The sequence below is a fragment of the Narcine bancroftii genome, chromosome 5 (genome assembly GCF_036971445.1).
Source record: "Narcine bancroftii isolate sNarBan1 chromosome 5, sNarBan1.hap1, whole genome shotgun sequence".
Taxonomy (NCBI): domain Eukaryota; kingdom Metazoa; phylum Chordata; class Chondrichthyes; order Torpediniformes; family Narcinidae; genus Narcine; species Narcine bancroftii.
Genome location: NC_091473.1, coordinates 244,713,549 through 244,785,637, shown reverse-complemented (window position 1 = coordinate 244,785,637; position 72,089 = coordinate 244,713,549). Strand labels below are relative to the sequence as shown.

At 41.1% G+C, this 72,089-nt stretch overlaps 1 long non-coding RNA gene across 1 annotated transcript in view; it reads left to right on the top strand.

Annotated features, from left to right (window-relative positions):
• LOC138762967 (uncharacterized) overlaps window positions 1–693 on the top strand; it is a 2,623-nt gene extending 1,930 nt beyond the window's left edge. Inside the window, exon 3 of the long non-coding RNA XR_011357271.1 lies at window positions 321–693. This is a non-coding gene — a long non-coding RNA (uncharacterized lncRNA). The remainder of the gene's footprint in view (window positions 1–320) is intronic.
• Window positions 694–72,089: the final 71,396 nt, after the last annotated feature.

Genomic DNA, 72,089 nt, shown 5'->3' with positions numbered 1-72,089 from the left:
TTCGACATTTCATTACAAATGGAATGTGGCAATAAAAGGAACCTTTGAACATTTGATCTTTGGCTTTGTAAATTTTTAGGATCGTGATTCATCAAAGTTTAATCTTCTTTACTCAGAAGATGTGACAAATGCCCCCATATAGAATGATATTAATAATATTCCTGTACTTTGTGACAAAACCAAAAACAGTTTGGTGCACACTGCCATAGGGAAACTCATTACAGCCAATGGAGGGTTACTAGGGACCCAGTGCATTAGAAAAGATGCTGACATTAGTTTGCTTGTACTTCTGGTGAGTTTGGAGTGTTTTGTGTTCACAGTGTTGAAGGTATCTTTCCAATATCTTGAAATGGCTGCCATTGAAATCCAAGTCTCAGAAGCATAAATGGAAAACAGGGATCATTCATCTGAGGGCCAGGTCTGAAGTCTTGCTCTTCAAATACCATTTGTTTCATTTAGCTAAAGGTTGTGCTGACTGATCGAAGGCCATGGTGAATTTCATAAAAAAAAATCTTCCTTCCATGAGAAGTGACACCTTCGATAAGGGGAGCGGTTCAAATCTTCTAGCGTCCCATCAGAAGCCTCTATTTTCAAAGGGCAGTGCGATCCAGTCAAGTTTATTATCATTTGATTGCACAAGTACCACCTGACAAAATAGCATTCTCCAGTCCTCGGTGTAAAAACATGGAGACAAACAATGCATATACAGGACAAGTATTCCTATATGCAAATGAATAAATATTGTTTTGTCAATATGAAAGTCTCTGATGGGTAGTCCGAGCAGTTCCTTTAGTCATTAAGTCTTCTCACTGCCTGTGGGAAGAACGTGTCCCTCAGACAGGGGGTGCTGATTTTGATACTCCTGCAGCTGGAAGATGGTGTACGGGGTGGAAGGATTTTGCATGCCCTCTTCAGGCAACGATTCTGGTAGATCATATTGATGGGGTTGTGGGGGTGGTGGTGGAGGGAGACTCCAGTGGTCTTCTCTGTCACACCTCCAATCTATTTTTCTGTAGCAACCGCATCACACTGTGATGCTGCTGGCCAGGACAGATTCTGTAAAGTCCCTGTAGAAGCTCTTTTGAGAGGTTGCAGTCAGTCCATAATATAAAACCTACCCTGAAGGCCACATCATAATTGACAGTTATGAATAGATTCTTGCTTCTCTAATTAAAAGAACTAGGATAGTCCTACTTTATAGACCACTCTCCTAATTTAATTCTGGGACGTCAGAGCCCCCTGATGAATTCGACTGCATTCCTTTTAAGACCAATCATTACTTAGATAGAGTTCCCTGACATGTATTCTATACTCCAGATGAGACCCAGCTGTCTATGTCGCTGAAGCATACCCCCCTCCCCTTTGTATTCTTGTCTCCCAATTAAAAAAAACTAATATTTCATTTGCTTTTTTTGATCATTTGTTTTTGCACTAATTACTTTGTACTTTGTACTTATATTCTGATCTGATCTGATCCCCACATTTTTTTCCGATTCTCCAACCTGTAAATATTACGCGCACCCCCCCTTCTTGATCCAAACGGCATGACTTCACATTTAACAGCATTGAAATCCACCTGCTCACTCACTTAATTTGTCAATGTCTCCATGTAATTTTATGTGTCTGTCTATATTACTTATTATCCCACCAATCTTTATGCCATTGAGAAAGTTGGACGCATGACTCTTTTATGTCCATGGTTAATTTTCAAAAATTTTTTTTATTTTCTTTCTTTTTTTAAAGAACTCATTTATTCTAATAGCAATAATACATTGAATATAAAATCATAGAAAAACATTCATAAGTCCAAAAACAAAATTAAAAAGGAACAGAGAGTCCCGGCGCCCCCCTCCCCAGATTTGAATGAGAAAGGGATGGACAGCAGGGAATAGAGGGAGATAAAAAGAAAAGGTTTGACATCTCAGAGTCACATCATTTTAAAAGTATTAAATTTCTAATGAGGAATATACTAATTGACAAATATCAAAATAAATTATATAATCTGGGCATTTAAGTAATCTAAACAAGGTTGTCAAATTTCAATGAACATACTCTATCTATTCCTAAGACTATAAGTAATCTTTAAGGGGAATAACAATGATCAATGTGAAATCGGGAATCAGATTCCATGTAGCCGCTGTGCATTTCCTGGCTATTGACAACACAATTTTAATAAATTTAGATTTACTTCTGGAGAAGTTAACTATTATAACTGCCAAATTCCCTAGAAGAAATAATTCTCCAGAAGAAACAAGTTCACCCCCACCATTTTTGTCAACACTTCCCCAATTCTATCCAAAAGGAATGGTCATTGTTAAATTGGTTGAGCCCATATTTTGGCAGTTCCAGGGTCAATAATCCAATCGGCAGCCAACTACATCCATTCTTGTTTCAGTCGCAAGATTCTGTAATTATTTCTTGCAAACTGAGCAATCAGAAAGTTTATCAAGCAGAAAAGTCTTCAATATCCAGCCTGTCCATTGAAGTAGCAGCACTTTCCACATTGTTAAGATAAATCCTGTGGGGAATTTTTATATATATATATATATATATATATATATATATAAATATATATCTATATAAAGCAGAAATAAATGTCTTCAGAGTACAGCTGGGTTACAGTGTTTGCGAAAATGATGCTGTGCCTTGAATAAAGAACCCACTTTGAAGTGAGTGGTGGAGTTTTTCCCTTGTGGGATTTCCGAGGCACATTATATTAAAACCTGATGAGTGCTCCAACTCATTACAAATTCATTTAAGGACTACTTTGAACTCCTGCAAGAAACCTGAGCAGAATATGATTAGAACTGTTGAATGCCCTGACTCTTACAGCTGCTGTGAAGCACTCTCTGGTTAAAGGATGAGCCATTAACTATCTCAGTTCCAGGTAGAGATGAAGTAGTGGCAAATGTCCCCAGTGAGGGGAGGGGTCCCTGGTGTAGAAAATGTTGGATCTTCTCAAACACATCAAGATTGATAAGTCCTTGGGGCTGACATGATATACCCAAAGTTGCTATGGGAAGTGGGGGAAGAGATAGCTGGGGCAGTGATTATGATCTTTGAGTCCTCTTTTGTCGCGGTGGGGGGGGGAGTGTCGGAGGATTAGAGAATGACAAATGTAGTCCCCTTGTTTAAAAAAGTTAATAGGGAGTCTTAAGTCTGTTGTGTGCAAACTAATGGAGAGGATTCTTAAAGATAGGATCTATCAGCATTTGGAGAAATACAGTCTACTCAAGGATAGTCAGTCTGGCTTTGTGAAGGAAAGGTTGTCCCTCACGAGTCTAATTGAGTTTCTTGAGAAGGTAAAAAAAAAAGAAATTGAGGATAGGGCTGTAGATGTGGTCTACATGAATTTTAGCAAGGCATTTGACAAGGTCCCCCATGAGAGACCCATCCAGAGGCATGGGATCAGTGGAACATCAGCTTTGTGGATAAAAAATTGGCTTGTAGGAAGAAAGCAGAGAGAGGTAGTGGAAGGAAAGTATTCTGCCTGGAGTTTGATGATTAGTGGATCTGTTTTGGGACCAATGCCCTTGTGATTTTTATAAATGACCTGGATGAAGAGGCAGAAGAATGGATCAGTACGTTTGCAGATGACATGAATGTTGGAAGATTTGTGGATGGTGCTGAAGGTTGTGGAAGGTTACAAGAAGATATAAACAGAGTGCAAAGTTGGGCAGAAAAGTGGCAGATGAATTTTAATCCAGATAAGTGTGGGGTGATGGATTTTGGAAGGACAAACCAGAAGGATGAGTATAGGGTTAATGGTCAGTTACTTAAGAGGGTGGATGAACAGAGGGACCTTGGGATGGAAATCCATACATCCCTTAAGGTCGCTGCCAGTTGATAGGATAGTTAAAAAGGCTTCATTAATAGGGGGATTGAATTCAAGAGTAGTTACAACTACAAATCTTTGGTAAGACCACACTTGGAGAATTGTGTTCAGTTCTGGTCAACTCATTTGTAGGAATGATGTGGAAGCTATGGAGAGGGTGCAGAGGAGATTTACCAGAATGTTGCCTGGATTGGAAAACAAGCCATATGATTCAAAGTTAGCAGAGTTGAGACTTTTCTCTTTGAATCGAGGAAGGATGAGAGGAGACTTGATAGAGGTCTACAAGATTATGTGAGGCATAAATAGGGCGGACAGACAGCACCTGTTTCCCAGGGCAGGATCAGCAAACACCAGAGGACATAAGTACAAAGTTAAGGGAGGGAAGTTTAGGAGAGACGTCAGGTGTCTTTTTTTTTCACCCAGAGAGTTGTGGATGCCTGGACTGCCTTGCCAGGGGTGGTGGTGGAGGCTGAAACACTGGGAACATTTAAGAGACTCTTAGACAAACACATGGATAAAAGAATAATAGTGGGTTATGGGGTAGGGAAGGTTTTTTTTAGGAAGGAATTTATGGGTTATCACAACATTGAGGGCCAAAGGGCCTGTACTGTGCTGTACTTTTCTATGTTCTATGTTTTACTTCCAGTGTTGGGTAAGAATCCTGAAAAAAATAATTCAGCAATGAAGCCAATAGGTTTTGGAGTATCCTTCAAGAAACATACTTAAAAGAGGTCCTGGGTCACTGACACTGTAATAATGTTGCGTTAACCAGGCTGACTGAATATAAGCAGTCTCAATCGCTTCCATATTCTTAGCTACAGGACAGGTTTACAAAACATTTAAGCCAAATCCAAAATGTCAACATGAATGTGACAAAATAACAGCTATAAAATCTGAAATGTATTGCCTGAATCGGTGATGGAAAGGTATTCAACAGCAAGAAAGTTGGATGGATACATGAAGAATATAACATACAGGGTTACTGACAAAGAGGAGTGAATTGTATTGATGGCTTTCATATAGAGTTTGACCCCTGCCAGTGACTTCCTTTAGGCTGTATGTCTACAGTTTATATAGATTGTGAGCAGTTATTACTTTTATTGACAGGAACTGATTAGAATAATATTGACTGTAACATATAGTCATCTGTTATTCTACTGTTACACACAAGTTTGCTCAGTGAAATTGCTTGCTGGGACTGAAACAAGACCTGGCTTGTAAAATTGCATTACTTGTGGGCGAGGGTCAGGAAATGGAACGTTTTAATTCAGGGAATAATCGGGGCACAGACCTTTACACCTTTTAAAGGAAATCAAATAAATATTTGAATGGAGGATGATTCAGGACTCCTTGGAGATCGCAGAGCAGGTTTAAAGTTGCATCACTCTAACAGCTCCAAATGGCCTGTGGTTAGAAATTTTGCTGATTCTGTTTCCTAGGGCAGCAAAGAACGCAAAGATGGATTTTATGTCCACGTCCCTTGCACTCCCTATCAGAAATATATCGGTAGAGCAGTGGAAATACTCCCAAGATTGTGAGTAGCTCAGATTTAAAGGTTCCATCCTTGACAAGTAATACTACACTTAGAATGTAACCTATCTCAGAAAGAAACCAAAAAATTCTGCAACATAGCAGCTCTACTATCAAGGGAAAGAAACAAAGCAAAATCTAAACATTTCACCTCATAAATGCTCCTTGCTTTGTTGCAACTTTTATTTTAATTCAAACCCTTTTTTAAAACAATGAACATAGCTGGGGATCCTTTGTTTTTGAGAGATTTTTTGAATCACAAAAATTATAGCGTCCTGACATTTTGTTAATTTCCCATGTGAACACAGATTAGATCTGAACACCAGTCATGTGGCTGCAGTAAAATCCAAAAGATTGATTGTCCGATCTGCAGGCATGAGCATTAGCTTGAAGGCAGATGTCCTGTGGACTATATGGAGGTTACAAACTCAAGATTCCCAAACATCATTTATTCCTCTCTGTCTTGCCAATGTTGGCCAGGCTCATCCATGATAAATGTTTTGTCCCCTCTGAGGGAGTGGGGGGTGGAGAGAGAATTTTTTGCTGCAAAGATTCAGCTTCACTCAATCATTCTTCTGCATCTTCCCTTCACAAAAGGGCCATTAGGGTGGTAGATCATGTAAAATTAGTTGGGTGAGCCTCTGTCACACAGACAGGTAGCTGTTAATCTTGTGATGCGGGCAGATTGTTGCCTTAACAGGTCAGGAGGCAAATGTAAATCACGCCAGACTTGGTGCAAAAGAAATAGCAGGATACCTAAGGGCCACTCTGAAAGGCAATTTAGCCTGTCAGAGAATTAAGTTGCCTATAAAAAAATTTGGTCAGAGGATAATCAGCCTCTCTTTTGGACAAGCATGGAATAAGACAAATTATTCAATTCTTTCAGTGTTTCGTGAAGCCTGAAGGGTAAAGGCTTGTCATTAATCCTTGAAGAGAATGTGGTTAAGGCTGCAGGATCATCAGTGAGGGTTCTACGAAGAGTTAACAAAAAGCTATTCAAGGAATTAGCTTATTAAAACAAAGGTCAATCAAAAAGAGGAAGGTCCTTTCACATTCCTTCCTAAGATTAAATCTGCTAAAATCAAGGTTGATAACTCAACAGAACCTTGTTATATATAACCAGAATATGGGAATTATTATGAAGAATTACACTGTCAGAAGCATATCCTTGCGATGGGAGATTTCTCTCACAACTGATTAACACCCTGACACACATGCATGGGATTTTAAATGGAGGGTTCAATTGTTTCCAGCATTTCAACTGAGTCAGCAGGACTTTATTCTCCTGCAGTTTTGACAGACATACAGGAAGTGCATTAGTTGGAGGTGCAACCAATAAATCAGATTTATCAGTTTTGAAGCCATAAAAATCTGGTTTTGGGCCTGGCGGCATGAACCTATGGTAACTTGAAGCCATGATGATGAGAGATAATGATTACAAGTTGCTAGGCCAAAGAGTGGGTCTTGACGAATATCCTGGAACCTCTTCCCTGTGCTGCTCTATGGGGAGTAAGGAACCAATATCCAACTTGGCCAAAAATCTCCACCCCCTGCTGAGTCCAACTTGGTCTCAAGTTGATGAATCCTTCCCACCTAGCCCTGTCTTCCCAGTTCTTCTCCCTGAGTCACTGAGTCCTTGGCCACTACGGTAGGACAATCATAAGACAAATGATTAAATTCTTTAAGGATTGTAGTTGCATGCTCAAAACTGATCTAAAATGGTGGTGCTGGCCCGACAGGCCAAATGGCCTACTCCAGCTCCTATTGTCTATTGTCTATTGTCTGTGCATCACCCAAAAAATTCTATAATTCTAGAATTTCCAGCCCCAGAGACTCAAAATTACTATTGGAAAGTGAGGTTAGATTTTGTGTTTAGTTCTCTAGAGTGAGACTTGAACCCTCAACTCCAGAGGGTTGTTAAGTCACCCTGCGACATCACGTGCAACTGTCCTCACTCCCATCGAGTACATCTACAAGAGACGATGCCTTAAGAAAGAACCCTGACCAATGCCCTCTTCACTCTGCTACCATTGGGAGAAAGGCAAAGGAGCCAGAAGACAAGCACTCAGTGGCACAAGGACAGCTTCTCCCACTCTATCATCAGATTCCTGAGTGAACAATGAACCACGGACACTGCCTGACTTTGATTTTTCCCTGACCTATTTATTATTTATATTTTAAGGATGTACATAGTGAATGGTAGGGCACTGAGGAGAGCAGTAAAACAGAGGGACCTGGGAATACAGCTACATAATTCCCTAAAAGTGATGTTACAGGTGGATGCTTTTGGCATATTGGCCTTCATAAATCAAAGGTTTGAGTATAGGAGCTGGGATGTTATGATGAAGTTGTATAAGACATTGATGAGGCCAATTTTGGAGTATTGTGTGCAGTTTTGGTCACCTAACTGCAGGAACGATATCAATAAGATAGAAAGAGTGGAGAGAAGATTTACTTGGATATTGCCCAGACTTTAGGAACTGAGTTACTGGGAAAGGTTAAACAGGTTAGGACTTTATTCCCTGGAGCATAGAAAAATGAGGGGAGATTTGATAGAGGTATTTAAAATTATGAGGGGGATAAACAGAGTAAATGTGATAGGTTTTTTTCCACTGAGGGTAGAAGAGATACAAATCAGAGGACATGGTTAAGAGTGAACTGAAAGGGGAAAGGTTTAGGGGGAAAGTGAGGGAGGACTTCTTCACCCAGAGAATGGTGGGAGTTTGGAATAAGCTGCCAGCTGAGGTGTTGAATGCAGGCTCAATTTTAACATGTAAGAAGAATTTGGACAGGGACATGGATGGGAGAGGTATGGAGGGCTATGGAGTGGTGCAGGTCAATGGGACTAAGCAAAAAAAATTGGTTTGGCACAGACTAGAGGGGCTGAAGGAACCTGTTTCTGTGCTGTACTGTTCTGTGATAAAGTGGTTTCTAGAAATGTTTGCACCGCGACGCTGTTGCAAAACAATGAATTTCGTGACATGTTCATGACAATAAATTCTGATTATTATTAACTTTTCAGACTTCACAATAAGTCAAAGTTGACATGAAGACCCTGGCATACTATTCCACTCAAAGGTTTAAAAGTGGCACATTTCTCAACTCTGTCCACCCAGACACATCAATTCCCACCTCTCCTCTTATCGTATCCAATTTGTTGGTGTGGAGTGCTCCCCTCTTTATATTTATGCCTTCCTGTCCTTTTCTTTTTCCTTGAAGAAACGCTCAGGCCTGAAACATCAGTAATATATCCTTACCACCTACAAGACCGTCTGGGTGTTTTATTAAAGTACTGGAAGGCAATTCAAGTTATAAGGTGAAAGAAGTAAAACATGAAAGTCTGCAAACACCATGGTTGAAGTAAAAACACAACGCTGGCGAAACTCAACTGGTCAAATGTTGTACTTTATATAGCACAAATAAAGATACAGAACCAATATTTCGGGCTTGAGCCCTTCATCTATGTATTATAGGTATACCTTGATGAAGGGTTCAAGCCCGAAACATTTATCTTTGCTACATCAAGTTAAAAGGTGGTCAGCAGAACTTGTTTGAACACAAACACCTTGTTAAATCTAATTCACAATAATGAGTTAGTAAGCTTAGGAATTCCTCCGTGGTTTTAAAACTGGTCCCCTAAACTCACATTCCACTTTAAGTAATCCCTATGCTCTCGGTGCTCTGTGATTAGTAAGGGATGGCTTAAGGTGGTGTGTGAGTGGGAAGGGAAGGTTGAGAACCGCTTGCTAGACCCAATTGTGACTGAAATATTTTGCTTGAGAAAAATTGTCATTGGCCCATTTCCTTTGGAGTTATGAAACCGTGCACATAACCAGTCAATTAGGTATGATGAAAACAGTGGTTTTCAACCTTTTTCTTTCCACTCATGTACCACCTTATGCAATCCCTTACAAATCACAGACCACCTATGGCATGGGGATTACTTAAAAGTGGAATGTGAGTTTGGGGGCAGTTTAAAAACCACTTAGATGGTAGATATCAGGAACTTTCAGAATCTGAACTAGGTTGGCCAATATTAAAGTTAACTAACAGAAACATTTATGCATGTAAACGAGCCTTTTATTGATTTAACAAAAAATGATATTATCGATCTATGTAAATAAAGCTGAGCCAATTTATTTACCATGGCATATTTGAAACCCAATCAGAGTTCCCTGGATGAAAAGTCAATAGAGTGGAGCCTTTATTTCTATTGCCCCACCCCCTCAGCAAGCTCCCCCCCTCCACCCCACTCTTATCCTTTGATAAACTGTCTCCAAACCCACCAGATTATAGCTGTGTTCATGGAAACTGGTTCCAGATAACTGAGAATGGGTTCTAGGATAATCTTCAAGGCTGCTTGTCGACATAATTCATAATTGTCAAGACTGTGTTTGGTCGAGAACAACTCCTACATCAGAAAGAGAGAGAGAGAGAAAATCAAGCTTGTGGTGAGTTTCTTTCCACTGTCTAGCAAACCACCATGTGTAGCTGCTTCAAGCAAGTGGAATCTTTAATTGAGCCATGCATGTACATTATTTTCTGTTTTGTTAGTCTTGATGTGGTGTCACTTTGAATCTAGATGCAATGCCAGTGAAAATTGGTGATGCCAAGGAGAATATTTGGTGTCATCCTGTTGGTTGTGGGCCCAGTCAGTGCGCCCTGTGCCTCTAAAGCACAGACTTACATTTAAAAATGAATGTTGTACTCTTCTACCTTTGCCCCACCACTACACACTCCCATAACCCACTCCAACCCAAGTCACTTCAACAATAAACGGAGCATCAATTTATTTACTAGCTTTGATGGCGTCAACACATCCCCCAAAGTATTTTAGAATCAATAAAAACATTTTGATATGTATTTACTGTAATCATGTAAAAAAATACAAGAGCCAATCTGCTCTCAGCACTTCTGTTTGAGTACTACTTATCTTTGGCTTGGCTTCGCGGACGAAGATTTATGGAGGGGGTAAAAGTCCACGTCAGCTGCAGGCTCGTTTGTGGCTGACAAGTCCGATGCGGGACAGGCAGACACGGTTGCAGCGGCTGCAGGGGAAAATTGGTTGGTTGGGGTTGGGTGTTGGGTTTTTCCTCCTTTGCCTTTTGTCAGTGAGGTGGGCTCTGCGGTCTTCTTCAAAGGAGGATGCTGCCCGCCAAACAGTGAGGCGCCAAGATGCACGGTTTGAGGCGTTATCAGCCCACTGGCGGTGGTCAATGTGGCAGGCACCAAGAGATTTCTTTAGGCAGTCCTTGTACCTTTTCTTTGGTGCACCTCTGTCACGGTGGCCAATGGAGAGCTCGCCATATAACACGATCTTGGGAAGGCGATGGTCCTCCATTCTGGAGACGTGACCCACCCAGCGCAGCTGGATCTTCAGCAGCGTGGACTCAATGCTGTCGACCTCTGCCATCTCGAGTACTTTGACGTTAGGGATGAAAGCGCTCCAATGGATGTTGAGGATGGAGCGGAGACAACGCTGGTGGAACTCAGCAGCAACTTTCCTGTCTCAGAATGGTGACCTGCTCAACCTCAGAAACAAGAAATGTTTTCCATGTAGAACGGTTTGGCAGTCGAAAATGCCGTTCACTCAAGCGAAACATATTCCCTCTCAGCTATATGTAGAAATTGCTTATTCAAAAGAGAGTAAAGGGGTTTTCCCACAATGTTGTGGCTAATATGTATCCCTGATCCAGTAGCACTCAAACAGAATAACTGGCCATTCATCTCCTTGCTGTCCAAAGGAACATCAGTTGGCTGCGGAGATTGTCATGTTGCAGTAGTAACTGCATTTCGCCAAGTGCAATGAAGAATGACATAGTATTCACGACTGGGAAGCTCAACTGGTCCAGATTGGAGTTTACCACCCTCTTCACCAAATTCCATCTGCCTATCTTGTTTTTTTTCTCTCCTCCTAGGAATCTTTTCCTTAAATCCTTCTTTGAGGCTTGTTTTCACTGCTTCTTGTGTTCCAGATTCCACCGTTTAATACGTTGCAGAGGCCTCTGTGGATTTCCCGATTGGATACATCAGTTTTTTATTTATTCATTAGTTTCAACCTTACCTGAAAAAGATCTATCTTTCCATCCTTTCAAACCATTTCTTAACCTCGCAGACATCTATCAAAACCAATCGTCCCTGATAGGTGTAACCCTCAGTTGAGGTACCATCCTCATTAGGCGTTTTCATTCTCAGAGAACAGTTGTGCTGTGTTTGTTGTAGCACATTGCGATCTTTCATATTCACTTGAGAGGATAGATAGGGCTTAGAGTTAACAGTTCCTGTAGAAGATGAAAAGGCTCACAGTACTGCATTCCTTTGATACTGCAAAATGAATTGTCAGCTTAGATTATGTGCTGAGTTCTTTGGAATACGGCTTCAACCCACAAACCAAAAAAAGTGGTGATTATTTCCACTTAGAAACAGGCCCAAGTTACAGCAGAGTCTTCCAATCCCAAATCAATCTTTGCAAAGATCTTTTGATACACTTACAAAATATTTCCAGGAGGGCAATCACGTCTGGGATTCCCATTAATAACTAGTGTCTTTGGGTACTCAAAGAAATGGAGACCAGAACTGTACACAGTACTTCATAGAACATAGAAGGGTAGAGCACAGGAGCAGGCCCTTTGGTCTACAATGTCTTTGCCAATCATATGACGAGTTAGGGTAATCTCATCTGTCTGCATGTTGCCTGTATCCCTCCATTCCCTGTTTCTAAATGCCAAGATTATTTTGATATTGTCTTCAAACCTATTAGCTCATCTATATTTTTGACCAAATCATTCATATATATCACAAATAATAGAGGTCCCAAGCACTGATTCCTGCGGAATATCACTGGTCACACCTCTAGTCAGGGAAACACTATCCTCCATCTTCTGTGGCCAAGGTAATTTTGAATCCAGTCTACTAAATCTTAAACTTCTGCATCAGCCTACCATGGGGGAACCTTCATCAAATTCCTTACTAAACTCATCCCAACACTAATGTATTCATGGTTTTCCGATCCCTAAGAATCCTCTCCAACAGCTACCACTGGACCAGCCTATAATTTAATAGGTTTTCCCTGTGGCCCTTCTTAAATAAAGGAATGACATGGCTCTCTCCAGTCTTCGAGGATCTTGCCCATGCCAAGAGAAGATGCAAAGATCTCTGTTATCTACTCTCTACAACCTGGGATAGATCCCATCAGGCCCTGGGGAGTGATCCACCTGAATGATTTTCAATACAGACACTGTCTGTAAAGAGTTTGTATGTTTTCCCCCATGTCTGCATGGGGGCTCCGCTTTCCTTCCACCCTTCAAAACATACTGGAGTGTATAGGTCAATTGGGTGCAATTGGGCGGAATGGGCTCATGGGCCAGAAGGGCCTGTTATCATGCTATATGCTTAAGTTGGGTTTGGTGTGTCAAGAGATTGCAAATGGAGTTTGGTAAAGGATTCAGTGTTCTCTTCATCCTTAGCAAGCAAATAATTATCCACTATCCAGAAAACTATTTCTGTAACATACCTCCTTTTATGTGAACAGCTTATAAGCCTGATTCCACATCCTGTACCATGAGGATCTTCAAGATGTGATTGTGGGTGCTCACTAATCCACTCCCCTCTCAACAGATGCAATTAAACTTCTGGGTGTCAACCAAGCATACCAAAACTGACAGCACGCATTGCATTGAAGTCGCATATTTCCTCCTTCTCTGGATTTCTACAGCTTTCTCTTCCTTCAAGATGCCCCTTAATGTTAGCTCTTCATCAATTTTTCCTGTCCTGGGTCTCAATGTCAAATTGTATGTGATTAATACTCTTAGTGATATTAAAATCTGTTGTTAAAAACACATGCTGCTGTTGGAAATTCCGAGCTTCTGTCTTTTAAAAAAAAATTCAGCTTTTTCGAAGTATAGTAAAATCCCAAGTATCCAGTACATACAGGGATTGGTAACTGCCGGGTAAGTGAGTTTTACGGATACTTGAGACTGCATATTGCATGAATGGAGAACTAACGGTGAGGTACGCCAATTTTAAACTTCTGTATTTTTTACCCATTTACTTTCTGTGATTTTTTTTGCCGGTTGCTTGAATTCTAGATAACAAAGATTTTACTGTACATTTATGATTTCCATGAAATGTGGTGCATTGCTGTAAAAGACCTTTGTCCCTGGATCTCTATGTGATAGATTGAATGAATGCCCTTGATATCTGGAGCTTCATGGAATAATTGTAAAGTAATGGCTGTGTTTCCCAAAATGGCATAGAGTGTATATTTTCATTCAGGTGGTGTGGACTAGCCAAATGGGACCAGACTCTCTGACCTATTTGCCTGAGGCAGTGAGATTCTGGAAACAAGTCAGCAACTTGAGTGCTGTGTCATGGGACAAAATCTTTCAAACTCTGCCGTTTACTGCCCCAGTTGACTCATATTGATTGGGGAACTCCAACATGTGAACTCTGAGGTAAATGATGAGATATCCTGTTCTACCTAATCTAAAACCTACTCCAATCAGATTGCTGTTAATTTATCTCTGGAGTTCCGCTTTAAATTCCCAAATGTTTTGAGGACTTTGAAATTCCTCTCCTGTTTTCAACCTCTCCCACTATTTTGGTTTTAGTTTTGGCAGTCTCCCTTATTCCTTCAGCTGCTACAGTTTCCTGGGACGATTTTAAAATAACATCTGCAGGTCATATCCTCCACCACCCACCAGATTGATATCCATCTCACATCCAACTTTGATCAATAACTTTATTGCTCCTATAAACTTATGTTCACCCTACATTAAAACTAAGCCTTAAATGCTTAACTTAGAATTACAGAATGGTAGAAATGTACAGCCCGGAAACTGGCCATTTGGCCCACCTGGACCATGCTCACTGAAATGCCTATCCCCACTAATCCCACTTGCCCATACCAGGACCATATTCCCCTATGCCTTTGCTATCCTAGTACCAGTCCAAGTCCCCTTATAAACATTGTAATTGTACCTGTCTCCACCATCTTCTCTACCAGCTTGTTCTAAATATTCAAAGTTCAGATTTATTGTCAGAGCACATATATGACATGAGATTCTTTCCCTGCTGGTGAGGCAGAATTACCACTTATTGGGAGTGCAAAGATAAGTATACATATAAAGAAATGTGAATAAACTTACTGCCATGCAGAAAGAAAAAAATCTATAAAGTGCACAAGTAAGAGTCCTTAGGTGAGTCACTGATTGAGTTTGACGTTGATGGTGGAGGGGTAGCAACTGTTCTGAATCTGGTGATGTGAGTCTTGAGGCACCTGTTCCTCTTTCCTGATGGCAGCAGCGAGAAAAGAGCATGTGTTGGGTGATGTGGATCCTTAATGATTGCGGCTGATCTCCGACAGCAGTGCTTCCTGTAGATGTTCTCATTGATGGGAAAGGTTTTACCTGTGATGTCCTAGGCTTCGTCCACTATCTTTTGCAGGGTTTTCAGCTCAGGGGTATTGTTGTCCCCACTCTCTGTGTGAAAACACTTAATCCCTCAGGTCTCTCTTAAAATTCTCTACCTCACTTTAGAGCTGTACACAATATTCTAAGTGAGGTCTGTACAGCTGCCACATCACATCCCAATTCTTCTACTCAATACCTTTGACCTATGAAGGCAAGCAAAGCAAATGCCCCTTCCTCATTACCCAAGCCACCTGTTTCACCACTTTCACTCTGTTCAAGCCAAATTCCATTCTGGCCATGAGTTTAAATGAGGCTTCTGTTTTTTTTTCAACTTTAAAGTTTATTCCAATAATATTTGTGCAATTAAAGCATCTGTAATTCTGCAGAAGTGCTCAGGAATGCTTTGCTCTCTGGAATAGAGGAGATGGTTTTACAGCTGGAAGTGTGACAGGCCAATGTACTGAGTTGCATTAGAGAAACTGTATCAAGGGCTATGCAATACATCCAGGATAATGGACTCACATCTAATGAATCTGCATTGTTAATAGTCTTATTCCAGTGAATGCAATCAGAGTTATTAAACCTTTTAAAGATAGAGTGAAATTCTGGTTAAGAAATTCATTATGACATTAGGTCTGAGACATGTAGTGTGAGTTAATGGCTTTGCAGCAGTACCACATGGACCATTTAGTGTAGAAGGATTTCATTGTTGTACCTTTGCAGCCTGAGAACTCAATCTAGCAAAACTACTTTCCTGTTGCCTACATTCTCCTACATCTCTGCTTTCTCATGGTTTCCACCTCTCCCACTCTCAGCAGATCAATAAATGGTTTGCTCCAAACTTTTCTCAGTAACTCTGGAGCTTTTATATCCTTCCCGTCTCCAAATCTTGCCTTTAATGCCCAATGCTCTTCGTCTCTTAGCCACAGGGAAAGATACAAGCCTTTCTGCCCACAGGGACAATGGTAGCCATCTGCCACCCTTTTGCACTGATTTTACACTAATCCCACTTTTTATTCTTCCCACACTCTCACTAACTACCTTGAGATGCCACTGCCTCGATAGTTCATGAACCTACCCAGCACGTATCTCTCGGATTGGGGAGGAAATCCACAAAGTGCCAGGGAGAATACATGAGGCAAAGCAGCCTCTATCCTCAAAGACCCCCACCACCCAGGCCTTGTCCTCTTCATTCTGCTTACATCAGGAAAAAGGTACATGAGCCTAAAGACGAGCACTCAACGACACGAGGACAGCTTCTTCCCAGCTGCCATCAGATTCTTGAATGATCAATGAACCAAAGACACTGCCTTACTTTTCATGCACTACCTATTTTTATTTTTTTAACAGTAATGTTGTAAGATGCTTATAATTTGAATATTCTGCACAATGAATGCTCCCGCAAAACAATGAATTTCATGATTTGTTCATGACTCTCTTTCTGATTCTGAATAGACTGACTTCACCTGGACAGCCCCAGAGGTCAGGATTTAACCCTGGTCTCTGGCACTGCAAAACAGAAGATCAGCTCGCTGTGCTGCCCATGTAAGCATTGTTTCCTTCTGAAACAACTGTCGAGGGTCACAAAAAGATATAGATGGCATGCAAAGTGGGGCAGAAAAGTGGCAAATGGAGTTCAGTCGGGCTAAATGTGAGGTGAGGCATTTTGGAAGATTGAACTTGAGGGTTACAAGGTAGGGAGGGCTTAGCTTTTCTTCATGTAGGAATGTATAGGTCAGCACAACATCAAGGGCCGAAGGACCTGGACTGTGCTGTAATGTTCTATGTTCTATCTGGGCTTTCATTCTTTTGTGTGTCTGTGGTGGGGAGATGGGTGGAGGGAGGCAATGATGGGGTGAAAGATAGGAAACAGTGAGGGGAGAGTCTCCTGGCCTATCAAAAGCAAGCCACGATAGAGCTTTAACAGCAGGACATCCTGATCAGTTGCCATTCCCCTTTGCAGACTGTAGATATTGTGAACATGGGTCCAATCTCGGTGATAAGTACTGAAGCAGATCAATTCACTTAGCACAGAATTAGAGAATGAATTTACTCGTCTCGCCTTCCAAATGATAGAGTCCATAGAAGAGCAGAAAATACATTGGCTGTAGAAGCAGATTAAATGGATGGTTAGAATCCATAATTGGATAGTGTAAATGGATTATGGAAGGGAGATTAAATGAGTGAGCTTGTGCAATAGCAACCTGCACAGTGACATGCCATGCCTCATAGGGGAGCAAGTTTCCCTCCACATGCACACAATTTAACCCCAATGAATAATCTGGGGTTTCATTGATCTTAATAGAGGTGAAGTGGTTCTAAATGCTCTTCTTATTTTAATTTATGAAGAGGCAGATTAAACCAACTATGAAGCAAGTCATTCAGCACAATTTACAACTTGCACGCCTGATGTACCGAGAAAGTGCTGGTTAAGGCATGGTGTTGTTTCTGTTCAACTTGCATGAAATTACAAGTGGAATTTAATTTGCTGAGTCTATCCAATGGGATGAAGTGATTAATGCGAGGCTGGATGTTGTCATTGTGTCATTCCTTGCTTCTGAGGAGTGCTCGTAAGTGCTACCAACCTATTACAGGCAGGTATGACAGCTCCCTCTTTGTCTCACTTCTCCCCTTCCCTTAACATCTGGTGTTATTACTAAAAGTTGGAATCAGTCAAGCTTGCAGCCAATATAGTTTTTTTTTTGTTCAAGGGATGTGAGCCAGCATTTTCATTGCCTATCCCCGATTGCCCTTGACAAGTTGCTGGTGAACTTCCTTCTTCATCTGCTGCAGTCCTTGAAGTGTGGGTACACCCACAGTGCTGTAAGGGGATGGTGTTTGATCCATTGACAGTGAAGGAACATAATACATTTCCACGTCAGGATGGTGTGTGGCTCGGTGTTCCTCTACTTTTGCTGCCCTTGTTCTTTTGGCTGGTAGAGGTCATGGGTGTGGATGATGCTGTCTAAGGAGTCTTTGTGAGTTGCTGCTGTGTCATCACATTCCTGCCCTTATATTCCATTCCTCTTGAATACCAACATCCCTTTACCTTCTTCACCAGCGACTCAATCTGCAAGTTTACCTTCAGGCTATCCAGCATGGGATTTTCAGTTTTTTTCACATTTAAAAAAAAATGTCTGCCCGTTTATTTTTTCTATCAAAGTGCATGACCCAACACTTTCTGACATCGTAATCTATCCAGGTCCTTCTGCAGCCTCCTTGTTCCTTCAATGTTACCTGCTCCTCCATCTACCTGCGTATTATCTGCAAACCTGGAAGCAAAGCCATTCATTCCATAATCCAAATCATTAATGTACAATATAAAAAGAAGTGGCCCCAACATCAACCCCCGTGGAACACCACTAGCAACTGGAAGCCAACTCTCCGGTTCCTACCAATCAGCTAATACCCTACTTGTGCGAGTATCCTTTGTCTTATCTTGTTAAGTAGACAAGGTGTGGCACCTTGTCAGAGGCTTTCTTAAAATTCAAATACACAATATCAACTGCATCTCCCTTCTCTTGCCTTCATGTCACCTTATCAAAGAATTCCAATAGGTTTGTCAAGCAAGGTTTTCCCTGAAGGAAACCTTGCTGGCTTTTGCCTGTCTTATCACGTGCCTCCAAGCACTCCATAACCTCATCCTTGACAATCGATTCCAACATCTTCCCAACCACTGATGTCAGGCTAACCGGTCTGTAATTTCTGCCCTGCTGCTTCCTTCCCTTCTTGAATAGTGGGGTGACATTTGCAATTTTTCCAATCTTCCAGGACCATACCAGAATATCCTGAAAGATCATTACCAATGCCTCCACAATCTCTACCACTAATTATTTCAGGACCCAAGGATGCAATCCATTTGGGAGATGGATCCACCCTGAGACCATTTCTGAGCACCTTCACCCTTGAAATGGTAACTGCACTCACTTCTCTTCCCTGATACCTTTTGACATCTGGCATACTTCTAATATCTTCCACAGTGATGACTGATGCAAAATACTCACTTAGTTCCTCTGTCATCTTCTTATTTACCATTATTATATTTCCATTGTCATTTTCCATTGGTCCTATATCTACTTTCAACTCTCTTTTACTCTTTACATACTTGAGGAAGATTTTTATATTCTCTTTGATATGATTTGCTAGCCAACTTTCATACTTCATCTTTACCCTCCTTGTGTGTTTTTTAGTTACTTTCAGTGAGTTTTTAAAAACCCCAGTTCTCTGTCTTCCCACTAATGTTTGCTTTTATAATTCCTCTTTTTAGTATGTATTTATCCTGCACCTTCCTCATTTCTTGCAGAAGCCCCATCCATTTCTACTCTACCCCAGCTACTGTCTTTTCACCCTTGCCATTTCTCCTCAACCCACAATGATTCTATATCTTCTGATTCTGTCATCTATTTCTAAAGATTTAATGTTGTTCTTTACCAATAGAGAGAGCCATGCCATCCCCTCTGCTTATCTTGCATATCTTTTCAATACACTGTGCATCCTTGGACATTAAGCTCCCAATGACATTCATCCTTTAGCCATAACATCAAACCTTTAGCTATACTACAAGGTCATCCACTTTATGCTGGGTTCATTTTAATACAAAACCTTTATCCTTTGTAATTTTTGACACTAGGTTGCAATACAACTCATCCTACTGGCTGCAATTGTGCCCTATCTGCCTGTCCTTCCACATAACCCCAACCAGATGTCTCTACTTGTGCATTAACTGTCTCTTCACTTTGGATCCTACCCCTTGCGAATCTAGTTTAAACTCCCTCCCGCCAACAACATTAGTAAATCTTCCTTCCAGGATATTGGTTCCCATCGTGTTCATGTACAATCTGTTCCACTTGTACAGGTCACTCCTTCCCCAGAAAAGGTTTCAATAATCCAAGACCTAGAAACCCTGCCCCCTCCCAGTGCAGCATCTCTTCAGCCACATATTTCTCTTCACTGTCTCCCTGTTCTGACTTTCCTAGCTCGTGGCACCAGGAGTAACCTAGAGATGATCACCTTGGAGGTCCTACTCTTCAGCCTCTTTCCTAACTCACTAAACTTACTTTGCAGGGCCTCTACCCCACCCTTGCCTATGTCGGTGGTGCCAATATTTACCGTGACCTCTGGTTGCTCGCTCTTCTCCTTAAAAATATTCTTCACCTGCTCAAAGATATCCTGGATCCAAGCACCTGGGAGGCAACCCATTATCCTGGAGTCTCTTTTGCAGTTGCAGAATTTCTTATCTGTCTAGTCCCCTCTGACTATCACTCTGTGTAACTTAATCTTTCCCTTTTGAGGCTCACAGCCAACCAGGGTGCTATTGGTCTGGCCCAGATAGGTTAGTATCCAAAGGGGTGTGCTTGTTGCTGAGGGGATTGGCCACAGGGGTTCCCTGCACAGCCTTCCGATTCCCTTTGCCTCTCAACGCTGTCACCCAGCTACCTTCCTCCTACCTCCTAGGTGACCTCTCCTGTTGCTTTTTTAACTGCTCCTCCTTTCATTCACAGTCCCACTCTCGCAGTCGCCAATGAGACGCTAACCAGCATCCTGCCCTCAACTTTGTAAGAGTGCCCTGATTTTTGTTGATGGATGAATGAGTCATAGCACTTTCACCCACCTCTTGTGAGATAGGACATTTTCCAACAGAAGGCACGATGAAGTGGCAGAGAGATTGGTGATTCACTTTAATTCAGCACCTTTTGAGATTGTAGGGAATTACAAATGCAGACTCAAAAACCGAAGTTCAGGCAAGGCCTTGGTTGCTTTGAAAAGTCACTCTTGACACTTCAATTTTGTAGAATCGAATTCTGTGGGCAAGTTCATATTCAATTTAAGAATCTAAATTGGAAAGTACAGAGGGGGTGCATGTAAGTGACCGCACCAATGACAATAGTTTCCAAATATTAAAAAAGGAATTTGACCAATTTATAATATCAATGTTAAAGTTATTTAAGAGAAAAACTGTAATAATTTAAGCAAGAGCTTCAATATTAAGCCAGAATCACAGCAAATTCAATATTGTAGGTAAGTCTGATGGGAAAAGCTGCCACAGGTATAATTCAACCCAGGCCAATATACAAAAATACCGTAGAAACTCGCGGAACATCCAAAGGAAGCAAAGGTATAGAATCAACGTTTTGGGCCTGAGCTCTTTATCAAGGTATGAACAAAAAGCAGGCAGGCGCCTGAATAAAAAAGATGGGGATAAGAGGAGAGAGGAGGGAAGAAGGCAGAGGGGAGGAGCACATTCAACTCAAGCCTGCCAATTTAGAGCTGTTGAATGCTTCAGCTGCAAAACAAAAGGGCATGTGGTTTCTGTGTTCAAGCTAGACCTAGGGTTATAAAACGGACTGATATTAACTAAGTGTGTTTTCAATGGAAGGGCAACACTAGTAACAGATAACCATAATGGAGAGGCTTGCACGATATAGAGGGCAATGAACAGTAGGAAGAGAAAAGCAAACAGAAAACGTGCCATCACCAGCATGAATGTAAAATGCAGCAATCTCAAAATTACAATGAAAGTTGCTGATCAGTATTGCGATAGTACATCTATCACCAATGTACATAGTGTATATAGTTACTGTATCTAGACTGTGCTTACAGCGATTGGCTGAGAGCTAAGCCACGCCTATTGTCTGGGCCTTAAAGGGTTGTGTCCCTAGCCAGGTCGGATCATTCCGGACTGGTCGGCCACCTGTGAAGAGCTCCGGTCTTTTGCTAATAATAGCCTTGGTTTGGATCAACAAGTCTTTGGTTCTTTCGACGAGCTCTACAAGTATATTAACATAACATTTATAAAATAAGAGTTGGTGTAGGTTCTACTCCACCACTCGACATAATAGGGCAAGTAGTACCCTTTCCCTGCTTTCCCCCTATATCCATTGATAACTTGGCTTTGACATTAGTAGATAGACAGCCTCCGCTGCCTTCAGTATTTAGAGAGTTCCACAAGTTCACCAATTCTGAGAGAAGAGCGTTCTTCCAATCTCAGTTCAAAATGGCATGCGCTGAATTCTGAGAGTGCGGCCCTGGTTCTCCACTTTCCATCCATCAGGAGGCATCTCTCCTGTATTGACTCTATCTAGGCCTATGATAACTTGAGAGGTTTCTACGAGATTCTTTGTCGTTTTCTGACTATAACCCTAAACCACCATTTCTCTCTTCATATATTTGTCATGCCATCCCAGGAATCAATGTGGTAAATCTTCACTGCTCATATTAAGGAGATCCAAACTACACACAAGATCCCAAATGCGATGACAGCAAAGTCACATGCAATTGCAGCAATGCATCCCTTCTCCTGTGCCCAACTTCTTTCGCCACAGCAGATACAATCGTACTGGCTCTCCGCTCAGCCCTAGATCATCTGGACAACAGCAATACTTAGTTCATCCCCTCAGCACTGGTCTCTTTGACACTTGCTTCCAACAATTGCATATGAGATGCCAGATTTCATTGCACTCTATCTTTCCCCAAACTATCAACATGTGCATCATAAACAGTCTTTCTGCTGAGGTTGTTGAGTGTTTGATACACAATTCAGCAAAGTGCGGTTCGCAAATCAATCCACTGAACCTGTCAACGTGTGTTGGCGAGACACTGCAAACCCAGGTCAAATGTGATAAGTAGTTTCTGATAATGATCAAAAATGAAGGTATCAATCAGTAACTGACTACAAAAACAGGCTAACTCCATTAGGAAAAGATTACTTCAGAGTATCAGAAGTGGTTTTGGAGAATTTTTTTTTAGTGAGAGCACTTTGCAGCCACATCCATAGCAAGATATAATGAAGTTCAAAGATATGCCTTAAGAAGCACAAAGCTGACAAGTGCACAGAGCTGAGCTTCAAGGGATATGTCCACAAACCTAGTTTGGTGTGTGTCTCATGCAGCCAGAGACCAGTTTTGATCCTGATTGCAGGCATTGCCTTTGTGACATTTACATGTGACTGCAGTCAGGACTGAAGGTGACTCCAGGTGTTCCGGTTTACTCCCATGTCACTAGGGCATGCTAATTGATAAGTTCATTGCCACTGCCAATTGATGGGAATGCTGGGAGAATAAAACTCGGGAATAGTGTCAGCGGGTGGCTGAGGATCAGCGCGGACTTGCTGTGTCTCTCTGTGCTGCTGTGTCGCTCTGTACAAGGGCTGAGGTAGAGGAGGAGTTGAACAAAATCAGATAACGTGTCAGTTAAATAGAGCAACTGGAGGCAATATTAGACAACATGGTTCTTCTTTCTTTGGCTTGGCTTCGCGGACGAAGATTTATGGAGGGGGTAAAAGTCCACGTCAGCTGCAGGCTCGTTAATGTAGCAGTTACAGCGCCAGTGACCGGGTTCAAACCCGGTGCTGTCTGTAAGAAGTTTGTACATTCTCCCCGTGTCTGAGTGGGTTTTCTTTCGGTGCTGGTTTCTTCCCACCCTCCAAAACGTACATGGCTTATAAGTTAATTGGTGCATTTGGGCTTGTGGGCTGGAAGGGCCTGTTACCATGCTGTAAAACTACTTTTTAAAAAAAATTGAACCAAGCGTTGCCTTTGAGCATGTCACCAAATTTCAGTCTTTCTTGGGAATGTTACGCCTGATTTCTGTTGAACCTCACAATGGTGCATCAGCTGCTGAATGCCATGAGCCACCTCAGGAGAAAGGGGAACAATGGAAAGCACACGGTCTTAGCAAGAAGACTTTACTGGAGTACCATCTCATCACTCAAATACTAATGCATTATTGTGGCGTCTCCAGCTCTGGAGTTGGGTCAGGAGAAAGTTATAATATCAAAAACAGCCTGGAAAAGATATGAATCATGCACTCTCCAGAGAAAAAGAGTGAGTGGAACTATGTTCAAATAGAAATGGAGGCATAGGTAAACAAATTCTTGTCAGGGAGATTATAAACTCTTGTTAACCATTTTTAACCATCTCTACTATTCTCATGGACAGGCAGCCTGGGGAATTTCAGTGGTGTGACCATCCTCCTCTCCCAATATGATTATGATGTTGAATATCAAGCATCTAAACAGAACACAGCTATAAATACCTTATCAAGATGGTCAAATGAAGTTTCTGGTACATGGAGAATTCACCTGAAGGTAGAAGAAAATATTTTTGTAATTGATCTGGAGATAATGAGATTGATGCAATAAGAACAAAGATTAAATCAAGTATATGACTGTAGTTTGAGTGGCTGAACTGATTCGACACGTCTTTGGGTGAGGATATAAAGCGTTTCCATTACAGTTGTTCGGAGTATTATGGCTCAAAGAACTGTGAAGCAGAATAAACGAGGAATGCAAGTTTGAACATTATTAACATGCAATCAGTAGTCCTTAGCTTTGCCCAATTACCAGAAAGTGATGTGGATCTAGAAGATAATATTTGCTAAGATCATCAGAGCAAAGGTGGAAGTATCTCATGGACCTGTGCTATGGACCTGTGCTATGGACCTGTGCCATGGACCTGTGCCATGGACCTGTGCCATGGACCTGTGCCATGGACCTGTGCCATGGATCTGTGCCATGGACCTGTGCCATGGACCTGTGCCGTGTGCTGTGGACCTCTGCCATGGACCTGTGCCATGGACCTGTGCCATGGACCTGTGCCATGGATCTGTGCCATGGACCTGTGCTGTGGACCTGTGCCGTGTGCTGTGGACCTCTGCCATGGACCTGTGCCATGGACCTGTGCCATGGACCTGTGCCATGGACCTGTGCTATGGACCTGCGCTATGGACCTGTGCCTTGGACCTGTGCTATGGACCTGTGCTATGGTCCTGTGCTATGGATGTGTGCTATGGACCTGTGCTATGGGCCTGTGCTATGGACAGCCAACCCAAAATGGCTTGATATGAAATATCTGGGGTCACAATTCACTTCTGAATATAACAGAAAGACTTGTTCTAACCCAGGAGATTTTGTCAGATAATTGTCCAGAATTCCAGTCAGTTTAATTTCAATAGTTTGTGAAATAAAATACAAACACTATCTTATTTCTTATCATCTGACCTCAAATGGAGAAGTTGAGAGATCAGTCCATACTGCAGGGGTGGCCAAACTTGTGTAACATAAGAACCACGTATAATAAGCTTCAGACGTTTGAGAGCCGCAAGACACGAAAAAATATATATGCATGTTTTTACTCTTGCACGCACATTTTGTTACAAAGATTTTATATAAATATTAAGAAATACCTGTGCATAATAATATTTATTCATGTGTGTAGATTTTTAACTGCTAATTTGTATTAGTTTCAATATTCAAAATGTACACATATACATTCCAAATATTTTCAAAATCCTAACTGATTATTACATCTTAGCTGTGAGTCATTGAAAATTCAGCCGATCTGTCAGGTGTTGATATGTAAGGATTGCATGATACTTCAACTTCACAAACTTCATCACAGAGTACAAAGTGAATTTACAGAAGACTCTGCTTTAAAATGTGGAATGGGCCAGAAGGACACATTATTGGCAATAATGCGGAATACAAGATTCAACTGTCAGCTCCAAGGCCAGTTTACCCATTAAATAAAACAAATCAAATTCATTCCTGGTTTCTGGAGGAATAGATAGATAGATTAAATTTGCAATGATCTTTGGCAAAGTGGGAGGGAGAGTGGCCGGGACATCAGGAGCTCCATTGGGCAGAATGGGGCTGGGTCGTAAGTCTGCGTTCGGGGCGTCGGAAACTTGGATGGGAGGGTGGCTGGGGCATTTGGAGCTCCAGTAGATGGGTGGCCAGGGTCCAGGCGAGAGTCCACGGTCAGAGTGTCAGGAAGCCCCAGAGGGCGGGCATCCTGGATCACACACCCTCAGCTAATTTCACTATGCCTGCAGCATAGCCCACATGCACCATAATCATGTAATCACAAGCCAGGCCGACTAAAACTACCAGTGTGAGCACTGGCTTGTACGAGTCCTGACTCAGCCAACATATTACTGCGAGCCACACAGTATATGTCGAAGAGTTGCACGTGGCTCGCGAGCTGCAGTTTGGCCACCCTTGACATACAGTGTCAGCGGCACACAGGCAGCAAGATATATAAGGCAGGTCCAGTCTTATGAAGGAACAGTCTGTTTTGTGATTAGGGATGGAAGATAGAGGACCAGAAAGTACTAGCGAGATTGATGACAGCACCTGGACAGTGTCTATTTGGGAATCAGATGGGGTTAACTAGGTGACAAGTCAGTTGTAGGAGAGAAGTATGGGTTATGTTGGGGACTGGGGACTAGATAGGGAGAGATTAGGACCAGTACAAATGGGATGACAATCCAAGGCAGAGGTTCAACAGGAAGTCAGATTATGGACAGACCAGAATGGGTCATGAAAGGAGATCATGGCTGGAATGGAGCCAGGCAAAAGGGGAAAGGGGATGGGTGTTGGTGGGGGGGGGGGGGTGCGGGGATGGGGAGTGGGGGGAGAGGAAACATGTGGTGGGAAGTGAAGATTTCCACCACATCCGCAGGCATGACATGAAAAAATTCATAAATTGCAGGAAGATTTCTTGAAGTGGCAACTTTCTGCGAATGAGTCTATAGGTGCCTTAGTGGAATGGGGCTCACTGGTTTCATTGTGTTTAGTGTATTGCTGAAGTACTAGTTGTCTTTGGTGAAAGTGCAATCATATTGATATTCAAGGTAAGCATGTTCTCACAAAAAGAAACTGAAGTACCAAACCTGGAGCCCTCAGATGACAAGGTCCATGCAGGGTAAAATGAGGGAAATGTGAGATGCCGAGAGCTTAAAATGGAAGGAAGATGAAAAGGATTGTGGAACATATCAGAATAAGGTTTCAAGGGAAGCTTGGAAAACAGAGAGAGGAGGCACAGATAAAATCAAAGTATAACGAGCGGTGTTTATGACTAAATAGAAGTAAGAGGGTTAACAACAGAAAGAGACATATTAGGAATCAAAAATAAACCTAAATGTGTAGATAAGATTAAAAACATGATGCTGGAGAAACTCAGCAGGTCAAACAGTGTATTTTATGTAGCAAAGATAAAGATACAGAACTAATGTTTCAGGCTTGAGAGACTTTCATCAAGGTATGAGCAAAACTATAGGCAGGCACCTGAATGAAATAGTGGGAAGGCCAGGGGGAGGAGCACAGAGTGTGTGTGTGTGTGTGTGTGTGTGTGTGTGTGTCTTTCTATATACATATATTGTGTGTGCATATGTCTTTATAAACACTGTGTGTGCAAGTGTGTATATATGCGTGTGTGTCTTTATGTATATGCTGTGTGTGTGTATATATATATGTGTGTGTGTCTTTCTCTATAAATACTGTGTGTGTGCAAGTGTGTTTATATATGTGTGTGTCTTTCTCTATAAATACTGTGTGCGTGCATGTGTGTATATATGTGTGTGTGTGTGCATGTGTGTGTATATATGTGTGTGTGTCTTTCTCTATAAATACTGTGTGCATGCATGTGTGTGTATATATGTGTGTGTGTGCATGTGTGTGTGTCTTTCTCTATAAATACTGTGTGCATGCATGTGTGTGTATATATGTGTGTGTGTGCATGTGTGTGTATATATGTGTGTGTGTCTTTCTATGTATATATGTGTGTGTGTGTGTGTGTGTGTGTATCTTTCTCTATAAATACTGTGTGTGCATGTGTGTGTATATATGTTTGTGTGTCTTTCTATGTATATATATATGTGTGTGTGTGTGTGTGTGTGTGTGTGTGTGTGTGTGTGTGTGTGTGTGTGTATAATGATAGGATGCAATTTCGAAGGATAGGGATAAGATTCTTTCTAGTTACTTCTACAGCTGTCCTTGGAAAGGCAAGGGGATACTGTTAATTTTGTGGTTAGTCGCAATGTGCATAATGGGTTAAATAAAATGAAAGGGGAAAACTAAAGGGTCAAAGTGGACAAACCAGGATGAAGTATATCCTTAGCTATTTAGAGGGATGTATTTGCAGTGGCTCTGTCCACTTTTTAAAAATCCTCCACAGCTGGAGATAAAATTAAAATCTTGTCAAGGTTATTACTTTCAACAGAAAATATCCAGAATTTTCTATTTTCATTTCAGATTTTCAGTATCTGCAACTTTTGATTTTCTCATTTTTGATTTCTCCTGATGCCAGGTGTTGGGCCAAAGGATTGGATGGTTGTTTAAATAAGAAGGGATAAACTGAGTGATTACAGGCCAGTTAAAATAACCTGTAAGATCAATCACATTATTGGGATCCATGATCAGGGGCTGGAAACCTTGAGATCGGCACAGATTAATGAAGGACTCTCAACGTGAATTCATTAAAGCAAGATCTTTCATGACCAAGAAATGAGGAAGTAATGGGAGGTCAGTGAAGATAATGTATTCAAATTAGTCTCCGTGGATTTTGACAAAACCTTTGACGTGATCCCTTTTTGGTCAGGAAAGTAAAAACCTATGGAATCCAAACCAAAATGATTAACTGGGTCTGAGATTGACTCAGTGCCAGAAAAGAACTGCATTGGGAAAGGATAATGGTTGAAGGTTAATTTTTTCACCTGGAAGGCTGATGGGAGTTCTGCAAGGCTCAGTGGTCAATCCGTTGATCTCCTGTAATAAATATTAATGAGTCCCAGGCATGGTAAAGAAGCTTGCAGGTGAAGCAAAAACTGGCCATGTGTTTGAAAAGTGCAGGTTGTCTGGTCAGTTGGGCTAGAAATTTGCAAATGGAATTTAATCCAGAGAAGTGTAAGGTGATGTGTTCACATGCATTTAGTTGCTAATCAATTGGAGATGTCTAAAACTTTCTTTCTTTCTTCTTTCTTTGGCTTGGCTTCGCGGACGAAGATTTATGGAGGGGGTAAATGTCCACGTCAGCTGCAGGCTCGTTTGTGGCTGACAAGTCCGATGCGGGACAGGCAGACACGGTTGCGGCGGTGGCAGGGGAAAATTGGTTGGGTGTTGTGTTTTTCCTCCTTTGGTGGGCTCTGCGGTCTTCTTCAAAGGAGGTTGCTGCCCGCCGATCTGTGAGGCGCCAAGATGCACGGTTTGAGGCAATATCAGCCCACTGGCGGTGGTAAATGGGGCAGGCACCAAGAGATTTCTTTAGGCAGTCCTTGTACCTTTTCTTTGGTGCACCTCTGTCACGGTGGCCAGTGGAGAGCTCGCCATATAACACGATCTTGGGAAGGCGATGGTCTTCCATTCTGGAGACGTGACCCACCCAGCGCAGCTGGATCTTCAGCAGCGTGGACTCGATGCTGTCGACCTCTGCCATCTCGAGTACTTTGACGTTAGGGATGAAAGCGCTCCAATGAATGTTGAGGATGGAGCGGAGACAACGCTGGTGGAAGCGTTCTAGGAGCCGTAGGTGATGCCGGTAGCGGACCCATGATTCGGAGCCGAACAGGATTGTGGGTATGACAATGGCTCTGTATACGCTTATCTTTGTGAGGTTTTTCAGTTGGTTTTTTTTCCAGACTCTTTTGTGTAGTCTTCCAAAGGCGCTATTTGCCTTGGCAAAACTTACACACAATGTAATTCCACTTGTGACCTGTCATGCTACCTGTTTGCAGAAACAAGCCACAATCTGGCTGCTCCATATAGTATTAAATTTGAGATGTAGATATTTATTGACTTTGCAAGGATTTGTAGCAGGAAAGTGCTGATGGCTTCATTAGGTTGGACTTTCTTTTGCTTCTCTCTCTCTCTGTCTGAGTGCAAGTCTGACTGTAAGAACTGCAAGAGGAGCTTAGGCAATTCCTGCCGGTGGCAAATCTGTCTGCCTTGCAGCAGGCAAAAAGGAATTTCATGAAATACGACACTGTTTTATTACTATGACAATAAGTTGAATCTGGAAATGTTGATGCTTAATGACAATCTGTGATGAGTTAGAAGTACATTAGGAATGTTTGTGTTAGAGTCGTCCACTGATTAAACAAAATAATTTATTTGGCAATCAATAGTGCTAAGATTCCAGGAAGATTCGTCTGGCTGGGTGGATTAGAAATGTCCTCCTGAATATTAGTTAACCTACCTCTATTTACAGACTGATTATTTTCCATATATTAGGTGTAAAGGTTGACCCTAGTCTCTTACCTCAGCCCCGGTCACTCACAGGCCAGAGCTCCCGATGCCTCAGTCGTAAACTCGTGCTTCGGCCCTGACTTCCCACCCATTGGAACTCCCGACGCCTCGAATGTGGACATCCCACCCAGTCCCACCATCCACCTTAACTGTGGTCTTCCCACCCGGTCCCAGGCACCCGCTCATTGGAGCTCCTAATGCTTCTGACGACGCAGATACTTACCATGGTCAAAAGTGCTATCCACGTAATAGTTAACCCCATAAATTTAACGTTAAAAATTGGTCTACAAAATTTGTATTTTATATGAATTTGTGCAGTAGGTTCATGGAAGCAGATTCACTCATTGCTTTCAAAGGGAATTAAATTCCTGACAAGAAAAAAAAGCCAATAAGGTCATGAGAACTGTGATTGGGAATGGGAGTAACTGGATTAATTTTACTGGGAGCAAGTATTTTCTCAACAGGCCAATGTCTTCCTTCTGTTCAGCAAGAATTCTATAATTTTGTATTGAAATTATGACTCTACTAAAGAGAGCAACAGCGAATTATTGTCAGATTGGTGTAGTACAAAGGAAGATGTTGCTGATGGTTCTCCAACCCCTACGCTATCTCTTTCTTTGTCAGAACAAGCTCCACCTTCCCGACAATTGCTCTTCAACATTCCTACCCTCTGACTCTATTTTTCCCTTCATCCACCTTAGCCTTGGTCTTACACAACCTCACTACATCCCCATGCCCACCCTATTTCAAAATTCTTCTGCCTCTGACCAAAGATTTCAGCCACCTTCCTCATTTCTTCAACATCCACTTCATAGCGAGTAACCCTGGTCTCTTTCCCCAAGTTAGCAACATTATTCAAATTTCGGTTGCCACAAGTGACGGCTTCAGGGTTGGTTGCATGCAAAACTCCTGGCGAGTCTCCTGCTCTTCCTCCAACACTGTATTTCCGCCCCCTCCCCCACCCCGAGCCCCGCACTGAACTCAGACACTCGTGTTGGAATCCTGAACTGACCCACAATTTTGATTCAATGATCAAAACATAACAAGAACTGAACGAATCTCACTTAGTGAACAAATTTCTTGAATATTTTTGGAGGAAGTTATTTGTTACTAGATGTTTGTATGCCAATATTTGTACTGAATAATTTAAGTCTTCACCTCCTGAGATGAAGCTCTACAGAAATAACTCAGTCCCAAAGACAAGCTGTTGGATTCCCATCTGCACACTCTTGACTAGTGGATTCCCTAAGTCGATGATGTGTAATAACTGCTTCAGGCTGTTCTCTACATCATGATTGATATCTTGATGTTTGCAATTTAAAGTCCAAGAAAAATTTCTAACTCCTAACTGATGAAGTGCATCTCACAAGAGATGCAGCTGTGTCAGATAAACCTGGAAGTGGAACATATGCCGTGTTGCAAGGCATCTTACAAGAGTCACTACTTCATTTTCTAATGCAGTCTTTAGTGAGTGTTCTGGCACATCAGGCTATTAAATGAGTTGCATGTGGAGTTCAGTGACATTACAATCATTTGCTGTGAAGCTGCTTCATATTTTCGGCGACTGGCTCCTGAATTAATAATGAGCATAGCAAAGCAGAGTGATGGAAGAGCACAAGGAATCCACACATTTTAGATCAGATAATATTGACTTGAATGAAAGGAAGAAGAGATGGACTCTCAAGATCTTAGGGCAAAGCACACAGAGGAAAGGAGTTAGGCACCTATTCTGATGGAGGCTGCACTGAAAGGGGACTTAAAGCAAAAGTTGCCAGGCTCAGTGGGGAGGTGAGAATTAGTGGAGGTGACAGATTTGATGGGCCACAATTACAGATATAGCAGTTTTGATAGGCAGTGTTAGTTACCTGAGGTGACACATTCATTGGCTGGTATTAGTGAAGGTGACAGATTCGAAGGGTTATGTTCATGAGAAAGTTGACAGATTCAATGAATAGTTTTAATGAGGAGAGGTGGAAGATTTAATTTTAGTAGGGGCAGAATATTCAATAGGCAATAGTTAAGGTTCACGCATTTTGTAACTGGTATTATTGAGCAGAATTGGCCAATTTGATGTGTGTAGTAGTTAGTGGGTATTACAAATTCAGTAGGTGACAGGAGCAATTATGGCAAATTCAGTGGGCAATATTAATGGAAGTTGCAGATTCAATGGTTGGCATTCGAGAACAGAAATGGAGCACGACTTGGCCCAATGACTCTCAATCGTACAACCCCTAACAGCAAGATCTTTTTTCCAAAATTAGACCATCAAAAGCGGCTGCTATTTAATCCTCAATTAGGATTGACTGGGATTCAGACAAGGAGGTAGAAGCGCTGGAGGAACTCAGCCAGTCTCGGCAGCACCCATAGGAAGTAAAGATATATAACCGATGTTTCGGGCCTGAGCCTTTCTTCAAGGATCGGCTGAGTTCTTCCGCATTTCTCTGCTTTTACTACAATCACAATGTCTGCAGACTTTGGTGTGTTTCATAGGACACTCCAACATTGTCTCTGCAAATGTTGAACTAGGGGAAAAAAGGATATTGTCCACTTTTGATATTTACCTACCTTGTTTTTCAAGTGTTCTTGCTCTATTGGCTGATACATGAGTATAGCCCTGATGATTTGAGTGTTCTACAATTTAAATATATTGCCTGCTACTGAATCTGCTGCAATTTTATGGAAGCAATAGAAATATGTCTGATGGAATTATACCAATTTCCATGCTTTTAATTTTGCCCCTGAATAAAGTATGCCTCATTACAGAGACAAATGTATATCCAGGTTGGCAAGCTTGGTGCCAGAACTGAGAGAGCTCTGTACCATTAAGAGTGCCATTATTTAGAGAACACTTCAAAGTAAAATTCTATCTCCACTCTCAGGTGGCATTAAAGGTTCTCAAGTCGCAAGTTATTGTTTTGCAAAAAGGAAGGGAGCTCCTTCCTCCCTGGTAACCAGGGGACAGAATTTGTCTCTCAACTAACATCATTAACAATCAGATTTTAAACTTGTCATCTGCAGATCCTTGTCCTGCTAGGCACTTCAATGACTGTAATTCCAAAAGTGCCTCAATAGCTCTAAAGCTCTTTGTACTATCACACGTTTATTACCCAATTACTTAAAAATATAAGGAGGTGAATCCACGGGCACTCAGTGACTCTGAAGGGGGTTCTCCTTTGCTTCTCTTTCTTTCTGAAGGGGCATCAGGCATCACTAATGGTGACTCTTTGCCTGCCTTACAGCACGCAGAAGGCAATTTTGTGCAATATTAATATTTAGGGGAAAGTCCAGAGGTTAATGCTACAGCACCAGTGATTGGGACCAGGGTTCAAATCTCCTTTGTAAGGAGTTGGTACACTCTCCCCATGTCTGTGTGAGCTTTCCCCGGAGGCTCCGATTTCTTCCTAACATTCGAAATGTACATAGATTGTAGGTTAATGAGATTTAATTGGGCTTGTGGGCAGAAATGGTCAGTAACCCTGCTGTATATCAAAATTATAAATTTATATTTAAATTTAATTACATGTTTTGTACTATTACATGACAGTAAAAGAAGGATGTGGAAGCTATGGAGAGAGTGCAGAGGAGATTAACTAGCATGTTGCCTGGCTTCAGAAACATCTTATGAGGCAAGGTTAACAGAGCTGGGACTTTACACTTTAGAGCGTAAAAGGATGAAAGGAGGTGTACAAGATTATGAGAGGCATAGATAGGGTGGACAGCCAAAAACTTGGGGCAGGATCAGCAAACAGCAGAGGACATATGTATAAAGTTTAGGGAGGGAGGTTTAGGGGAGACATCAGGGTTAAGTTTTTTACATGGAGAGTTGTGGGTGCCTGGATTGCCTTGCTGGGGATGGTGGTGGAAGCTGAAACATTAGGGGCATTTAAGAGACTCTTTGACAGGTACATTGATGAAAGAAAAGCAGAGGGTTAAGGGGTAAGGAGGGTTTAGTAATTTTTTTAGGAAGCGATAAATGGGTTGGCACAACATCGAGGGCCAAAGTACTGTATTGTTCTATGTTCTATGTTAAAGGAATATTCAATCTTGAAATACAAGAAGAGAAGGCCATCACGTCCATCGAGCCTGCTGTACCATAGAATAAGATCATAGCTGATCTGGCCATGGAGAATTAATGAGGCTGCCTCCATTGTTTCCTTGGGCAGAGAATCCCACAGATGCGAGAAGCTGTCCTCCTTATCTTTGCACAAATCTTCTCCCTCAAAACCACGCCTCCTGGTTCTACTCTCAGCAGACATCGAAGCAACCTCCCTACTTCCATCTTATCCATTCTTTTCAAATGCCACGCTTTACTTCTCTTGACAAAGAGCTCGGGCTCGAAATGTTGGTGACGTATCTTTTCCTCCCACTGAGAGACCTGCTGAATTTTTCCAGCGATTTTATGCACGTAATGCAATCACAGTGTCGGCAGACCTTCAGTGGCTTCACTCCTTCTCTTCGTCATTTTGCCTTTCTCTCCTCATTTCCCCCTTGAAGCAGCAGATTTAATGACAACTCTGAAACAATGAAAATGAACCCCCTCCGGGGACACGACCACTGAGATCATGTATCTAGCATGTGTTTGTGGAGAGACGCAAATAACCCGGGAAATGGATTGCAAGTCTTCTGTGGTTTTGTGACTCGCCACATGTTGGATATTTTAGTTATGATAAAAATCGCAGTAATGTTTTTGCACGGAACAGGTTATGCGTATTTAACATCATGCAGCCCAAACTGTGGGATAGCTTGGACCATTTCTTCTCTTTCCCAATGATGCTGCTTGCCTCGCTGAACTCGTCCAGTATATTGTGTGGTGTTTGGACCATAGGGATGTGCATATAAAAATATTACTATGTAAAGCTTATTTTAAAGTTTCTGCATTTTACTGTCCTGTGACTTCATCTGGACAAATATATACAGGTATGTGTGGATATGGAGTGGAAACTGTATTCCTTCTCCTTTTAGGATAAAATTGGGCGGTGGAGAAAAAAAATATTGGCATTTTGAGAATTCCCAGCTCCTTGCAGAGAGTGATGGGTAAAGTGAGCATCTGAAATGACCCCAGGAAATCACGAAGTGCAGTAAAATCCATGTTATCTGGGCAACCTTAAGCAACTGACAGAAAATAAATGGGTAAAAAAATATGGAAGTTTGTACTTGGTGTGCCTCACCATTAGTTCTCCATTCACGCAGCCCTCAGTCCCAAGCAACCAGAAAACTTGCTTATCCGGCATCCATCAATTGTACAAGGGTTTTTACTGTGCTTTACACTTAATGGTAGACTTTAGGAAATATAGCACTTTTAGAAATGTAGCAGCCACAATTACCTCTCAAAAACATCAATTACCACAAGGATTTTTTTAGCAACTTTGCTTGAGGGATAAGTTTTATCTTGGGACATTTCAAATTAATGCCGCGGCTTCTTATATGTCTATTTGAGTAGCCAGGCCAACATCAAATTAATCTGTCATGCACCTCTGATAGTGTAGTTTTCCTCCAGTAATGCACTGAAACTTGTGCTTGGATCTCCTAACGGGCACTGTTCACCTGTTCATCATTTCTAAGTTTTGAAAGTTCCAAGAAATTGGTAACCATAAAGTACCTTCACTTTTATTTAATTAGAACTGAACGTTCAGTGACGTTATACGGGACAATGTGTTCATTGCAGTTAATGATTTTCTAGATGATCAGTGATAATTAAGTGTGGCAGGACTGAACCTGATAATGAAATGCATTCTGCATTTGACAAACAGGCTGCTCCCTGCAAATGCTTCTCTTATTTTGAAAGCTGAAGCACCCAGTGCTTCTTGACATGGAAAACATACCCACAAAAAAAAACTAGAAGAAGAGGTGTCCAAATGTATGAGAATAAGTCGTTACGCCTTAAAATTCAATGTACCATAAATATATTTTTGCTTTGGAGGAAAAATCGTGGAAAAACCTCAATGAATTCCAATGCACTGCACAAGGGTCGATTTAGTCTGGTGAATGTGTGGCAGCCCAACATTTGTAACTTTTGGCTATAGCTATCTGCCCTCTTAAATCGCCAGCCCTTTCTCATTGCTGGTGTCTTTGCCCCATTTATCTTTCTCTGCCATTCATTTACATCTTAGCAGGGGTGCAGTGCTGATTTCTTTACTAGGGCCGGAGCAGCCCCCTTAGGTGCCAGAGCTGCCCCCTTTACTGCCAAGAACCTGGCCATTTTGGCATGAACTTCAAATGCTAAAGATGCAAAGATTACTAGATTCTAAAATGACAATGAATGAAAGGACACTTTATCCGTCTACCTGTAGTATTCAAAACAATAGTGAGTAGAAACCGAGTTCCATCACCTAGGTCTGTCTTCAGTTCGAATTTGTATGTAAGTCGGAGCAGGTACATATGGTCCTTATTTAGTGTCAGTTACCATATAACCATATAACCGTTTACAGCACAGAAACAGGCCATGTCGGCTCTTCAAGTCCGTACCGGTTCACTTGAACAACTCCACTAGCTCCTCCGCAAACTCCTGAGGAAGTAGAGGCTTTCTTCATGATGCCATTGGTGTGTTGGTTCCAGGAAAGATCTTCCAAGATAGTGACTCCCAAGAACCTACATTTGCTCATCCTCTCCACCTCTCTGAAATATGATGGCGGCAAGGAAGAAGTTGTAAATGCTGATTTAAGGTTAGTCAAATGTTTATCTTAGTATATACTAAATAAAGAATATAGTTTACCTTTATATGCATATAAAGCACTTCCTAATACACTAAAATATCTTAAACATAAATTATACAATACATGACAATAATTAATAATAATACAGGAGTGTACCTACGGTCATAAAAGTAAATACGGTCATAGATCCTGCTTAAGAGTTAACACTTACAGGAGAAAATGGTAGGGAGATGGTTACTTTCTTGCAATGCTGGACGATGGCAGTGACCCCCCCCTCCACCGAACCCAATGGCCCTCCTCCAACTTCGCTCCTTCCAATCTAAGCCTGACTCGTTCCCTCTCGCTTACTCCCCGCCCCCACCTTTCGAATGTTCTTGTGAAATGCAGTACCCTACTCTCTCGCGATGCTGGGTGATGGCAGTGTTATGCCAGAGTATCCTGCAGCATAACCACGTTCAAACTGGAAGTTCACGGCATCGTACTTCTGGTCAGCTTCTTGGTCCGTAAATATGAGTTGTTTGTAAATCGGGCGTTTTCAACCCGAGGACTGCCTGGAATGCAGAGATAGCTGAGGCATTAAATGACTCTTTTGTGTCAGTGATAAACATCTCTAACATGCCAAAGAGAGATGTTGAGAATGCGATGGGAGGTGAGGACCCCGATACAATCATGTTCACTAAAGATAGAGTGCTGAACAAAATAATGAGCCCAAAAGTAGATAAGTTGGCTGGTCTGAAAGAAATAAATTCCAAGTTGTTGGTAGAAATGGTTGAAGTTATAATAGAGGTGTTTGTGATAATTTACTGAAATTCTCTGGGCTGTGGGCAGGTCCCAGCAGATTGGAAGACAGCAGTAGTCATGTCACGATTTGAAATAGGATGTAGCCAAAAAACAGACAAATTAGTTTGATGTCTGTTGTTAGAACATGCTTGACGCTATCATTAAGCAAGAAAGAGCGAGGCATCTGGAGAGAAATTGTCAAACTGGGCAGATGCAGTTTCCTGCGGAGCATGAAGAAAGAACACCTCTGTCCCAGGATACTGATGGATTTTGCCATTGCGAGCATACTCACCTATGGCATCTCAGTGTGGTATGGCAATTGTCTCGTATCAGACCGTTAAGCACTTCAGAGGGTGGTGAAAACTGCCTAACGGTTTATTAGCATCCAGTTGCCCACCATTGAGAACATCTATCAGGAATGCTGACTGGGCAGGGTGAAAAACATCATCAAGGATGCATCACACCCAAACTATGGACTTTTTGCTCTTCTCCCATCCTGCAGGTGCTACAGGAGCCTTCGCTCTCGAACCAGCAGGCTCAAGAGGAGCTTTTTTCCCCAAGGCGGTGACCCTGCTGAACGTTAAATCCCAGCGCTGAGTGGTACTGCATTCACATTGTACTGTCAGTACTTCTAGAATTGTTTGTTTGCTGAATGAACTTGTTTTTATTTGCACATTATTATTTGTATATAGCACGATTTTTAAATGCCTGGTTGGATGCTAATTATATTTAATTGGCTTTGTATTTTACTTGGCACGATGACAATAAAGTTGAATCTAAATTAATCAAATCTAATCTAATACAGCAGGTCACATTTGATAAACTTATTGGAGTTCTAAATATCCCCAAATAAGCACAGTGAATAGAGGGGAACGGGTAAGTTTCCTGCAGGTGTTTGATAAGGTTTTGCTCAAAAGACAGCCACAAGGTGCAGATGCAGGGAGTTGAGGATGAAGAATAGCATGGACAGGGGATTGGTTAACCAGCAGAAGGCAGAGGGTTTGGAAAATTGGGTGTTTCTCTGGTTGGCAATCAGTGGTGAATGGAGCACCACAGGGGCCGTTGCTGGGTCTGTAACTGTTCGCTGTATACGTTAATAATTTGGGAGGGGAGACTGAGGGTGTCACGTCTAAGTGCGCTGATGACATGAAATTGGGAGGAAAGGCAAATTGTGCAGAGGATGCAATAAAGGCTCCAGGGAGATATAGATCAGTTGAGTGAATGTACAGGCGGTTTTCAGACGGAGTATAACATGGCTAAATGCAAGTTGATCCACTTGGGGGAGAGGGGGGGGAAATAACAGAGCAGGTTATTATTTAAACGGTGAAAGAATGATGTAAGTGGTCAGCACACCGCTATAACAGTGCCAACCACCCGGGTTTGAAACCGACACGGTCCGTAAGGAGTTCGTACGTTCTCCTCGTTTCCTCCAGGTACTCCGGTTCCCTCCCACATTCTAAATACGTAGGTTAATTGAGCATATGGGTGCATTTGAACAGAGGGCCCTGCAACTGTGCTGTATCTCTAAATTTAAATAATGAATTGAAAAAATTATAGCATACTGTTGTGCAGAGGGTCGGAAGTGTTCTAGCATGTTCTGGCATGATTTGCAAAATGTTAATTTACAGGTGCAATAGATTATCAAGAAGGCAAATGGAATGTTAGCCATTGCTAGAGGGATTGAATTTAAGAGCAGGGAGGTTTGGCTGCAACTGTACAAGACACTGGTGAGGTTGTATCTGGAGTACTGCACACATTTCTGGTTTTCTTATTTGAGAAAGGATGTTCTGCCTTTTGAGAAGGTGCGAAAGAGGTTGACTCCGGAGATGAGGGGGTTCGCCTATGAGGAGAGATTGAGTTGCCTGGGACTATACTTGATGGAATTCAGAAGATTGAGAGGAAACATAAAATTATGGAAGGGGTAACTCTGATAGAGGCAGGAAAATTGTTTTCAGTGGTAAGTGAGCCTAGAAATAGGGGACATGGCCTCAAGATTTGGAGGAGATTTAGAAAGGAGATGAAGAGGAACTGCTTCTCCCAGGAAATAGTGAATCTATGGAATTCTCTGCCCAAGGAAGCAGTAAAGGCTGCCTCATTAAATATATTTAAGTCACAGTTGGAGAGATTTTTCCAAATTTAATGGGGAAAAGGAGCTGAGTCCACGGTCTTATTGAATAGCAGCTCAACTTTGATGGGTCACACCTGCACCTATTGATTATTTTCATATGTTCTTAAATTCTCTGGCCTACACAGCTTTTTGAGAGAAAAGTGGTGGATTTTCACAACCTTTTGTGTGAAAAAGTGCTTCAAGGAGTAGTTGAAAGCCAGAACCCACTCTCTTTACTTCCTATAGATGTCGTGTGACCTGCTGACCATCTCCAGCACTTTTATGTACTGCTCTTCCAAAATGCTCCTTTTCTCCTGAACAGCCACTTGCTCTTTATTGCAATAGTCTTCCACTTGATTGCCATAATCTGCCCTCTTCCCCATGTCAAGATCACAGATATCAAGTCCTTGAAGCCAATTAGATGTCATGATACCTGTGAATACCTGTGAAGTGAGTGCTTCCTTCACTCCTCCCTGGCTATGTCATGACTTCCTCCTTCCAAGTGGACATTTGTAACATTCACTTTTCACACCATAAATCACATTAGCCATGATATACACAATTTCTTTTTCACACATATACAGTGACTTTTTCTCCCCCCCCCTTTCCTCCCAAACCACCCCCCACCCCCCCTCTCATCCATTTTAGGTATACAATCTAGGTTGCATTAATCCAGTCAGACAATGTTGTCATTCAACAAAATTATACCAGAAATTCTACTGAGTCCATTCTTTTCTTTCCTTCTCCTTCCATCAACTTAGGTAATGTTTGTCCCCGGTAGGTTTTCGCTATTGTATTTAATGTAAGGCTCCTATACTTGTACGAATATTTCAATATTATTTCTTAACCAATATGTTATTTTTTCTAATGGAATACATTTATTCATTTAAATTTGGTAGTTTATTCCTTTTAATTTGGTTATGTATTCCATTAATATTTAAAGACATATAGTTCAGCGTAGCCCTTTTATATTTTGTTTATCTTCTCTTTCCGTTTTTCCATCATTACCTTTCCTCCTTTTCCATTTCTGTTTTCTTATTTTCAACTCTTTATAAGACAACATTCCTACAACATCCAACATTTTCCTTATTCTCCTATTTCTATCTTATTTATTCCCAATCTCCCATTCACCTCCTGAGTTGTCCTTTATCCCTTGTCGGACAACCACATCTCCCCTCTCCATTTGGATTTGCGAATCCACTCGCAAGCGTCAACTGATTTTGCAGTGACCGCTATTTCCCCCCACCCCGCCTCCCCCAGAAAAGATTTCACTTTTCATATGTCACAAAGGTCACTCTTTTAATTCCCTCCTTATTCTCTCTATTCCATTACCTTCCCTTATTAATTCTTGTCTATACTATCTATATTTTCCTCTAAGTACAGATACATTCACGTATGCTCCTTGTCTCTATTCACTCTTATACCTCTTTACCCGCATACATATCAATCGTGATCATTTTTACTCTCATTACCCGTCTTCATCCCTCAGTCTATTTTTGTCTTTACCCACATACATATCAATTGTGATCATCTTAACTCTCATTACCCGTCTTCCTCCCTCAGTCTATTTTTGTAATTGTTCTGCAAATTTTCGTGCTTCTTCTGGATCCGAGAATAGTCTGTTTTGTTGTCCTGGAATAAATATTTTCAATACCGCTGGATGCTTTAGTATAAATTTATACCCTTTCTTCCATAAAATCGCCTTTGCTGTATTGAACTCTTTTCTCTTCTTTAGGAGTTCAAAACTTATATCTGGATAAATGAAGATTTTTTGCCCTTTATACTCCAGTGGTTTGTTGCCCTCTCTTACTTTTTCCATTGTCTTCTCCAGTACCTTTTCTCTTGTAGTATATCTTAGGAATTTTACTACAATAGATCTTGGTTTTTGTTGTGGTTGTGGTTTAGAGGCCAATACTCTATGTGCCCTTTCTATTTCCAATTCTTGCTGTAGTTCTGGACATCCTAGGGTCTTAGGGATCCACTCTTTTATAAACTCCCTCATATTCTTGCCTTCTTCATCTTCCTTAAGGCCCACTATCTTTATGTTATTTCTTCTGTTATGGTTTTCCATTGTATCTATTTTTTGAGCTAGTAGTTCTTGTGTCTCTTTAGTTTTTTTATTAGATTTCTCCAATTTCTTTTTTAAGTCTTCTACCTCCATTTCTGCTGCTACTGCCCGCTCTTCCATCTTGTCCATTTTCTTTCCCATTTCTGTTAAGGTCATCTCCATTTTATTTATTTTCTCTTCTGTGTTGTTTATTCTTTTTCTTAAATCCTTAAATTCCTGTGTTTGCCATTCTTTAAATGATTCCATGTATCCTCTAATAAGAGCAAGTATATCCTTTACCTTGCCTCTCTTTTCTTCTTCTATTTCACCATACTCTTCCTCTTCTTCTTCCTCTGGGTTGGCCATCTGTTGTTTCTTTGTTGCCCTTTCCTCCTCTTCTTTCTTGTTTCTGTTGTCTTCTGTGGTCTCTTCTTGCTGCAGGTGTTCTGCAGCTGTCGTTGCCGGCTGTGGAGATCGACTCCCCAGCTGGTCCCCCCTCCCGTCGGTGTGTTTTTTTTCATTCGCATCGCGCATGCGCGAAACTTCGCGCATGCGCGGTTGCGCACTTTTACTCGGCTCTGCGAGCCATTTTTGTAGTCCATTATTTACGGACCTGAGGGAGCGGGTTTCTCTCTCCGCAGCGGGCCTCTTCGGACAGGTAAGGCCTTCACCTTTTTCCTCCTTTGTCTTCTCTTCCTCTCTTCTTACCGTTGCTTTCGATTTTTCTTTTTTTGTAGCCATCTTCTTTCCACCTTTATACTCACTTTTCTGTAACTTTTATTTCTGTGCCTTTGTGTTTTTTCTTGTTTTTCCCGACTTTTCTGGAGAGGGCTGGAGTTCACCGTCCGGCCACTACTCCATCGCGTGACTCCTTTCCAACTTTCATCCTTTACAAATATTATTTATAAGTCAAGTGGATTGTCATCTGATTGCACAAGTACAATCCAACAAAAGTGTTCTCTGGTCCTCGGTGCAAAACACACAGACAATCAAACATAACACACATACAGACAGCAATACATATGCAGGACAAGTATTCATCTAATACAAGCTAATCAATAAATATTGTTTCATGAATATGAAAGTCTTGGATGGTTAGTATGAACAGTTGCTTTGGTCATTCAGCATTACTTGTCCGTGGGAAGAAGCTGTTCCTCAGCCTGGTGGGGTTGGCTCTGATACTCCTGTATCCCTTTCCCAATTGGAGCAGCTGAAAGATGCTGTGTGCAGGCCAGAAGGGGTCCTCAATTATTTTGCGCACCCTCTTCAGACAACAATCCTGATAGCTCACGTCAATGGGACGGAGGGAGACTCCTCTCTGTCACTCTTATTGTCGTGTGGATTGACCTCCAATCCATTTCTCTGCAGCAACCGTACCACACTTGATGCAGCCGGCAAAAAAGCTCTCGATAGAGCTTCTACAGAAGGCTGACAAATGAATATTTGAAGAAAATGGGGAAAAGAAATCACACCTGGTTGTGATTTTTATGTTAAGATGCTTTGTGGACAAATCTTCATCTTGCCTGGGCATTCCCAGAGGGTTGGCAGTGCCAGATTATTACTGGTTAAAGCACTAAAGTTTGCTGCATACTCTCTTCAGTTGTGCCTGGTAATTTTTTTAACCAGACTGAGCATTCTGCTCACATCTCCAGCATCTGACGGTATTGATCTACCCCTAGTGTCCAACCAGCTGGTGTGTCTGTGACAAGGTACAGAACATAATCACAGGCTTGTCATTTCCAACTCTCTGTCTGACACTCACAGGATCATCTTCCTATACCAGCACTCGGCCGTCTTGCAGAGTTGGTATCAAGTGCATCGCAGAACATGCCATTCCTATTTTTTTTTCTCACATCTCACATGAATGCACCACATCCATAAGAGGCATTAAATATTAATCTGTCAGGCTGAATAATCTAATGTTACAGCTGTAGCAGCTCCCTGGAAAACAGGAAAACATCACAAGCAAATAATTTTCAGCCCAATTAATTTGCTGAGCAGTTATTTGTAGGATCTGTTCAGCAAACTTTTTTAATTAGACACTAATTTAATGAATATGCTAAATGGAGCTCGATTCTACACCCTCCCACCCACAATTTTCCTTATTAAAATTAATATTCAGAGACAAGCCCCTTCAGAACAGAATAAACAATATGTACAAGTTTAACTGTTGGAACATTTTGCTTTGATTGCAAAATGCAAAAGAATTTTTTATATATATACAAATTCAAGCTATTTTGAAATATTGTACAGTTAATGAAATAATGTTAAGGCTTGATTCTTTTAATGTACTGTCGACTGCAAAATTCTGCAAGCACCAATCTACTAATTGCAGGGTAATTTTTGGTTTTTTTTGGTGAGGGTTAAGTATCACTGATACAGCACCATGTAGAAGTCCCCTAAAATATAACATGATTACATGATTCGTGTACTGCTTAGCATAAAACTGTTACAGCGCCAACAACCTGGGTTCAAAACTGGCACTGTCTGTGAAGAGTTCTCCCCGTGTCTGTGTGGGTTTCATCCGGATGCTCAGCTTTCTTCCCCTCCTTCAATAACATCTGGGGGTTGTAGGTTAATTGGGTGTAATTGGGCTCATGGGCTGGAAGGACCTGTTACCGTGCGGTATATCCAAAAAAAAATGATTACTGCGTGTGGTGGGGGAGGGGGGGGCGTGGGGATTGGTGAGTGGGGTGAACGACTTGGGATGAAGCAAAAAGTTGAATGAGTGGAAGCAAAACTGACATGATATTTCACAACTTGATTATAAATGTGGAGTATTATCCCAAGCTTGTCATACCCGTATATTATGACATTTCATGATAAATTACACACAAAGGCTTTAAAAAATGTAAATCTATGTTAAGGATAAAAATCATGACCATTTGAAATCTTGAAGTAATGTGCAAAAATTTTGAAGGTCAGTTTGCCAATTTCTGTTAAAGAAAAGGTGGCCCCAAAAATATCTCTTCAAAAGACTTTTACATTGAGTATGCAGATAAATATTTAGATCAAATGCAAGAAATGTTTTCATAACCATCTGAGGTTATGACTCTCAATAGATTTTTTTTCATTTGTTTACTGTGAGATTGGCTTCCCTCAGGCTACATCTGATACACAATATAGCCTTATGCAGTAGGCTACTTCAATGGCATTAAACATAAACCAACATATTTTGTTGTCGGGCCCAGCTAAAAAAAAAATGACGGTCCAGCCTGCTGGCGTTATGTAGAGCGCGTCGAAAGAACCAAAGACTTATTGATCCAAACCAAGACTTTTATTAACTAAAAGACTGAAGCATATCACATGTAGGTCGACCAGTCCAAAATGACCTGATCTGGCTAGGAGCAATCTTTTAAGACCTGTCAGTAGGTGTGGTTATGCTCTCAGCCAATCACAGTCATCCTACACTACAATCTGTACATATACACATTGGTGATAGAATCTGTACTATCACATGGTAGGTTCTTTTTATTGAGAGAAAGCATGTGCAAATGGAATGTGTTCAATTCAATAGATGCATTTCCACCATAAGAGCCACTATTTTCCATTTGTTTCTCAGGCCTTGACTTTAGACTGAGTATAAAGTTACCCAATTAACCAACAGTCATGAATGCTTGAATGCCTGTTCCAACTGTGAGAGAAATATGTTTGATTTCCTATGTTCCCAGTGTAACTTCAAAGGGCGATACTATACAATCTGTGCAGTAGGAATGGTATCACAAAGTGAATTACCGATGGGTGAAATTACTTGTTGGTTTTGTATGTAAATGATTTAAGAACAGCACTGTGATTTACTTTAATCTATTATGTTGTCTCTGCTATAAATCATCTATTATTTTTAGTAGATGGCTAATTGTACCTCTCACACACAAGTGGGCAATTTATTATCTTTTACAGCCAAGCATGTCTTGTAATTTGCTTTTCTAGGTAAGCTTCAGATTGCATTGGATACAAAGCAAAACTCCATTACACCATCCCCTTGCACACTGCAGAAAGCAGACAGCTCGAGATGGATATACTGTAAAGCCCCTGTTATCCGGAATTTAAGCATTCAGCAAAAAAAGTAGAGGAAAATAAATAAATAAATAGAATTTGAATCAATTAAAAATTAAATACAAGTTTAAAATTAATAAGTAAAGTAAATGTTCCCTGAAGTAACACATAAACCTTTGGTGAAGATGGGAGCAAAGATTCAACCAGCAGAGGGCCTTGGTCGGGCTTTGCGCGTAGCAGCTGTTTGAATAAAGTTGTGTTTGAATAGAATGGTGTCTTCCAGGATGTAAGGTAAAACATCATGAGATGGGAATGTGTAGGGAGTTACCCTGTACAGGGCAGTAACAAGAAGGGGAGGTGTCCTTGTACTCCTGTTAGGTAAAACATCATGAGATGGGAATGTACAGGGCTGTAACAAGATGTAAATGCATCCTTGTACTTACAAGATAAGAGAGACATTGATGGATTGAGAGGCAGGAAGCTAGCAGGGAAAGGATAGCAACAGTTTTAGTCATTGGACAAGTAATGATATGATGATGTTCTAAGCACATATCCAAGGGTATAAAAAATCACCATTTTGCTGATAACGGCAGAATGCATTCTCCGACTAACTTGGTTGGTCGCAAGTGTTACAATCGGTAATAAAGAACAAAGAACCCTGATTTCGACTCAGCCTGGTGTTTGTCTCACTCATTCATGAACAAAGCAGACCTAACAAGGATGAAGAGCTGGTTGATGCTGCTCTCATTTAGGGTGGATTTTCTTAAAGTGTCTCCTTATCCATGCTTAATAAGTCTTTATCTTTATTAGTATATTATTAAATATATTAGTAAGGGCTTCACCTGTCAACTTGGGGGAGAGAGAGGGCTCATTATCGATATTGTTCGTCTTTCATGGAAGGGGAGGAACCTGCAGATGCAGTGACGGTTAAATGCTTTCAAAGAATGTGACTGAAAATAAAGTAAAATGCTTAAAGTTTTATATATTCATGAAAGTTAAGTTTGTTCAGTGCAAGTACAGCATAGTATTTTTATTTTTTAAACTTTTTTTCTCAATGCATGTGTATTAGTTGAGCATTGTAAGAGTGAGTCTCAAGCAACCAGAAAACTCACTTATCCAGCATCTAGAAATCCCCGTAGATACCAGGGGTTTTACAGCAATACCGCTAGGCAAGAAGAGAATTAGTTAGCTACAGAGTAAAATCTAGTCACACATTCATGGGCCAGGACAACATAGGTCACATACAAATTCAAGCTGTCAGACTATGCAGAATCAGGGAACAGGTTATAGGATGGAATGTTCACTGGTTTCAAAGCACAAAACAGAGATGAAGATTATCCAGAGTGGTTGAAGGTGAAGATGCCACAAGGATCTCAGCTGAGAACACTGTTATTTAGAATTTGGAATCAAAAACAAATAATTAAACCTCTAGATAGTCAATCCTGAGAATGGGCACAGTGCAGGTATACCATGCTTTACGAAACTAGAGTGTTCCTAGGAAACCTTTCATAAGCCAAAGTGGTGAAAAGCAAAGTCCCATTCACTACCATTGGAGGCTATTTGCATAAAAACAAAACCCATTCAAGACCTTTTGTAAAACCAAACACGGTTTTCTTCATAAAAGTGAATTTTTGTCACTCAAATTTTTGTAAAGCAGGGTAAACATGCAATTAGTTCAATCATTCTGAAATGTGCAGAGAAATCCCGGCTGTTATCCATGTTACTCAATATTTCTCTGTGTAACCAACAAACTGGCACTACTGCATTAAGGCAGAAGGCTTGAAGTTCCACTCATTTATTGGTAATTTTTTTTTACAGATATGCCTTCCAATTTTGGACAATGTGCATGGGTTCAACAATACCCTGCACACACATACATTAGGGAATGTATAGCAATTTAGTCCTGGCACAGAAACAGTGTCTCCATTTATTTAACTGGAGGGGAACAGCTGCAAGGGACAAAATGTGGATGGCATTCTGCTGACCACAAAATCTGGGCTATTAATAGACTTCCAGTAAGGACACATAATTTGCAAATGAATTATAACACTATTATGCGTGCAAATGAAACACTTTGATAACAGAAACATGGAGTTCATCCAATGAAAAAAATAATTTAAATATTGTAGAGCAGTCGTTAGATCAAATGAATGTCACTGAAAACTGTGGTGGAGGTAGATGAGAACATAGCAAAAGCAAACCAATCACTGGGATTTATTTCTGAGTCTAAGTCAGACCATTGGTCATTACTTTATGGGAAGAATGTAGAGGATTGAAGAGGTACAAAAAGATCCACATGATTAACATTAGAAATATGAATTTACAGTAAATAGGTTAAAAGACTGTTTTGAATATCAAAGAATGATGGAGAAATGCACATATATGAAAGGTTTTAATTAAGTGGGCACTTGTTGAAAGGGCAGGTGCAATGAGTGTAGGAGGCCATGTGGTTAGCATAGGGGGTGGAAGAATTAGCCTACCACTTTCCAGTGACCAAAATTTGAATCCGGCACTGTTTGTAAGGAGTTTGCGTGGGTCTCCTCTGGGCGTCCCAGTTTCCTTCCACCCTTCAAAAAGTTATAGGTTAACTGGGGTACTCGGGCGGTACAGGCTTATGGGCTGGAAGGGCCGGTTACCGTACTGTCAGTCTAAATTTAAATTTAACTTAGAGTGTTTTCTTTTGCATTGAAAAGCTAAAACTAGATGCCAGTAAGAAATAGAATATATGTACAAGTGGGAGCTTCTTCATCCATAGAATAATGCAAATATAGAACCTGTACTCACAGTAATTGAGGATTAACGTGAATGCAATTTTAGAGGAACTCGAGAGAAGGGAATGGAACATTCTGATGATTGATTTCAGATTTATTGTCAGAGAACATACGTGGCATCACATACAACCATGAGATTCCTTTTCCTGCGAGTGAGGCAGAATTGCCACTGATTGGTAGTGGAAAATAAAACTACATAGCATATACATGTAAACAAATAAAGATCTGTAAACAGATAACAAAAGTAAACAAACTGTGCAATACAGGGATAATGTACCGGGGGTGTAGGTTAATAGTGGGCGAATTGGGTGGCATGGACTCATAGGGCCAAACTGGCCTGTTAAGGAGTTGTATTCTAAAAGGAATAAAAAAAATCAATAAAGAGCACAAGTAAGAGTCCTTAAATGTGTCCCTGATTGAGTTTATTGTTGAGGAGTCTGATGGTGGAGGGGTAGCAGCTGTTCCTGAACCTGGTGGTTCAAGTTTCGTGGCACCTCTTCCCAGATAGTAGCAGCGAGAACAGAGTGTGAGCTGGATGTTGAGAGTCTTTGATAATTGCTGCTGCTCTCTGACGGCAGCATTCCCTGTAGATGTTATCAATAGTGGAGAGGGTTTTGCCTGTCATGTTCTGGCCTGCATCCACTACTTTTTGGCAGGGTTTTATGCTCAGGGGTATTGGTGTCCCCATGCCAAACAATGATGCAGCTGGACAACACACTTTCCACCATACATCTGTAGAAATTTGGCAGGGTTTATGGTGTTATACCAAAACTACACAAAGAACAGATATGGCTTTCTTTCTGATGCCATTAGTCTGTTGGGTCCAGGAAAGATTCTCTGAGAGAGTGACTCCCAAGAACTTAAATTTGCTCACCCTCTCCACCTCTGATCCCTCATTGATCTCCAGATTCTATATCTCTGGCTTTCCCTTCCTGAAGTCAACAATCAGCTCCTTAGCTTTGGTGAAATTAAGTACAAGGTTGTTGTTGGTGCACCTTTTTTTGTTATTATAATTGATAAATTAGGTGAAAGATTACTTAGACAATTTGAGGTAGAAAGTTTGCTTACTAAAGGAGGTATTAATACATTTATTTCAGAAATATAAATTACTAAAGAAAAATGTCCAAATTAGATATTCATAAATCAAGATTAAAATGGGAAATTGATTTAGGTAGGACAATAGATCAAAATGATTGGAAAATGTTATGTAAAGATAATATGACTAAAATTATTAATGTAAGATATAAATTAGCATAATATAATTTTTTGCATCAATTTGCATTAACACCTCAGAAATTAAAAAAAGATTTAGTTTAATTTCTTCAGAGTTATGTTTTAGATGTCATAAAGAGATAGGTTCTTTTTTTTCACTTGGCTTGCAGTGTATTAAGGTTAAGTTGTTTAAGACACAAATTAAAGCATTTTTAGAGAAAATTTTAAAGGTTAAACTTCCATAGCATCCAATGTTATTTTTGTTGAGAAACATTAAAATGTTTAGTTTAAAATTAAGGTTAACTATGTATAAAATTGAATAGCAACTTAGCTAACTTAACCCCAAATATAAGTGAATATACTTGTGTGTGTGTGTGTGTGTGTGTGCGTGCGCGTGTATGCGTGTGTGTGTGTGTGTGTGTGTGTGTGTGTGTGTGTGTGTGTGTGTGTGCATGTGAGTGTGTGTGTGTGTGTGTGTGTGTGTGCGCGTGCGCGTGTATGCGTGTGTGTGTGTGTGTGCGTGTGTGTGTGTGTGTGTGTGTGTGTGTGCATGTGCGCGTGTATGTGTGTGTGTGTGTGTGTGTGCATGTGAGTGTGTGTGTGTGTGTGTGTGTGTGTGTGTGTGTGTGTGTGTGTGTGTGTGTGTGTGTGTGTGTGTGTGTGTGGAATACCCAAGCCATTACAGCTTAGGCACAATTCTTAGAAAACCTGTGTTGAAACTCAGACTTTTAAACTGATGCCAGAAGTAATCACAAAGGAGGTAAGAGAGAATGAGTGATCAGACTGCTGAAAACTCATGAATCCTTGTTGAGTTGCTTCCAGAGTATTGTCCTTTCATGTGAATGGTGGTCACAACTCCCCTTTTCCTTGTGTAGGGGAAACAAAATGTGTGACAAACAAACTTCAAGCATTGGTCAGATGAAATGACCATCACAATGGTCATGATCTGATGAATCAAGCTTCCTTTACCCAGATATAGGCCAATCAAAATGTCCATTACAATGGTCAGAGTGGTTCAATAATTCCTCTGACAAGGAGAATCAGCAGAACTGCCCATTTCACACAGTCATTTCACCTCTGTGTTTATCAGATGGCTGACTGATCAAACTGAATCCTGTTTCTTTAAGTGTTCCGATTGCATGCCTTATAATCATATGACTTGCTCTCACCATTTGTTTTTCCTGAATAAACAACTATTGTTCTTTTTTTTCTTCCAGCGCATCATTTTGTTTATAGTCAATACTTAATGGTGCCACTCTGTCTCACCACAAGTTGTGAATGGTTGCAGTTTGCATGAATCCTTAAAATGACAGTCACACTAAATGAAATGTGAGCTTGTAATAGTTGCAGTCTTGACCTTTTGTTCAAGCTCTTTCTTTAACCATCAACCTCTCTTTCTACCATACTACTCCATATCTTAGCTATAGAGATACAGTACAGAAGCAGACTTTTCAGCCCATTGAGTTTGTGCTGACCACACAGCTGCCTCTACCCAACCCACTTCCCAACCCCCACATTCTCATTGACTCTCTCTCTCTCTCTCTCTCTCTCTCTCTCTCTCTCTCTCTCTCTCTCTCTCTCTCTCTCTCTCTATCAAATTCTACTGCAAATTCTACTGGAGAACATGGAAATTCTACACAGACAGCATTGGAGGTTCAGAATGAAACAATGTCAGTCAGGGTGTAAGACGGAAGCTCTGCCATCTGGGCCAATGCACCTGTCTAGCTTGCCTGTTGATATCACCCTCGATCTGAGAAATTACTCTCAGAAATTCCTGATCTTCATAGCATCCTGCCAAGATAGTTCAACCTGGGACATCTCATTGAGTGGTTGCATGAGATGCCTAGACACCTGATTCAGTGGTTCATCACTGGTGCCTGTGTTGCTTTGGAGCAACGAGGTCATACAGGGTAAATAGAAAATTTGTGCTTTGCTCCTTCTCCCTTCATCACTCATAACACCTTCAAAATAAATCACTTCATATTTTTCAAGATTTGGCATAACTTAGTTCATCTTATGACAGGCTGGGATATATCTAGTTACCTCTATTCACTCCTTAACCGGTGCCCTATGTCGTGATTGTTTCAACCCCTTCAGGGTCTCATCTTCCCAATAGTGTCATGCTCAGCTTTAATGAGTTTGAGGTTAGATTGAACTTGGTTGATTTGCAACGTGAGCCATTTAGTGCCACAGCATTAGCAACAATAAGCACGAGAGGATTGCTTGGACTATTGCCAGCACAACAGTTGATAAATAAAGCATGGTCTTTTAGAGCAGCCTAGCTTTAAAGGACAGTAGACAGCTTTATCTTCTACCTCATCTGACAATGAAGAAATATTGGACTAAAATCAGACTACCGTCTTGCTCTGCAAACTCAGGAATGATTTCTATCGGGTTATTCTGAGAAAATATCCTTTAGGCTTAATGTGTGAATCAAATCCTTGTTTTTCAGAGCCATTGAGGACCATTATTAATATGGCAACATATATCTTTATCTTTTGAGATTGTTCCAGGTTTATTCACCTTTCTCTGTTTGCATACTTCTTAAACATGGACTGAGGGAAATAAGACAACATGGCCTTCAAATCTCCTCCCTCATTCACTCACTGGCAAGCTCTCATGGTACAACGTGATCATAGAATGTCTAAATAAGTAGAAACCTTATCAATGTTGCCATCTAAATGCTCTCCCACCTTTCTCCTGACACTTTTTTCCATGAAAATCCAAGTTGTGTTTGTAAATAATTAAGGGCATCAGTGTATGATGTATTCGATCTTATATGAAGTCAAGTTCATCCGATTGCACAAGTACAACTCGACAAAACAATGTTCTCCGGTCCTCGGTGCAAAACATGCAGACACACAACCAGACACAACACACACACAGACAAAAAGTATATATGCAGGACAAGTATTTCATCTATACAGATAAATAAATGTTGCTTAATGAATCTAGAGTCTCGGATGGGGTGAATGTGAGCAGTTCCTTTGGTCGTTCAGCATTCTCACTATATGTAAATCATTGTCTCCATGGACACAATTTTATGAAGACCTTGAGTAAACCAGGCACTCCTTCTAGATCTCTCTGTAATTCCCATGCCTTCCTCTTATACTGCATTAGAAACCAAGAACCTACCAAGGCATATGCATTACAGTGTCAATGAGGACAGGGTGGAAAATAACTGAAGTTGCCCAACTTAAAAAAAAATCAGTGAAGTGGCACCCATTGTTATGGCGCCCAAGGTAAACGAAAATGTCCGACCTTCTGGGGATTTGAAGATATTCAGGGGTAATGATAGCACAAACACAAAAATGCTGGATGAACTCAGCAGGCCACACAGTGTTCATAGGATGCAAAGGTGCACAGCCAACATTTAAGGGCTCAGTTTTGGGATTCTCCTTAAGCTGAGCCATTCACCTCATCTTTATTTGTCCCTCCTAATTTTTTTCTTGTCTTCCCTATAAACCTTAAGGGACTCATTCAAAAAACCAAATGCTAATACCTGACATATGCTTCTTTTTTATTTATAATTAAATCTTCAAATTCCTCTATAAACCACTTACCACATTCAGTGCACCCTTACAGGTACAGGCTAACTCTGCCCTCTTACTATCTCACATTTAAATCCACCCCCTCCTCATCCCCCAACCTCTGTGAACTTACAGAAAATTGTTTATTTTCCCTCTCGCAACTACTCCCAGGCCTTGCCTTGGACTGTTGAAATAATTCTTCCCCCATGCCCTGACGTACAATTTAAGGACTCTGCAATTTGCTTTAAGCACCCCTCTTGAATGCATTTTATGAATTCCACCCCATTTAATTGTTAATTTAATTTGGAGATACAGCACAGTAACAGGCCCTTCTGGCCTAAATACACCCATGTCAGCAATTAACCCCGAATGTCTTTGGAACATTGGAGGAAACCTGAGCACCCAGAGGTAACCCACAGGGACATCGCTAGAATGTATGAACTCCTTACCCAAAGTGGCAGATTCGAACTCAGATCGTTGGCGCTGTGATAACATTGTGCTTAATGCTGAACTCTCCATACCACCCCATTTCCCTTATATACAAGTCAACATTGGAATAATTACAATCACACACTAATGCAAACATATTGTTCTGACACCCTGGAGCAGATGGGAGTAAACATGGAGTACTCTCTTTTATTTCAGTGGTATGGGACTTTTGTCATTTGCTTGTTAATCCTCCGTAAAGAACAACCTAGAATTCCACTCCTGGAATGGCACTGCGCCATTCATTAGTAATCATAGCGAGAACTGATTTTGCATTGATCGCTGTTTATATGTTGGATCAATATTGAACTGGAAACTGATTGATAGCTTTTCTGTAGCATCTCTGTGCATTCATTTAGGTTTCAAATATTTAATGGAATTTTTAATTGGAAAAGGAATGATTGCATTTTTCTGATTTGCTATTAGTCTCAGCAGCTCCAGATAGAAGTCACTCATTCTCCTGCTTTCACAATTGGAGAACAAGTACAAAGATTTAAATCCAGAAATCCCTATGGCCATACCACAGGAGACTTTCTTGCCTTACTCTTTGATCCAACATTTTAGTGGCAGTATAAACATAAGTCTCAAGTCAAACAGGCAATGTCAGAGTGGTTAAAAACGTCTTCTCCATCCATAATGTCACACACCATTGCGATGTCTTCTCTATGACCGCAAGTGCCATCCCCGCCCCACCTAAACCATGCACTTAAAAGTCCAGACCAATTCGGAGAAAAATAAATCCGGAAAAATCTCTTTTCCGTTTTCTGCATAAACCCATCCGAGTGGCGCTTAATCCAAGAATCCTCTGCCTCATTGTTGGAAGAGACAACCACTGCTCAGTCAGAAACAAGTCCATCCCACCAGTAAAAAATAAATGGATATAAGATTCTTATCAGAAGCTCCAATAGGAAAATGCTCATTCCAAATTACTTAAAATCAGAGGTTTAAATTTATTTTGGTTCCGTTTTAATTCCATGGACAACAACTTGTTAATGGTACAATGAAGAAACAGCCCAATATATTTAATCAGGCAGAGAAAATGACAGGGAACTGAGGTGGACTCATGTCTGAGATGTTCAACTGATGTTCGCACTGAGGTCAAAGTGCAGTCAGTTTAACATTTCAATTGACTATTCAAAGTTGCCCTACTGGATTATTGTCCAATCCTTTCAGAAATAAGGAAGTTTCAATTTCAATACAAGCATCATTTGCTTTGATGAACTCATGGTCCTGCACAGAGACCCACACTGAATTTTAAACAAACCGAGTAATGCCACACCACACCGCATAAAATGATTACATCTTCATTCAGTCACATTCAGTCCCTGCTCCCGAACACATAACTAGGATTTACATTTCTGTCTTATTCTCTCTTTTTAAAATATTTTAGTTAGAATTTAAAATCACATAACACAACATAACATTAGTTACTATATATTGATACAAACATAATGTGATTAGTTATTTATATAAAAAAAATCCCCAACCTCCCTACCAATATCCTCCCTCCTCCCTTCCCCACCTACAAAAGAAAGAAAAAGGAGATCATTGTCAAATATAATCATGTATAAACTTTTTGGCTGCAAGATTGGTGGCATCCATCGAACTGGACCTAGAGATCAAATTTTAACACCAATAACTTTCAAATAAGGGCTCCAAACTTTAATAAAGAAAAAAATATTTATCTTTCAAATTGTATGTTATCTTTTCTAAAGGAATACAAGCTTTCATTTCATTATGCCATATATTCTCTCTTTGATCCTCGCACAGAAATGCAGAGACATTAGGCAGAGTTTCAGACACTTGTCCATTCACATTCTCATATATGTGCAACAGCCACATTTCTCCTCCCGACAAACACACACACACCACACACAACATACGCCACACACACACACACCCACACACCACACACCCACACACCACACACAACATCTTCTTCTTCTTCTTTGGCTTGGCTTCGCGGACGAAGATTTATGGAGGGGGTAAAAGTCCACGTCAGCTGCAGGCTCGTTTGTGGCTGACAAGTCCGATGCGGGACAGGCAGACACAGTTGCAGCGGCTGCAGGGGAAAATTGGTGGGTTGGGGTTGGGTGTTGGGTTTTTCCTCCTTTGCCTTTTGTCAGTGAGGTGGGCTCTGCGGTCTTCTTCAAAGGAGGTTGCTGCCCGCCAAACTGTGAGGCGCCAAGATGCACGTTTTGAGGCGATATCAGCCCACTGGCGGTGGTCAATGTGGCAGGCACCAAGAGATTTCTTTAGGCAGTCCTTGTACCTTTTCTTTGGTGCACCTCTGTCACGGTGGCCAGTGGAGAGCTCACCATAGAACACGATCTTGGGAAGGCGATGGTCCTCCATTCTGGAGACGTGACCCACCCAGCGCAGCTGGATCTTCAGCAGCGTGGACTCGATGCTGTCGACCTCTGCCATCTCGAGTACTTCGACGTTAGGGATGAAAGCGCTCCAATGGATGTTGAGGATGGAGCGGAGACAACGCTGGTGGAAGCGTTCTCACAACACACATACAACACACACCACACACACACCACACACACCCACACACCACACACAACATACACCACACACAAAACACACACACACAACATACACCACATACACACCACACACACACCCACACACCACACACAACATACACCACACACAAAACACACACACATGCAACACACACCACACACACACCACACACACACCACACCCACACACCACACACACACAATACATACAACACACACACCACGCACACACACACCACACACACAATACATACAACACACACATACCACGCACACACACACCACACAACATACACCACACACAAAACACACACACACACATACAACACACACCATACGCACACACCACACACACACACACACAACACACACAACACATACAACACACACACCCTTGTTAAGTCATGCATGTGCATAATCACATTTGATACCAAAATATTTTCCAAAACCTCATACCCGTATTTAATGCTGCTGGATCACAGTGACTGAACAGGAGGAGATGTATCAGGGTGTAAACTATTCTAATTATGTTACAAGATATAGTCGTTCCTCGTGATGCAGCTTAATTACAGAAATGACCCTAAAGTCCCTTCGCTTGATGTGCACAGCAGAACTTTTACTTTTTCATGGTTAATGCCCAGCTCATCAACCACTGGGGACAAACTGAATATTAGATTTTCCTTAATAATGTAAATTCTATGTAGTCAACGTCTGTGAGAATAATTTCATTTAAAATGCAATAATTAACTTGTGTTATATTTAGTTTTGCTTTAAAAGCATGGAGCAGATTTAATCACTTTAACTGCATTGTGTGGTTGGTTTTTCTGTTTCTACTTGCCCTTCCTCCCACCTAGGTCTGTGTCACTATATGTCGCCTAGTCCTCTTTACTTCTCCATCTATCCATCTCTCTCTCTCTCTCTCTCTCTGTCTCTCTCTCTCTCTCTCTCTCTCTGTCTCTCTCTCTCTGTCTCTCTCTCTCTCTCTCTCTCTCTCTCTCTCTCTCTCTCTCTCTCTCTCTCTCTCTCTCTCTCTCTCTCTCTCTCTCTCTCTGTCCCTGTCTTGTTTCTTGTTTCTCTTTCTTTGCCCGTTCCTTGCACATCCTTTTCCAAATCTGTTAACTCTTCTATCCCCCTTTCTATGATCACACACTCCCTTTTTTTTTCTATCTGTGCCTTCGGTTTCCTCTGTTTCTCTTTTTCTAAATTTTGCACATCACTTAATTCAAAAATGACTTTTTAAGAATCATTCCACAGTCTTAAAAATCGTAATGCCTCTCTCTGGTACACGACAGGGGTTTTGCTGGACTTGTAAGAAGTACTGCCTTTTGATCATGTAGAGATTCCACAGCATTATTTCAAACTATTTCAGATCATATCTATCCTTTGCATTTCCACAAACTTCCCTGCCACCGTTCAAAATGCAGATGCCTGTCTCTCGTTCATTCACTTACAGCTGATCCTCTGGTTATATTGACATGTATCAAAAATGCAGTGATGGAGGCTGTTTTACTCGATGTGGTACAACCCTTCACACCCACCCTCCCTGCCGCTTAGCAAGCCCCTGTCTGTCTCTGTCCCATTCCCAGTGAAGGTTCTTCAACTTGAAACGTTAACGCTGCATCTCCTCCCACAGATGTGGCCTGACCTGATGAAGGTTTCCAGAATTTCTTGTTTTATAACTCCAGTTGGCATGAGGACCTGCAGCCACTTCAAAAGGTTTGGTGCTTGTTTGCTGATCTCTTCTCCCAAACCACTGACAAACACCAGAGGAACACAAAAGCTGCAGATACTGGAATCTTAAACAAACAGTGAGCTGCTGGAGAAACCCAGCAAGTAGGGACACCACCCATGAACAGCAATCATATTCCTCCAAGACAACATTAAACATCGCCACAACATTGCTTTTTTTTCTAACTTTCAGTAATCCTACCTTTATCTGGTTTCACTGTTTTTTCTCTTTAACTGCTCCCCTTCTTACTTTATTCTCTAACCTCAACCCCCCCCACCTCAATTGTCTCCACCTCCCTGACCTTCTGTCACATCTTAGCCCCTCCTCAGCTTTTTCCACCCTTGATATGGTTGACATTTCTCCTTCTCAAATTTAGTTTTGATAAAGGGTCCCAACCCGAAACATTGACTGATTCATTTCTACCAAAGAATTCTGACTGACCCGCTGACCCTGCTCTACTCATTTTGCACCCATGACTCTGTGGTTTAGAGGTGGAGAGGGTGAGCAAATTTAAGTTCTTGGGAGTCACTATCTCGGAGAGTCTTTCATGGAGCCAACACACCAATGGCATCGTGAAGAAAGCACGTCAGCACCTCCACTGCCTCAGAAGTTTGTGGAAGTTTGGTCTGACACCAGAAACCCTGGCAAATTTCTACAGATGTTTGGGGGGTGCATCACAGTCTGGTATGGGGACTCCACTACCCCTGACCATAAAGCACTGCAAAAAGTAGTGGATACACCCCAGGACATCACAAGTAAAGCCCTCCCCGCCATAGAGAACATCTACAGGGAACACTGCCCGTCAGAGAACAGCAGCAATCATTAAGGATCCACATCACCAAGCACACACTCTGTTCTCGCTGCTACCATCAAGATAAATGTATACACTAAGTGCCACAAGACTCACATCACCAGGTTCAGGAACGGTTGCTACCCCTCCACCGTCAGACTCCTCAATGACAAACTCAATCAGGAAGTTATTTAAGGATTCTTACTTTGCACTTTACTGATTTTTTTGTTCTCTCTGTTTTGCACAGACAGGTTGTTTATATTTATTTGTTTTCATGTGTACATTGAGTATAGTTTTTTTTGGACTACCAATAAGTGGTAAAATTTTGCCTCACCTGCTGGAAAAAGAATCTCAGGGTTGTATGCAATGTCATGTACTGTATGTTCTCTGACAATAAATCTGAAATCCAGCAGTTCACCATCTTGCTCTCATTTGCTTTCATATGGGCTTCCTGACATTAAGCTAACACAAGCTTGTGATTTCAACTTTTATATCCAAGCCAGTTACAACAAATACAATGAGGATTTCTATCTCTGTGTAATTCTGACTGATTCACTTCAGTCCTTCAGGAAAAGCATACTTCCTTCATTAATTTCTATTGACTTTAACGTGTGGAAGGAAGGTCGCCAAACTGCTATCAATACCTTAAACTGTCACACACAGGCAAGATTCTCTCTCCAAAGTAGCCAAGCAAACCACCGTTGCCAGGGAAACCCAGGAAGGGCAATAAATATGTCAGTGATGACCATATCCTGAGGAACGAATAAATAAAATAAACTCTTCAAATAACCTCAGTTTCATTCGGAGTGAATCCACTTGTTGTTGTCTCAAGAAATGTCCTGCTTAACTTGATAAGCATGAAAGAATGTAATTTTATTTACTTTTCATTAATATCCCCGAATATTAAACACTATCATTGAGCAGAATGAAGCTCCCAATAATTCTTTGCCTTTATCCAACCAGCATTGACTAAACTTAGTTTCAGATTCTTCTGAAGGTTCATGATACACAGACATCAAATATCACATTTATTATACAAAACTGAGAGTTATGTATGCAAGCTAATCTGGAGGATGGATGGCTGAGATTCCTGCTTTACCAGAAAGAAAACCACTGAGTGGCATTCTTGCACTTTCCAGAGTGTGTGAAGGACAAGAGGATTCCTGTACTTCATCATTGTTCCATCCTCTCTGCTGAATTAGAACTGTGTGGTAGAACTGCCCAAGGCAGGGATGAACCAATCAGTATGAATAAGGCTTGCACTTGTTCTGAAGCTCAGTTAGATCATGGCTGATTGGTATCTTATTTCCTCCTATCTGCCTTGGTTCTTTAGCCTTTAATATACAGTTCTTGCTAAGTAAATTAACCTGTGAAATCCCAAGAAATAACAATATTCTGGAAGGCCTGGTATTCTGTCCAACATTTGAGATTCAGCTGTGCAACGTGTGACCCACTATGATTATTTGTGCCCTCATTTCGTTGGACATAGGGAAAGGTCATTCAACCCCTGGAGGTCCTCCACTATTCAATTAGATCATGGCTGATTTATATCTCAACTTCAACAATCTGTTTCCATTTAATTATCCTTAAATGTCTTGTCTGATAAAAATCCATCAATACCTGTGCTTGCATTTTCAGATGACCCACTGACTTGATTGTGTCAGTGAGAAAGACTTCCAGATTTCTCATGGAGGAGTGTGACCTGACATCACTGTTTACCAGCTTAACTCCCATGTTAAAGATATACCACCTTGCTTTAGAATAAGATGCACCATCGTAGGGTAGCCATTATATAGAGTGTGTTTCAAAAAATATATTTTTATAAGATTTAAACGGAATTGCAAAAACAACAAGTGCAAATATTTTATCCATAGGTTTTATATATACATATATATATATATATATATATATGTATAAAATGTATATGTATGACCAAGTCCACCTTTTGGAATGTCCACTCTATGCTCTAAGCAAGAGCCTGATACATGATGTTGTCGGGATGTGAGCAATATCGGCCATGTTTTAAGCGCGCTGAGTAAGTCAGAGTGCTGAGATTACTTGTTCCATTCAGTGTCTTGGAGTTACACAAAATGGAGACAAACCCTTCAACTCAATTTGTCCAAGTTAACCCAGTTGCCCATCAAGCTATTCATATTTGCCTGAAATTGGCCTGTTTCTCTCCCCACCACCCCTACCCAAGTGCTCGATGTATTTTAAATTTCATAATTATCCTCAGCACCACAGCTTCTTCTGGAAGCTCATTCCATATACCCACCAGTGTGATAAATTGCTTCTCAGCTTCCTTTTAAATCTTTCCTCTCTCTCTTTGAACCTCTGCCTCCCTCCCCACCCCCACCCCCACCCCCCACCAAAGTTCTGGACTTCCCTACCCTGGATAAGGACTGTAACCATTCCCCATATCCATGATTCTATATCCCTTGATAAGGTCACTCCTACATACTGTTTGTTGAGAAACTAAAAAGCTAGAATAATAAGTTGATAAAAATGGTTCAATGCCATCGTGAAAATTTCAATACACTTTTAAGAAATAAAACCTTAGTATTTCAGAAAGAAAATATTAACCGTCATCATTGTCCTTGATGCTGAGTAATTTATTTGTGGAACGAGTCCAGAACCCAGGGCCATGGTACGAGGATAATAGGCAAACCATTTAGAACTGAGATGAGGAGGAATTTCTTTTCCCAGAGGGTGGTGAATCTGTGGAATTCATTGCCACAGAGAGCAGTAGAGGCAGGTTCATTGAATATATTTAAGAGGGAATTAGATATATTTCTTCAGTATAAGGGAATTAGGGGTTACAGAGAGAAGGTGGGGACGGGGTACTGAACTTTAAGATCAGCCATGATCTCATTGAATGGCGGAGCAGGCTCAAAGGGCCGAATGACCTACTTCTGCTCCTATCTTCGATGTTTCTATGAAGCAGAGAAGGAGGTCATTTGGACAATCTTTCTTGTCCTGCTCTGTCTTACCCCACAACTCAGTAACCATCTCCTCTTGTGTAGATAAGACATTTTCCCCTTGAAAAATTATTATTCATTCTGCTTTGTCCACCCTCCCAGCCAAAGCATTCCAGATTTAATAATTAATTTTGAAAACTACAGTCCGATTCAAGTGTTAATTTTCCTGGTTTAACTTGATCTAATGGGGTTTGGAAATCAATTTCCAAGGCTCCTATCTCCAAAAAGTTTTGACTCCATAGGGAATATGAGGTAAAGTCCACTATGCTGAATCCAGAATATCCTTTGTTGAATTCTTTTGTCGTTTTTTATTAAGTTGAGAGCATTTCCTGCCTCTCCTATTCATATGTATATTTTATAATTTATAAAGTTGGACTAATCTACAATGGGGCATCAAAAATTAACAGAATCCACAGCCAATGAATCTGACCACAAATTCAAAAACAATGCTCACTACTGAGGAATAATCTTCCCATAAAATGGTTTATAAACTTGGCGCATTGTGCTACTGACCTGTCACTAACACGACTAATCAGCAATCTCACAAACCACAAAATATTAACTGTCACATTACTTTAAGAGTCATCGAGCCGCACAGCTCTATGAGTGGAACGTTTATTAGCTGGAGTGTAACTTCTTGATTAAAAGCCCATCTCTTTTGACAAATGGCTTCTTGAGTTGGATTAAAATCATTTAGATTTGCATTACTTAACATCATTATTTTTAACCCTGAACCAAGACCAGTGCTGGTGGAATGGAGAGAAACAGGAAACCTAACTCTAATTAGACTGGACTTCAGTTTGATTGCCCCTGAGCACTATAAATCCTCGCCAATTCAACCTAATCAGCAGTCCAGACTCAGATTCTCTTTCTAAACCTTTCTGTCGCTACCTCTCTTCATTTACTTATTTGGTTGGAATAGATGAGCTGGGCTGAAGAGTTTTTTTCCCCGCGCTGAATCGATTACTCCCTCAGCCTCCCTGCAAAATATGCATTGAAGCCTTACTCGGTGATTCATTGACTGGTCATCAATTCTAATATTCTGTATCTGACTCAGGGTCAAATATTCTGCGAGGATGTTCATCTGTTGAGCCTTAGCATGACAGAAAGAAGAACATTCACGGAAGTTATTTGCCACGTCTGCCCCAATAAAGAAACAATGCCGAGTTGGACATTCAGGGTTAGTCTTGCTTTTGAAGATTCAGGATTATTGCTGTAGTTTTCTCCATCAGATTCGTCATTGCTATTTTTAAGGAAGCTAATGGTTTCCTTAAAATAGCAACAAAAAGAATCTAGAAGACGAAGCCTTCAGAAAAGGATTGTTAACACCAATATCTGTTCTAAGCATCTTGTTCTTTCTTGGTGATCTGTATGCATTCTATCTTCTGATTTGTGTTTTAAAGCTTACTAGCAAAATGGTTCTTCTGCCGTGGGGAATTGAGTAATGTTATCCAGCAAATTCAACAGGACAAGGCTGAATAGTGGATTTGAGATGGTGAATTAATAGTCCACAGATTTGCTTGATTCTCATGGAGATTAGGGGGAATTTATATCGTTTTTCCCTAAGGAGGAAGATAAATGGATTGAATTGCATGCAGAGTGCACCAGGTCTGTGGCTAGAAACCTAAATGGCCACATGGGGTGGAGGACATAATAGAGCATACATGGATTGTGAACGATGACTAAAGAGTTGTGCAGGCTGTGCAAAAAAAAAAAAAAGATTGCATGGGCAGAAAAAGGTTTAATAATGGCTGCATGTACATTGTGACAAGAGTTTAAATGGGTAATGCCCAAGATCGGCATTGTACTTGGATTGTGAACAAAGGTGCTCTGTGCAGGGTATAAGGGAGGGTTAATGAAACAAGTTATCAAAAAAAAATGGAGGGGAGAGATCCCTGAAAGAGAAGATTAAGCATATTTTGTGGAATGTGGTGCCCAGAAGTTCAGAGTACTTTCTGTTCTCCCTCTTATTTTTTAGACATACAGGATGGTAACAGGTGCTTTAGGCCCATAACCCCATGCCCCGTAAATACACCAATTAACCTACCTACAATCCCTGTACGTTTTTGAAGTGTGGGAAAAACTGGAGCTCCCAGCGGAAACCCACACAGGCGTGGAGAGAAGGTCCAAACTCCCTATAGACTGCGCCTGATTCGAACCTGAGTCGCAGGTGCCGTAAAAGCGTTGCACGATCTGCTGTGCTAACCTTGCCACCCTACAGTCAACCTTTTCACCAAAGAGTTGATATTTGATTATAAAACATAATTAGTAGCACTTGAACCAATCAGGTCCAATTGATAATCAACGGGTGAGTATTTCTCAAGACTAGAAAATATATTGATTATATATTTTGTCCACAGAAAACCTCTACCATATTGATCCATCACCTTTATTATATCAAAAGTCCGTTAAATAAATATCTTTTGTCATTAATGCAGCTGGTTGCCAAATTTGATTATTTCTGTATATATTTTAGCTCTGTTAATTAAATAAACAAAGTACAGAAATGACACAAAGCGGTCATGTAGAATTATCACAGTCATAAATGATAACATTTGGATGGAAAACATGTTTTCTGTTTCCCTCCAGCTATATTGAATTGTTGGCTTGCAAGTAGACATCAACCATGCAGGGAAACAAGTAATTTCTACTCACCTGCCAGCTGGGGGAACTTTTAACCACTTCAAAAGGCAAGTGTGTGAAATTACAAAACCAAATCAGGTAGTGGATGTGGATTAGCTGCATTCTGAGAGGCAGGAGCAGTCTGAAGGGCCGAATCATCGTCTTTAGCATTTGAAGAATATAACTAAGGCTGCAAGGTCAATGTTTCATCATACATTGAATCTTATATTCGCCAGTAACCAGGTCATTGTTACAGAGGGTAATTAAAAAATCCATCTTACAAATTAATTAGTTCAGCTGCCAGAGTACTGCTAATCTCTTAATATAATCAATGATGGGGTTTGATAATTTTGTTGGAGAAGATGGTCCTTTTCTTGTGATTTTTTTTGAGGGAAGTAATAAATGAAGCCACAAGACAGCAAAAGTGAGAGTCAAGGTGCAGAGTGGGTATGGAGCACCAACAAAACCTCCTTGTGTCTCTCACCTCCTAAAGACCTAACTCATTGATCATAATTTTGGTTATCTTTTCTGGCTCAGAAATGTTTTCTACTGAAGGTCCCTGTGGAACATATGGGGACAATTTACAATGTCAAAGCATGATATGAAAGCACGTGGTAGCAGCTGCTATTGCTCCATGATTTTAGTAAAAGGGTTGGATTTGATGGAATCCAAACCTGCTGGCGAGACCACATCAACACCTGCTACTCTCCGGCAACTAAGCCACGTAAGATTTTATTGAAATCCAAGAGGATCATTATCACATCAATCTGTGAGATAATGTTTGCAAGCAAGATAAAATGTCCCTGCTGTTCAAATACAATTTGCCAAATGTTTCCCGACTTTTTCTGCCATTTGTTAGTGGGACCTGTTCTTATAAATAGAACCTGCTTGCTTCAAACATCTGGATAGTGTAATACTGGGTCAGATCATAATTTGAAATGAGGAAAAGGGAATGACCCTTATTTCTCTCCTTTGCAATGATTTCTTATTCTGATATCACTACACTTCCCATTCTATAGTTCACAAACATCTGGCTCCTATAATGTAGTTAGCATGCTGGAAGTTAGATGGTGGAGTCAACTTTCGCAACAACATTCAAAAGGCAACATGGCATTCACTTGAAGAGGAAAAAAATACATCGTTTAGAGCAGGAAATATGAGGAGAAAGATTAAATTGGACCATGCATTTCAAAGTGCCATTACAAAAGAAATGGGGCTTGAAAGGCCTTTCCTTCAAATGGTTTATAACCATAAAACATTTGGCCCTTCTAGTCTAATCTGAACTATTTTCTGCCTTGTCTCACTGACCTGCTCCCTCCATATCCCTCCATACCCCTTCCATTCATCTTTCTGTCCAAATTTTTCTTAAATGTGAAAATTGAGCCTGCATTCACCACTTTAGCTGGCAGCTCATTCCACACTCCCACCACTCTCTGTGTGAAGACATGACCCCCACCCCCCCCCCCGATTGTTCCCCCTAAACCTCTCCCCTTTCACCCTTAACACATGTCCGCTGGTTTGTATCTCACCTATCCTTAGTGGAAACAGCCTAATTGCATTTACTCTATCTATCCCATTATAATTTTGAATTAAGATGGGCCTGAATTATTTTATGAAATCAATGTATTTGTCACTTCTGTTGGGATGTGAATTCATCCAGGAGTGAACCATTGCACTAACCAAGTCCACAATACTCCACACTTGTACAAAGCTGTTGCAGCTATCAAAATTGTTGATGCACCCAAGTTTTCTGACAGAGAATCGGAATGCGATCTTGATCCTCATTAGTGCGCACACCCATTTTCTGCTGATTTATCTGGTGTCCAGGTGAGGCAGTCACCCCTTTATGTGGTGGGAATTCGCAATGCAGTGAAAAGCCGCACTGTTTCTTGATCCTTTTCACCTCATTTATGCTGACTCTAAGGCTTTCCCGTAAAAGGCTGCCTGACACAGATCAAGAGGACATGACAGCGTTATTGACAAGATAGTAGCAATAATCTCCATAGTGGTTTAATCGATACTTTGAGGGCTGATGTAGAATCTCCTTTGCCAGCAATTGTCCAACACTCACTCATTGACCTGTATTGGCCTCCCAGTTCAGCATTCTTTCAATTTTAAGTTTTCTAATCCCACTTCCTTTCCTATCTTGGCATCTTCTCCAGCCCAATACCTTTCAAGAGCTCAGTGCTCTTCCAGTCACCTCCATGACTTTTGTTCCTCACTCTCTGGAGAGTGATATGGAATTCTAAGTTCTTGCATCTCTTGCTCCCCCCCACCTCTCTATTCTTTCAATGCCCTTCTAAAAGACCCATCCTTGTGAGAAAAGTTTCGACCATTGTTTGTAGGGTCAGAAATTTCAAAAGTATTCCTCACGTCAGAGATCCGACTACAAAATTTAGCAAATGCTACGGTTCAGTATGGGTCCTTCAGGCAAGATGTGTAACCGAGACTTTAACTGCTTCTCCGGTTGTTTAAAAGATTCCATGACATTTTTTTGAAGAGCAGGGACGGTCGACCCGCATTCTGGATGATCTTTCTCCCTGAACCAAATGCATTAAAAATTATTATTAAAATCATTATGACTTGAGGGCATTCCTGTACAAATTGGCTGCCAGTCACCTGTATTATAATGGAAGTCCATAAAATGTAGAACAGTACAGTACAGACCCTTATATAAGCCTATTCCAGCAACAATCTAGCCCTTCCCAACCCCACAGCCCATAACCCACTATTTTTCTTTCAACCATATGCCTGCCAAAGAGCCTTTTAAACATCCCTATTGTACCAGCCTCCACATCAGCCCTGTCAATGCATTCCAGGCACCCACACTCTCTGAATATAAAGAAATGTACCTCTAATGTCTCCCCTAAACTCACCAAAAACATATCCTCTGGTATTGGCCATTACCGGCCTGGGAAAAAGGTTCTGGCTGTGCACCATTTCTGGGCCTCTCATAATCTAACACACTTCTATTAAGATATGTCTCATCCTTCATCGTTCTAATGAGATAAGTCCTATTTCAGTCAAACTTTTCTTCATAAGACATGTTCTCCAATATAAGCATCATTCTGGTAAATTTCCTCTGCATCCATCCTGAAGCTTCCATATCTTGCCTGTAATGAGGTGAACAGAACTGAACACAATTCTCAAGTCTGGTGTAACCAGACTGCAACACTTGCTTGATAACACACACAGATAGAAAAGGCTTGAAGATACCTTGAGAATTTAGAAGACGCTATACTGTGGAGATCCCCATTTGTGGGGTCCTGAGCAGATGGTCCAAATCATCTGGCAGAATGCCTCATCACCAGAATTCACTAATAAGCACCAGGACCTGGCCTGACTGATGGTGAAAGGGCCTTTTCCAGTCAAGTACTCTTCTGCCTATGGCATATCATCCCCAACATGTGTTGCCTTTGGGACATATGTGATGGATGGAGACAGTCGTCCACCTCTTTTCAGACTGTGGATTTGCTGAGAGTGTGTGGAGAAGGATACAAGATCTGCATTTCATCTCCAGTAGCAGCAAAACAGAGGATTATGGGCTGTCCCCGGGGAAACATGCAGAGATAGGTATCCAGAGCTGTTGGAAGATCATCATCTCAGTGAAAGATGCCCTTAGGTTTGCCCGAAACTTGTTGGTCTTCTAGCACAGTGAGATCTCAATGAGGGAATGTTGCCAACTGGCACATTCCAGGCTGCAGCAATACATGCTGAGGGACGCACTGAGGCTTGGTGCAGCCAAGGCAAGAGCTCTGTGGGAAGGACCACAGTATTAGGATGCTAATGCTACCAATCATTGAAAGGCTAGGATTGATGGGGAAATCCCTCAAAGGTGGAGAAACCACGGGGGACCCACATTAATAGTAAGAGTGCTGTAAATGGTTAATGCTACAATGTACAGTAATGACATTTAAATACAAATATACCACTATAAATGTTAAAAAAATCTTTGTTCTTTCTCTTTTATGGACATGAATTTGAAAAGACATTGTGAATAAAGTCTGTTTTGAAAATAAAGCATATCTTCCACCAAGGTGGATCTGCACCAGGGTACCTGTGTCAAGAAATATTGCAGGGGGAGGTAAATAATGTCTGCATTGTTGCACCTCCACTATAGTGGATTACTATTCCAGTGTGGGTCTTGCCTAATGGTGTTTTCCACCTCTTGGGGATGACATAATGGGAGCTTCTACCATAGGAGGTTGTATGGTAAGAAACCCCAATGTGGGGAATTATATGGTCGGGTTCTCCACCATGGGACTATATGGTGGTGGCCTCTACCCTGGAAACCCATTGGAGGCCTCCAATGTGAGCCTTTCCCCATGGGGTGGCTGCATCAGTGATCAAAATGAGGGGATCTGTAGGCCAGGGTTATGGACTATGGTGTTCAGGTCTGCGGAACTTCTGTAGTAAAAGTAAGTCAAATATAAATGGAGAATTAATAATTAATAAAATGTTCATCCCTTATTTGTTATAGATCTTAAATTACATTGTTGGTAGAGGATCAATGGATTGAAAATCAAGTGGCTTTTTAAAGTGCATGCAATCTTTTTCACAAAATACCATGTCCGCAAAACAAAGAATGAAATTTCCCCGTGACTCTGAGCCACTTTGCCATGGTGGACTTCACTTTGAATGGTGAGGTTCTTTGGGACATCTGGAAGTTGTGATAGAGTGCTCATTAAATTCGAAGCTATTTTCTCTTGTTTCTTGTCCAGGTCGGAAAAACAAGAGCACTTCACTGCAAACCCAATTCTTTACCAGGTTTCTGTTCGAGCTAAAACATTCAGGATCAATAACATCTCTTAAAATGAAATGTCATTCAATACTTCGAGGTCTCGTTTGGATGCAGCCACTATTAATTCTATTGATCTTGAATCCACGCCTCTTTGCCAATCTACTCTTCTAATCCCCTTGCCCTCCTAATATCAATCATTCCTGGAGTCAAAGGCAATCTTTATCTCCAAGGTTTAATCAAGTTACTTTGTGTTTTACTTGACTTGAACATCTTTATTCAGACGATGTTAGAGGAGACAGTCATTTTCCTGGATGTATGTGTTTAGGAAATCTCTGAAGCAAACACTTATGTCAATGGGAACTACCTTTGACAGGTTTTTGCCACACCTTTCCAATTTACGGCTGACAAGAAAAATGAGATCCAAACATCACATCACTTGATCTATTTTATGGGTACAAAATTAGAGCAATGGCAAGACATAAACAAATCAGAAGGACTGTTGTTTTGAGGCTTGTGTTTAGAGTAACCTTGATTAGGGATTTTTAAAATTTAACTTTGGTTCTTGCAGTCACCCACGAGTAGGACTGGTAAACTGATGGGAAGTTGTGATGAGTTTTGAGTGACTGAACACAATACTCCTTGAAAGGGAGTCTCTAATAAACAGCCCCAGTGGTGTATTGTGGGCTCTTCTATGCTAGTCTCTGGAGCGGAGTATCACTGTCATTCATCAGTCACTTACACACAGTGAACACAACTGTTTATTGTGGCAAACAATCAATTGGACTGCAACATGGTACAAAGAACGTTACAAGAGATAACCACATGACACTGTCTCTTCAGGAAGTAGCAACCGACCCACCTTAAAGTAGCACAAATAATCGACTTACAAACACTCCAAATGTACACACAAGCTCTCATATGAACTGTTGATTTGTTACAAAATACCTGGTACAGTGAGAAGGGCTCCTCTGCGAACAGACTGACACAAAACCTCTAACATACAGATAGCCACCAGAGATCCTATTATCCAATTCGATTGAATGGTTTGAAGAGGTAACAAAAAATATGTTAGTGAGGGCAATGAAAATGATGTAGTGTACAGGGATTTCAGTGAGGCTTTTGACAAAGTCCTGCGTGGGAAACTCATTCAAAAAGTTAGAAGCTCTTTGAACCTCGGGGCAAGTTGGCAAATTGGATCTCAACTTGGTTTGATAGGAAGAAGCAGAGGGTGATGATGAAAAAGTTATTTTTGTATTTTGAACTCTGTAATCAGTAACTAGGGATCAGTACTGTTTCCTGTGTCCAAAAACCATTTGGATGTGATGAAAGAGGTCATAATTAACAAATTTGCAGATGACACTAAAATTGGTAGTGTTGTTGATAATGAGAAAGGTTCTCCACATGACCGAGGCTGCAATGGGCTTCTACTTGAAATGTGGTCACCTCAAAAACATACGGCTACTCTTCATCGACTACAGCTCGTTCTTCAATACCATTATTCCTTCAGTGCTGGTTAAGAAGCTACAAACTCTAGGCCTCTGTACCCCCCTCTGCAACTGGATGCTTGACTTCCTCATTGGAAGACCACAGTCAGTATGAATTGGAAACAACATCTCCTCAATGATTATCAACACAGGTGCACCCCAAGGACGTGTGCTTAGCCCACTGCTCTACTTGTTATACATCCATGACTGTGTGGCCAAACACAATTCTAATGCCATTTGCAAGTTTGTCGATGATACCACAGATGTCGGCAGAATCACAAACGGCAATGAGGAAATGTTCAGGAGGGAGATGGATCAGCTCATTGAATGGGGTAATGAAAAAAAACATGACCCAGGCTTCATTGATGGCTCAATGGTGGAGAGGATCAAGAAGTTCAAATTCCTGGATGTCAACATCTCCTGGAACCTCCACATTGATGAAATCGCAAAGTAGGCTTGCCAGCCTCTATGTTTTGTTAAGTGTTTGAAGAAATTTTATATGCCACCGAAGACTCTCATAAACTTTCAGGTAAAACGTGGAGAGCATTCTGGCTAGTTGCATCACCGGTTGGTATTGAGGCAGCAACTCTCAGGACAAGAATAAACTCCAGAGGGCTGTTAACTCAGCCTGCATCATCACAGGCACCAGACTTCACTCCATGAGGCAGTGTCTTAAAAAAGCAGTCTCCATCCTCAAAGACCCCCACCACCCAAGCCATGCCCTCTTCAATCTGCGACCATTGGGAAAAAGATACAGGAGCCTAAAGACAAAAACTCAACGATGCAAGGAAAGTTTCTTTCCCCACTCCTGAATAATCAATGAACCAAAGACACGGCCTCACTTTTTATGGACTCTACTTTTTTTATAGTAATGTTGTAATATGACGTTGCTGCAAAACACCAAATTTCATGACTTGCTCAAGACTATAAATTTTGGTTCTTATTCTACTGTGCAGTATCACTTAAGAAATATTACTTTAGTTTTGAGAAATATTTTCTGTTTTGCAATAATTTTGTAATTTTGCGAAATTGTTGCTTGCTACAACCTGGGACATACTTTGGTAAATTTGCAAACTCGGCCATTGTTGCTTGCTACGATTTGGGACTTGCCTTTATTGCTTGTTGTAGCACAATCTGGGTTCTTCTGCACTTGTCCCCATAACTGATTATCATTGTCAATTATTCGCTTATTATCCACAGAGCACAGAACACTGTGGCAGTCAGTCTTTATCTGAATGGTAGCCACCTCACTGACAAAAGGCAAAGGAGGAAAAACCCAACACCCAACCCCAACCAACCAATTTTCCCCTGCAACCGCTGCAACCGTGTCTGCCTGTCCCGCATCGGACTTGTCAGCCACAAACGAGCCTGCAGCTGACGTGGACATTTACCCCCTCCATAAATCTTCGTCCGCGAAGCCAAGCCAAAGAAAGAAGGAAGAAGCATAATTCACATAATGCTACAAGACTAACCAGGTGACATAGTACCTTAATGTAGTAGATTACATACACATATACTCCCAGGGAGAACAGTTTGAATGTGGTTTTCTAATGTTTTTAATATCTAGTTTCTTTGAGGAACAAGAGTGTTATCTTCCAAGATCCATTACAAGTCGCTGCTGCTGGGGATCTTCTGGTGAGGATCTCAATTCTGTTCTCCCCAGGTGGACTTTCCATCTGAGCATCAGCCACATTAGCACATGGAAGAGAGGCAGAATATGTGCTTTAGGTGATCATGCCAGATGCTGGAAAAACACCTGAGCCAATTTTGAATCAGTTTAGAGCCCAGTGGTTCTCGACCTTTTTCTTCCCACTCACACCCCACTTTAAGTATTCCCT